Source organism: Spermophilus citellus (genome assembly GCF_964194105.1).
Source record: "Spermophilus citellus genome assembly, chromosome: 10".
In the NCBI taxonomy this organism is placed as follows: domain Eukaryota; kingdom Metazoa; phylum Chordata; class Mammalia; order Rodentia; family Sciuridae; genus Spermophilus; species Spermophilus citellus.
In genome coordinates, this window is record NC_138197.1 from 94318923 (window position 1) to 94391011 (window position 72089).

Here is a 72089-nt window from a genome sequence, read left to right on the forward strand (position 1 = left end):
TGAATTTGTAGTCACTTTAAAATTTAGCCATCAAAATTATCTTCAGATAATTAATATCAGAAGCAACCATTTAAAGCAAGTATAGTTTTTAAATAGACACCAGATGTTCAAAATACAAAATGGAAAAAATTATTTGAGTGAATTTTCTTTTGAAATATGAAAATAAACATTTACAAATTGAGTTCATTTTTTCTCATATTTAACAAATACTTTACTGAGGTTTGCAACTATGGACTAATTCTTGGAAACAAAAAGGAATGAAATTATTTCTGCCTGAGGGAGTTGGCATGATTTTTTTAGCAAAATGGCATGGTAACACAGAAACTGCGCATTTCATTTCACATTTGCTATTGAAAGTAAAAAGGTGGTTAAAAATTTATATACCAGAGATCTTTATCACTTTTCTGAAGATCTCTTACAATCCTTTGACATTTGAATCATTTCATTTTATTAAAAAATAATGGAGTAATTATTTTGTTTTTTCTTCAAGAGAATAACTGGTTTCATTCATGCCAGCTCTTTGTCCATGGCATGTTTTTTATTAACACACATTAATTCTACACAGTAATAGCACACAGTGTGATAATTCCATCCATGCACACAGCCTATAATAATCAAATACAACCATGCTTTTCCCACCATTGCCCCCATCCTCAACGTTTCCTAGTATCATTTATCCTGCATTCATGTTGACTTTTCCTTTAGCTTCCACATAGGCTGTATTTATCATGCCATTTTGCTAAAATATCATGCATATGACAGATATTCTGTATCTTTCTTTGGCTTATTTTACTAAACATTTTTCCAGTTTCACCCCTTTTACTGAAAATGACAGGATTTCATTCTTCTTTATGACTGAATAATACTTCATTGTGTATACATACCACATTCTTTATTTATCCATCTGTCTATAAGCAGGTAGACTAATTCCACATTTTAGTTATTGTGAATGGTGCCGGAGTAAGTAGTACAAGCAGGTATCTCTTGAATATGCTGATTTCATTTCCTTTGGAAATATCCAAACATTGGATAGCTGTATCATATGTTAGGTCTTTTTTTTTTTTTTTTTTTTTTTTTGAGGAGCCTCATAACTGTTTCCCATAGTGGCAGTACTTATTTACATTGTCACCAACAATATATGAATTCCTTTTCCTCCATATCCTCAACATCATTTGTTTTGTTTTTATAATAGCCATTCTAATTGGGGTGTGATGATATCTTATTGTAGTTTTGATTTGCATTTCCTTGATGACTAGTGACATTGAGCACTTTTTCATGTATTTTATAGCCACTGTATTTCTTCTTTCGAGATATGTCTATTCAGTATCATTTGCCCATTTTCTAATTAGGTTACTTGCTTTCTAGTTTCATTCCATTGTAATCAGAAAAGATATAGAATATGATTTCAATTTTTTTGAAATGGCCCAGACTTGTTTTGTGGCCTCATAGTTTATACTAGAGAAGGTTAGGTGTTCTGTTGAAAAGAATGTGTACTCTGCAACTTTTAGATGGAATGTTCTATAAATATTTGTTTAGTTCATTTGGTTTGTAGTGTAGTTTAATTCTGATATTTCTTTGGGTGTGCTGTCTGGATTACCTGTCCATTAAAAGTGAGGTATTAACCAGGAATGGTGGCACATGCCTGTAATCCCAGCAGTTCAGGAGGCTGAGGCAGGAGGATTCCAAATTCAAGGCCAGCCTCAGCAACTTAGCAAGGCTCTAAGCAGCTTAAGGAAATCCTGTCTCAAAATAAAAGGGGGGCGGTATCTCAGTGGTTAAGGGCCTATGGGTTCAATTCCTGGAACAGTAAAGAAAGGAAGAAAGGAAGAAAAAAGGACAGGAAAGAAGGAAGGAAGGAAGGAAAGAAGGAAGGAAGGAAGGAAGGAAGGAAGGAAGGAAGGAAGGAAGGAAGGAAAGAAGGAAGGAAGGAAAAAGGACAGGAAAGAAGGAAGGAAGGAAAGAAAGAAGGAAGGAAGGAAGGAAGGAGAAAAAAAAGTGAGGTATTGAATTCCTCCACCATGGCTGGGCATGGTGACACATCCCTGTAATTCTAGCAGTTCAGGAGGCTGAAGCGGGAGGATTCCAAATTCAAGGCCAGCCTTAGCAACTTAGTGAAACCCTATCTCCAAATAAAAAATAAAAGGGACTGGGGGTGTAGCTCAGAGTTAAAGCACCCCTGGGTTTCATTCCCAGTGCAAACAACAAAAGAAATTCCCCACCATTATCCTATGGAAGCCTTTGTGTGTGTGTGTGTGTGTGTGTGTGTGTGTGTGTGAGAAAGGGTAAAGTTTCTAAGCTGCAAGGCCTGAGTTAAAAAGTGAAGGACCAGGTATTGTTAAGTTCCTCTGCTACACCCAGAACCTGAAATTCCTGAGGCAGTTAAGACAACGCCCTACTGGCCATTTAGCTGATTAATAGCCTAGGGCCCTGTGCAGCTTGTCACGTGGGCATACAGGGCCCCCCCCACCTTAGGAGTGACCAATCACCTCTGCCCGACCTGTTCCCGCCAATGAATGTACTAATCAAGTTTAAGAATTGTTGTTTGATTTTCCCCCCCTGCACCTCATGCTGATTTGTTCTGATGTATGCAAAGCCCCCGCCCTCCCCAAAAAGTGTACTCAAGCACTGCTTAACCTCTGCTCTGGGCTCTGGGCTGCTCTCCCTTCTTGAGTGAGCCTGGAGCCTCAGCATGCTGAATTGGATCCTCAATAAATCCCCTTCTGCAATTGCATGAGTCAGTCTCTTGGTGGTCTTTTCCTCCGACTTTTTGCCGGACCCTTATGTGTGTGTGTGTGTGTGTGTGTGTGTGTTCTTCAAGTGAACTTTACATTTCACATGCTTTCCTTATTATCCTTCTTTCACTCAAATATAGGATTCCCTTAACGTGTTTTATAAGGCTGGCCTGGTGGTCATGAACTCCCTCAGATTTGTTTTGTCTTGGAAGAATTTAATTTCTTCTTTGATTATGAAGGATAGTTTTCCTGGATTAAGCTTTCTTGGATAGTTATTTTGTTGCAGGATTTGGACTAAATCATCCTGCTCCCTTCTAATGTGTGGGTTTCTGAGGGCCATCCACTGTTAGTTGAATGTGACTATCTTATGTGAATACCTTTTGATGTGACTTGCATTTTACTCATGCAAATTTTAGAAATTTTTGTGTAGTACTTTTGACAGTTTGGCTATGGGACACCGTGGTAATGATTTTTTCTAGTAATTTTTATTGGGGCTTCTATATGCCTTCTGCACAAAAATGTCCATTTTTTCCAAGATTATAGAAGTTTTCTGTCATTAATTCACTAAGTAGGTTTACTAACACCCTTAACTTTTTTCTTCTTACCTTTAAGTATTCTGAGAATGTGAGGATTTGCTCATTTAATGTTTTCCCAAAGATTTTGCATACCCTCTTTAGTCTCTTAGATATTAGTTTTTGTCTGACATGATTATCTTTAAGCATTTGTCTTCAAATTTATATATTCTTTTTCCCACTCATAAAGTTTGTTGAGGTTTCAACTATATATTTTTATTCATTGAACTCTTTATTTCTAAGATTTCTATTTGATTCATATTCCAAATCTCTCTTTGCTAAATTTTGCATTCCTATCGTGTATTTTCTTCCTTTTTATTTAGCTATTTATTTTTATTCTCTTGGATCTTATTTAACTGTTTTATAGTTACTCTTTTAAATTCTTCATTAGGAATTTCATCTATACTGATTTCTTTGGAATCTATTCCTACAGTCATTTTATTCTTTTGGAGTTGTTATGTTAACCTGTTTTTCCATAATTCCTATGCTTGTATGTTGAGATTTGCACATGTGATGGATCATTAGAAAGGCTTTGCCACTTTCATAGTATGGGCTTTTTACCAAGCAGCTTTTTCTTGAAGATACATCTTCGGTATCAATTTGTTGTGCAAACTTGGCTTTGATTCCAGCTAAGTCCTATACTGTAGTCTCCCTATAGCTTCATTGGCTGATTAATGACTCTGGACATGGTGCATATCATGGTAGAACCATGGTAAACCATGTTGTGTGATGCTTACTGTGTGGCCACTCCTACAATGGGTGTGGTGGCCCCTATCAAGCAAGGAGGTTTCTCGGGTACTGTTGATGCAAGCTTTGTTACTAGCAAGGGCCTTTGACCCTGGCAGACTGTTCAGGTGAGGGCCCTGAATTACTTATTCTCTGATCAATCAGTGGTATGGGCCCAGATGCTATATGGGGAGGGGCAGTGGTGGGAGTTGTGGCACCCAGTCTTTGGCACCCACACTCATTCCTGACAGCAATTCATGGTCAGATGGGGGGGGAGGAGGCAGGGCCAGAAATGTATAAGCAAAGTGGCAGCAGGTATCATGATGTTCCTTTCTGCTGCTTCAGGGCAGTGGCCACTCTCAGGGCTTTTCCCTCCTGACTTCTTCCCCTAGAGTTCTACCTGCAGATATGCATATTTGCTCTCAGATCCCCTCACCATATTCCTGGAAGCTAATTAACTGCTGGAACCATGGAGTTGTTCAAGGCTCCTTCTCAAGCCCTTTCTGGCAAGATAGCAGTAGCAGGGGATGGGGATGTGGCTCAAGCGGTAGCGCACTCGCCTGGCATGCATGTGGCCCAGGTTAGATCCTCAGCACCACATACAAACAAAGATGTTGTGTCCGCCAAAAACTAAAAAATAAATAAATAAATATTAAAAAATTCTCTCTCTCTCTCTCTCTCTCTCTCTCTCTCTCTCTCTCTCTCTCTCTCTTAAAAAAAAAAAAAAAAGGATAGCAGTAGCAGAAATCCTGATGTTCTCTCCCAGTCTTGTCAGTAACACGTGCCTGAGTGCTATGCAATGGATAGGAGTGGTGGGAGCTGCCTGAGTCTTTATCCTGGCAGTAGCATGAGTCCACATGCCACTGGTGCAACACCTTGGGTCTCAGAGGGAAAGCACTCTGATCTCCTATCTCCTGGTTCTTAGGGACCGCATCCTCTGTCATATTCCATGTTGTCACATCATCCTATACAGGGCAGGGCACTCAGTGGACTTGGACCACAGTCACCTAGCTGGGCCACATTGGGTTCATGAGGCAGCTACCCTCAAAGTCAGTAAATGTGGAATGTCTGTGGGGTCCCACAGATGGGAATATGCAGGAGTTTCTGTCTCCTAGATTAGGCCAACTTCAGATAATAGTCCCTTTTCAAAATGGCTCCTGGCTCCAGCAAATCTGGGGTTTTGCTGGGAGATGAGATCCATTACCAAAGTAAGATTTTGTGCAGATTTGGGGTTGCTTATCTAAATGAGATGCAAGTCTGTGAGGATTATGAAAGTTTCCTGTATCTAGGATTGCTAGCATCTGCATCAAGAGTTTTCTAAGACTCCCTCTTTCACTTTTACCACTGCAAAGGTAAAACTACCTCCCCTGGTTGTTAATCCCTGGTGGCAGATTCTGGGGTATTTTGCTTTTCCAAGCTGTTGACCAGGTCTCTGAATCTTACAATGTTCTAGTCTCTTCTTGCTTATTTTCATATTTTCTCATAGCCACTCACCCCAAAGTGCAGCTGTATACCTGTTACTTAGATTCTTCTTTGTGGAGAAAAAGCTGAGTACTATGCATGTTTATTCACCCATCTTGTCTTTCCTGTCTACAGCTTTTGAATAAATTCCTGAAATCCTGAATCTTTTGCAAGAATTGCAATATCACTTTGCGGTTAATTTCTTATATTGCTCTTTTCTTGAACTTTTGGATATTGACAGAACTGTACAAATAGCAAAAGGCCTACAAAGATTCTGACTCTTCCTCCAAGGATAGTTGTACTTAATACAGGAAGGAAATACAAAAGTTTGTTAGTGTTTGTATGTGTGTGCGCGCTCACATTTATGCAGGAAAATACATGTTTAGCTTCCCTATGTCACCTTGTAACTTTGGTGCCTTGAATGTGAATCCTAAGGAAATGAGGATTCCTGTGTTTTAATTGTTCTACAAATATAGTTAGGACAGAAATCCATAGAATCTTCTAATAATAGGACTCAGTGGCATTGTTACTTATTTCTTCCTAATTTTAATCTCATATTGACTAGAAACTTGAACTTACTAGGTAGTTTGAACTATTACAGAGAAAAAATTTATAAGTATAGGTTTATATACAAAGTTCCAAGTTGAACATATTCCTAAACTTTACTTTTTCATGTTAGTCACTATATCCTTAATGAACATTATACATTATTTATTAAAAGCAGCACTGTCTGATAGCAATATAATACAAGCCCAGGTTGCTTTTTTTTTTTTTTTTTGCAGGTACATAAGAAAAGTAAAAGCAGGGCTGGGGATGTGGCTCAAGTGGTAGCGCGCTCGCCTGGCATGCGTGCGGCCCGGGTTCGATCCTCAGCACCACATACAAACAAAGATGTTGTGTCCGCCGAAAACTAAAAAAATAAATAAATAAATATTAAAATTCTTTCTGTCTCCTCTCTCTATCTTAAAAAAAAAAAGAAAAGTAAAAACAGGTAGGTGAAATTAATTTCAATAATATATATTATTTAATCCAACACATCAAAAATATTATCATTTCAACATGTAATCAATATGAAGACTATTAAGGAGATATTTTGCATTTTTTGTTTCATAACAAGTTTTTAAAAACTGGTGTGTATTTTTCACTTAAAGGACATTTGAATTTAGGCTAGCCATAGTTCATGTGTTCAGTAACCCCATGTGGTTAGAGGCTATGATATTAGGCACCACAGATTTAAGGACTGAGTTCTTGCAAATACCTCAGCTTTAGAATATATCTTTTCCAATATCTAAGTAATCTCCTTTTAACATGAGTTGAGGTAGAAATTCTGAAATAAAGGGTATTGTGAATCGAATGTCTGTATCTCCTCAAAGTCATATGTTGAAATTCTAGCCCACAGAATGATCTTGGCGGGGGTGGCAGGGTATCTCTGACATGTAATTAGATTCAGATGCAATCATAAGGATGGAACCCCACGTGGGATCAGTGTCCATAAAGGAAGAGGACGAGACCAGAACAGGTACATGCTTTCTCTTCTTCCTCTCTCCCTAACCTATGTGAAGACATGAGAAGAAGGTGGCCATCCGCAAGCCAGCAAGCCAGAAAGCAGATGCTAGCCGTGAAATGAACTGTCTCCCAGAACAGGTGTAGGACTTCTTGCTTCCACAGCTGAGAAATAAATTCTATTGTTTAAACTACCTAGCCTAGGCTAAGACAGAGGGAAAGACAGTGTGAGGTGATGTGGTAATGAATACAGACTGCTTCTGCTTCACAGTTTAGTAGGAAAGGAAAGCAAGGATGAGAAGGAAATTAGAGAACAAGTAAAGGAGGTGCTCAGGGAAGTCATATAATGCAACATAGAAGAGATAATATTCAAGTTGGGCCTTAAAGGATGAATAGGAATTTAGTAGAGGAAAAAAATTGAGATAATGATACTCCAGTCAAAAGGAACAGGAACGGGCTGGGGTTGTGGCTCAAGGGTAGCACGTGCAGCCCGGGTTTGATCCTCAGCACCACATACAAACAAAGATGTTGTGTCTGCCAAAAACTAAAAAATAAACATTAAAAATTCTTTCTCTCTTTCTCTCTCTTAAAAAAAAAAAAAAAAAAGGAACAAGAACAGTGAGTCACAAATGAAGACCTTGACAACTGTGACAACTGGTGCCTAGTGAAGTGTTTTTGTTTTTAAGAATTTAACCTTACAACAGTTACTAAAAAAATAATAATAAAATAAAAAAATAAAAAAAGAATTTAACCTTTATTTATTTGTTTTCATGTGGTATTACAGACTAAACCCAGGGCCTCAACCATCCTAGGCAAGTACTCTACCACTGAGCCACAACCCAGCCTCTGGTGAGATGTTTTATGAAACTGAACCACAGGAGACAGTTTACATGGTGGTTAGGTGGCCTGAGGGTTGCAAAAGGTTTGTAGCAAACTACTGCTCAAAAATTAAAAGTAGATCTGATTTAAAATGTAGCTGAGCAACTACATAGTGATGATTCCCACCAGCATCACTTTTCTATTTTCTGTAGTTCCACTTAATAGAAACTAAAACTTTTTTTTCCCCTTTGTCAAGGGCTGGCTAAGTTAGCTCAGAGGGGGATCATAAGAGTGAGAGTTAGCTAATGATGCTGGTGTGAACGCGTTTGTGATTGTGGGTTCCTGGGCTAGACAAAGAAACAACAGGATGGCATTAGGGGTGATAAGCTAAAGAAAATCATGATAATACGGAGAGAAGATTTAGAAGCAGGAACAGTGCAGAGTTTAAGCGGTAAGGTGGAGAATGCTGTGATCAAAGAGTAGGAATCTGTGATCAAAGACTACCAGTCTAGTAGGAAAAGCCCAGGACATGTCTACATAAGTCTTTTGTTAAAATCACTGGAATAGAGTTGGTTAAGGAAGTTTTGGGAAAGAGTGTTAGAAATTCAAATGGAGATAAAGACTCCAGGGCAAGGCCCAAATCCTCAAGAGTTATAGAGGTCTTAGAATGATGATAGTAAGAATTCAGTATAAATGAATGTCATGTGTCTCAAATTTTACAGAGAATAATGTGTAACACTGGTCTGGAAGCAGCAGTGGGAAGTTGGGAGAATTTTGGTGCAAATATCCCAAGATAGAGTGATGAGAGTGGATGAGGCCTTTAGCTTCAGTATTTTGCCAAGGAAATACCATGGTGTAAAATAGTGGCTCTCAAAATTTGACCATATCCCAGAAGCACTAGGAAGAGCTGATTAGAATCACCAATGGACTACTATGGTGTGCCTATTCGAATGTATATCAAAGGGTAAAAGTCATTGTTACCAAGAAGAGGGACAAACTGAGTTTGTCTTTTACTTATTGCGTGAACTTGAGCAAATTATTTGACTCTGGCTCACAGTTTCCTCATTACAAATGTACTTTTAGAATGCATATGTCTCAGGATCATAAGAAAGTAAACATTAACAGAATATGCCATGCTGAACTATGTCATGAAAAGCATAAGCCTAGTGGTTATGGGTCATGATACACTGGCAGAAGATAGCCGCCATTTTTAAGTCAGTGGAATAGTCCAGCAGCCACCTATTATCCTCCCCCACCCATCTCCATCAAGGCTGAAACTTAAGAGCAGAGGAGCAAGGTATGTTACCATGGTAACTCCACATTTGTTCTCATGGTCTCTCCACATGAGAGCTGATTTCCTGCACACAATTTGCAGTCTGTACAAAGGTCTTTGCCTAGCCACAAAGAAGTTGGTAGTACAACTGCTAAAACATATGAATTATTCTCCGAGGTCATCTGAGCAGAGGCACTGAAGAAACTTGACAGAGCACACGGTGAGAACTTGTCTCTTGCTTTACTCAAATTAGAATAGCATTACTCCGCAGAGGAGAACAAAAAAGGGAACCTCAGGCAGGTGTTTATACTGAAACTTAGCTAAGTCATATTTCAACCTCAAAGCATTCTTACCAAACTAAGAAATGCTATAAGAGGATATGAACTTCCTTTAAATGTTTTGCTCTGAAACATATTAATGCTAAAAAAATGTTATAAAAGGCAGAGAAAGACAAGTATGGAAATGTTTAAGAAGTTAGAAATGCATGTTACTCAATTCTCATCTTAACATTATCCTTCAAATCCAGTTTTAAAAAGATGACTATGAAAGGGTAAAGTTTCTAAGCTGGAAAGTTTGAATTAAAATGTAAAAGATTAGGTACTATTAAGTTCCTCTTTTACACCCAGATTCCTGAGATAGTTAAGACAACGCCCTACTGGCCATTCAGCCTAGGGCCCTGTGCAGTTCGTCACAGGGCCCGAACCAATCAGTTTGAATGTGTACTCAGTTTAGAAGTGACCAATCACCCCTGCCCAGCCTGTTCCCGCCAATGAATGGACTAATCATGTATCAGAGTTGTTGTTCAATTTTCCCGCGCCTCATGATGATTTGTTCTGATGTATGCAAAGCCCCCCACCCTCTCCAAAAAGTGTACTTAAGCTCTGCTTGACCTCTGCTCTGGGCTCTGGGCTGCTCTCCCTTCTTGAGTGAGCACGGAGTCCCAGCGCGCTGGTATGGATCCCCAATAAATCCCCTTTGCCATTGCATGGAGCTAGTCTCGTGTGGTCTCTTTCTCTGACGTTTCGCCTGACCCTTACATTTGGTGCGTTGGCCGGGAACTGCGCATCGCCGGACAGGGAGACCTACGAACTGCTTCGGGGGTAAGTAAGGCGCCTTTCTCTCTCTTTCTCTCTCTCTCTCTCCCCTCTCCTTCTTCTCCTTCTCTCCCCCTTGTTCTTCTTTCGAAATTGCTCAGGTGCGATCGCTCAGGTTTGGCTCAGGTGCGATCGCTCAGGTTTGGTCTCTGGCGGCTCAATGGTGGGCGTAAGTCCCCAGAGGGCATAAGCTCTCAGAGCCTCGGGTGGGGTTGGCAGTGTGTGTGTGTGGCTGTCAGTGGAGAGCGTAAGCTCCCCCTGGCGGTGACTGGCAGACGTGCCTCAGGAGTCACAGGCCACGCCCCCAAGGGACGCTTTGGGGGACTCGGGGTGACGGAGGTGCTCCCCATCAGGTAGAGGGGCGGATGAACCCTCCTCGGTGTATTTTACTGCCAACCCGTCTGGTTTTGCCGGCAACTCTTTCTGTTGAATTCACTGTCTGTCTTTAATTTTTGCTTCTGAATTTGTGTTAAACGTTTACTGTGTGTCCGCGTTTGCGTCACGTTTGTGTTGTCTCCCTGCGCTTCAGAGTGGCCCACCCTCGGAGTTGAATGGCCCCCAGGAGAGTCCCTCCTGTTTCAGCCAGGGCCGCATGGCCATCCAGATCATGGTGATCTAACCTTTCAGGACCTCTGCGAATCTCCTCCTGTATGGGTGGGGTCTGCGCAGTCTGCCGGGAGGATTCCGCGGTATGGCGGATTCATCCTGTCCCTGTTCCTCCTGGCCCTTCCACCCATCTGTCCTCTCCGCCCGTGGCCGTCTCCCCCTCCTCTGCCGGCAACCAGTTGCCACTGGGCCCATTCGCACCACAGCAGAGCGGGCGGAGTTGGCGGGGGATTGCCCCCCCCCCCCCCCCCCCGGGCGAGCAGAAAAAGCGGCTCTGGAGTACCTGGCCCTCTCCCTCCTTCGTGGGGGTAGAAGGGACCGGGTCCCCAAACCCCCCCCCCCCGAATGTTACAGCCCTCCCCGGCTGCAATCACCAAATCCCGGCGCAAAAGAATCGAATGGGTCTTCCTCGAGTTGGGCTGCTTAAAAATGAAGCCCAAAGCAGATGATAGATTCCAACTAAGGTTAATACTGAGACTAGGAAAGCGATGTTTTCTCTCCCTCCCGTAATCAGCTTGAGTGCAAATAGAGATGCTTGCTGGAGATTTAACAACTTTGACATCTCGATTTGACTTTTCTCAAAGCCCTGTCCTCATTATTAAATTGGTGTTAATTGGCTTTAGAGATGTTTTATTGGGGAAGCCTAGCACTCGAAATAACTGTAAGCAGAGGATGGGCTTTTTGGGAGCTGGCTACTAAAAAGTTAGGAAAAAAAAAAAAAAGCCTAGTGCCTAAGGTCAAACCAAACTGGAGGAGCTAATCTTGCAAGTGAAAGGGAAACTGAGGAATTCCCAGCAGCTGCCAGAGCCATTTTCACTTTGGGGAAAATTTCCTCATAATTTCCCTGCACTTAAGGATTACTCCACCTAAATGCAGTAAAGTCAGTCACACTGAGACCCTTGATTTTACACCTATAGTTGCCCCTATGTGAAAACATCTGGTCCACCTGTGGGAAAGTCTATGGTGCCACTGATGGGAGTCATAATTAAATGAGAGTTCAAAACCTGGAGGGATATATTCTTATCTGGTTGTCTGATTGTTTCTTAAAGATAAACTAGGTTAAATGTGTGTCTAAAAAATAATTTTTTTTATTGTAACAATCTGGTATCTGAATGGGTTTCTAAAGCATTGCACTATCTTGCAAAAGTTGGGTTTAAGCAATTGTTTAGTTTGATTTCAGATAGTTCTAAAGAGTTTCAATTTTTGAACTGGGTAGCCTAAGGAGATTTCACTAGGTATACAGTGCATTGATTTGGGCAAGGATAGTAAATTATGATTTGGTATCTGTTTCTCTGTAAGATTTAGGAAAAAAGTGTTGAATTAAAACGTTGGTCTGGCTTATTGAAATGACATTAATTAGCAACAGTCTTGGGAATTTTCAAAGCTTAATTTCAGATATGCATGGTAGTGTGTGGTTCTTCCTAAAATTTTTCAGGCAAATTTAATGTAACTTAATGCTACTTTAGGAACTTCAGAACAAGGAAAGTGGCTTAGAGGTCCTAAAGAAATTTCTTCTGATGGTAGAGATCCTATTTCCAGTTTTATGTGAGCAAGTTTTTCTAGTGTAAAAAGATATAAAATTTTGGGAATTGCTTCTTAAATTTGTATCATAATTTTCAACATCCAAACCTGGAAATATGACTTATGGCTAAAATGCCTCAGGCCTAAAGTATCTGTTCAAAATAGCAGTTTTTCCCTGCTCCTTCCAGACCTTAGCCAGGGCTTAAGCTGATATGCAAACAGAAGCAGCTTGGAACTCAGGCCCAAGGAAAAAAAAAAAAAGGTAAAGGTATCTTTTTATGGGAACTCAAACTAGATTAAAGGACTTTTGCCTTTTCTTAGATTCTATGTTTTTTTGAGCTCATGATTTTTATCCTACAGACAAGTTAATGTTTTTCTGATAAGTTCTATTTTTTGATCAACTGGAGTTTTTTTTAAAGAACATTGCAATGGAGATTTCATCTGCGAAAAACTACGAGGCCTTTATTATTGTTATGTGTGCACACTCTTGTTATGTGTTGTATGTCGGTATGTCTGTATGTGCGTATGTCCATATATCCTGCAGTGATATGACAATTGACAGATGAGGAGCGCTCATGAAAAATTAAAAATGGATCCAAATATCTTTGATTCACGTGATTCAAATGGCTCAATTTAAATTGGGTAAACAGATAAAAGTAAAGAGGTCTTGAATTAAGCTTATAAGTTTTTCTAGGTGTTCAAAAAGGCCCTAATAAAATGTTGATGTCTATGAAATAATCTGCTTAAATTCAAAAATTTACAAGTATTGTTTCAAAATGTGAACAAAAAGAGGTTAACAGATAAAAAGAGAAACTAAAAGGTTCTAGATTTCTGGATAAGAGTCTATATGATTAAGTAATTAAGAGAGTTTAAGTAAATGATATAAAGAAGGTCTGTGTAAGTTTTTGAGCAAGTAATCTTAAAGAAATTAAGCAGCTGGTTAAACAAGTGCTATTGTTTTAGAGAATTGTGTTATGTTATTTCTTTAAAAGCCAAACTTGGTTAGCATAAAATCATCAATGTAATTGTGATGTTACTAATGTGTTCATATCTTCCAGGTATACAAGTCTGTAAGGTAGAAGCTTTACAAGCTGGTGTTCTAAAGTTGTATGGTAATTTTAGGTTCAAAGAAAAAAAAACATGTTGGAAATTTATTTATATCACTTGTGTTCTATAACTGTACTTATTATCAATAAGTTATGTAAAGTTCCATGTTACTTTTTACACTGAGATACAATTTAAATGTATTTTTAAGTCAATGAGAGCCTAATCTGGGTGAAGGTTTTATTGTGAGACACAGAAATACTTTGCTACTTTCCAACAAGAGGTTAGAAGCTTCCAGCCTTCCTTTAATTCATGTTTTAGATGTGATATTATGTTGTGTTAGCTAATATTCATGTGAACTTGAGCAACAATTTATGTAAGTTTTGTAAAATAATTTAAGACTTATGAAGAGCCCCGCCTTACTTGAGATAAGGCTCTATGTCCCAACTCACTGCATGTGAAAGTGACTATGAAAGAAGTAGGCCAGATTTTAGTGCATTTAAAGTTGTGCCCAAAAGTTGGTTTTTGTCACGATTGCCAGGATATCAAACAGGGGATGTACTCTGCCAAAATTCTAGGTAGCTATTACATAGACTAAATATGTTTTTACCCTAGTTAGTTTTGTTTTGTAGTTTGCCTATAGATGGTTTAAGAATCGCCTGTTAATGTTTTAAAGAGGTACTGCTTTAAGAACACAACCTGGGTTAATTTAAGATAATGAGTTATAGGGAGTTGCCACCTACAGGATAGAGAGATAGACATTAAAGCCCAGTACCCTTAATATAAGGCTGTTAACTTATTTTGCTGGATGTTTAAGATTAAGTTTTAAAATTAAAAATTTGGCTCTTGCCCTCTGAGTCAGTCTGAATCAGGGGATAGGGAACTTTTTCAAAGGGCTCTGCAACTCTAGGCCACATAACCTCCCGATCAGGGAGATTAATGAGACCAGTGGAGGACAGGAAGCCAGTCAGTGCATTTGCTGTGAAGAGGAGGGTCATCAGAAAAGGGAGATATCCCTGATGCTTCTGAGGTAAGCCGTATGGTCAAGCAAGGCCTGGACCCATCCTAGCGCAAATGGCACTAAGCTGCTGTGAAGTTCCCGAGGACTTCCCAGAGACTCAGCTGACTGTTAACAATAGGTAGAAACAGAAGTCAGTTTGACTTGCTTCATCTTAAACACTTAGCAAAGACAGTCAAAGCCAAAGCACAGCTGTTCCTGGACATCTTAAATGATAATAATAGTTAAATGTAACTTCCATAAATAAGTAGACTGGAGGCTACAAAAGAGATTCTTAGACAGAAATGCCTGATAACTGTCAAAGGGACTGCTAGAGTAGTTTTAGTCTAAGGCTTTTATTTCTAACCAACACAGGTAGGCTTGATGTTAGTAGATGCTAGTATGCTTAATTAAAGATTTCTCTATTAGACACAGAGGTCATACTAGCAAAGGATTTTGAAGGATCAGATGGCATTAGATTATTAGACTATATCTTAAGGGAAAAGACATCTGTAACCCTAAATGTTGTGTTGACATCCCTGACATGTCTGACAATGTGACAAATATCCTTAAAGATTTACATGCTCAGATGGAAGCCATGTCCTCAGCAACTTTGTTGTGAAAACAATATCTTAGCTCCTAGTTCCTGGTACTGCCTTATTGGAAAACATTGTTAATCTTTGTCTTGGTCATTATACTCATTGGCATATTTCTGTGCTGTGGCATTTCTTGCTGCATCAATCTGGTTCCAGTACTAATGAATTCTTGTTTCTCTTATAGACCACCTATCACTCGAATGGCCCTCCAGCCTATTACTTCTCAATTGGACTTTTAGCATGGACCACTCGATAGACCCGATATTTCTAAGGGGGACTCCAAACTGCTTGCCCCACACCGTCCCTTTTCAGCCTGAAGAAGCCAGAGAGATCCTCTTCGTCCCCCTTCCTCACAGCAGTAAGGAGTTCCCAAATTAGAGGGGGGAATGAAGCCAGATTTAAAGTTAGGTAGTCAGTGTAGTTAGATAAATCAGGGTCTAATACCGAGTGAAATCTAAAATGGAGGCCATGCTAAAAATGATTCCAGGAAACACAGGACAACCCATGGTAATCAGAAGGCAATATGCTCCACCGACAGAGATGAAAAATGAGACTCCCCAATATTCATTACTTTTAAGATTAAAAGTAGTCAGAAAAAGGAGTGGGGAATGAAAGGGTAAAGTTTCTAAGCTGGAAAGTTTGAATTAAAATGTAAAAGATTAGGTACTATTAAGTTCCTCTTTTACACCCAGATTCCTGAGATAGTTAAGACAACGCCCTACTGGCCATTCAGCCTAGGGCCCTGTGCAGTTCGTCACAGGGCCCGAACCAATCAGTTTGAATGTGTACTCAGTTTAGAAGTGACCAATCACCCCTGCCCAGCCTGTTCCCGCCAATGAATGGACTAATCATGTATCAGAGTTGTTGTTCAATTTTCCCGCGCCTCATGATGATTTGTTCTGATGTATGCAAAGCCCCCCACCCTCTCCAAAAAGTGTACTTAAGCTCTGCTTGACCTCTGCTCTGGGCTCTGGGCTGCTCTCCCTTCTTGAGTGAGCACGGAGTCCCAGCGCGCTGGTATGGATCCCCAATAAATCCCCTTTGCCATTGCATGGAGCTAGTCTCGTGTGGTCTCTTTCTCCGACGTTTCGCCTGACCCTTACAACTAACCTGTTCAAGTATGAGCAGAAATGATCCCAGTGCTTGTGAATTTGGTTTGAGAGCTGGCTTTTTAATCATACATATAAGAAATCAAGGCAAACTGTGGAAGTTCCACTTTAGGGTCCTCTTTGGGAAAAAAAATGATACCTCAAGATCAACAAAGAAGAGAGACAAACTGTTTAATTCACTTCTTTCTCTTATTGTGTGAATTTGAGCAGAAGTTTGGGAAATGATTAACTGAAATTTAGCATATTAAGGGAGACATTATAATTCAGACCTGGAATTTTCCCCCATAGCTCCTGGGTTGAAGCCTTTATCCCTAATATAGCAATGGTGGGCTTTGGAGAAGTGGTTGGATCTTGAGGGCTGTGAGCTCAACAATGAATTGATCCATTGATAGCTGGATGGACTGCTGGGAAGTGGTAGAAACATAGGAAATAGGTCACTGGGGTATGCCCTTCAGGACTGTATCTTGAGCCTGGATCCTGCCTCCCTCTCTCTCTCTGCTTCCTGGCTGCCAAGATCTGAACAGCTTTCCTCTGCCATGCCCTACCACCATGATGTCCTGCCTCATCTCGTGCCCAAAGCCAGGGAACCAGCTGACCGTGGACTGAAACCTCTGCAACCATGAGCCAAAATAAGAAGTATTTCTTCCTCTAAATTGTTTTTCTTCCTGGAATTTCTCACAATAAAAAAAAAATTAACTAACAAAGTAGAGAAAAGAGGAAGTTCTTAAATATGCATATGGACGAGATGCTTTCTTTTACCAAACTAGTCAGGCTCCTCTAAGCCCTGTTCTCTACTGGCCCTTGACCTTGGCCCCTTTGCTAGACCTGCATAAACTAGTTTAAGCAAAATTCCTGTTGAACCAGTTTAGAAAAATCTCTCTCCTGCCCTCCTTAGCTGATCACCCTGGCCTGATTTCAGCAAAAATTCTGTTAAATTCATCTTAACAGGTATCCCCTGTCCCCTCAATGTCTCTTCTTACTAATTTTCTCTCATGGCTCCACTCTGTTCTTAGCTATAATTCCCCCAGTGTCCTCATCATAATTGGAATTGAGCCCAGTTCTATACTGAGATTACCACTCCTGTTTTTTTACAATGATTTCTGAATAAAATCTATCTTTACAATATTACCATGAGTATCTGGCTCTGAATCTCATTAACAGTATGCAAAACCAGGTATGTATATGGGTATACTTATTGTCCCAATGTTTAAGAAAATATATGGTTATAATATGTATATGCTGATGATAAAAATATAAATTATTATAAATTCTAAGAGTAATTGGACACTATTCCTTATATATAAATATAAGGTCCCTGCCTTATGTTGAATGGCCATCTTAAGTGGCAGCTGCCATTTTAAGGAAAAAATTTTACTTCCCCTGCCCAAGGGCATTTCTGAGAAAGGCTCACCACTCCCTCATACCAACCCAACCCTTAACTGCCCACAGTAAGAGCTGCCCCCATAAAAGTCCCGGAACTCAAGCCTGCTTTGCCTCTGTCTCCTATAGAGAAGTGGCCTTTATTTGTCAGCTCTGACAAATAAAGTCTCGTGTGTATCTCTGCCTGGTCTCCATCTTTTATTTCTCGCTTACCCGTCTCTCCTTCCTTGCTTTCTCTTCAATAAAGATGTCAATCGTTATTATTAATCATATAGAGAAACTGAATGGAATCCAAATATCCAACAATAATGTTATGTAAATTACAATGCATTAATATGAGGAAACATTGTATATCCCTTGAAATGTTTATGAAGACTTGTAATAACCCAAATTATAATTATGAATTGATGGTTTGGGAAAAAAGAAAGAAAAAATTATGATCTCAAAATTCTTCATGTCTTTTACATATTTTTAAATATACATGAGTTTTTATAATATATGTGCATATATGTATCTACATGTGTGAGTGTGTGAGTGTGTGTGTGTGTGTGTGTGTATGCACAAGACTGAAAGAAGCACACCAGTAGTATGTTAAGAGAGAAACCTCTGGGGTATATTGACAGATTTTTTTTCTTTCTTTTTCCTCTTCAAAAAGTCAGGATTCCTAGTTGCAAAGGAACAAACGACAAACTGCTCTAGTGAACTAGAAAAGAACTTTATTAAAAGAATTAAGAAGGTGATGCGATGATTAATGGGGCTGGAAAAACTGTCTCTAGGCTAAGCTTCCTGATCTCACTGTTAAGAAAACCATCACAGTTGCTGCTAAGGAGTAGTAAATGCTACCAACCAAACTTCTACACTGATGACTGCCAGCCTTTCTAGAAAATTATCACCTCTTAACCTTTAACCCATAAAAGCTCTGTCCAAAAAAAAAAAAAAAAAATGGAAGCTTCGTGTAGAGGCTGTTTCTTCATTTTGCTCATTTTGAAATCAAAGTCTTGCAAGGTTTTGAGCAGAGGAGTGACATGAGTAATGTATACCATAAAAGGATAACGCTGGGCTGGGGATGTGGCTCAAGCGGTAGCGCGCTTGCCTGGCGTGTGAGCGGCCCGGGTTCCATCCTCAGCACCACATACCAACAAAGATGTTGTGTCCGCCGAGAACTAAAAAATAAATATTAAAAAAAAATTCTCTCCCTCTCTCTCCTCTCTCACTCTCTCTTAAAAAAAAAAAAAAAAAAAAAAAAAAGGATAACGCTAACAGCAAGGAGGAGAATATAATGTCCGGTGGCAAGGAAGGATGTGAGGAGATTACTTAAGAAACTTAATAATCCAGGCAGTAAAGATAGGTTGATAGAAGGAGAAGCAATAAAAGGTGGTTGAATTTTGGATATATTTCAAAGATAGAGTAAATAGAATTTACTAATGACCTACCTGTGAAGATTGAGAGAAAGAAAAGTCAAAGATGATTCCAAGAGTTGCCTGAGATTTTGGATGATGGAATGATAATATGATACTGAGATGGGGGAAGATCACAGGTAGAGATGACAAGCAGCAGCTGAGTAAAGGAGGGGAGCACAAGCCTGGATATATGATGTGGAATATACTTCCCATAATGGCTAATGCCTAGTAGCTCTGGGGGCAGGGTTGAGTCAGAGTATAATTATACTCTGTTGAGTCAGAGTATAATCCTGGCCACATTGGGCTTGGCTTGTCAAAATCTTATCTTCATGAAGAATAAAGAGTCTCCTAGGAGGGCATTTATGCTAAGCTTAACCAGTAGAAAATTCTTTAGATGTGGGTCAACAGGGAGAATTCTGGGCAGCTTGGATACTATCATTTGGATTTATCTCCTGATTTAAGCCCATATGGGAGAGTAGGGAAAGTGTAAGTAAACAGTGAAAGCATCTGGGCAGGGAGCCCTGCTTTAGGACCCATCCTGAGGTTCTGGCTCCTTGAAGCAGCCCTGATAGTAACCCAGGGAACCCTGGCCACATCAGAAAAAAAGTCCAACATCTGGGAAGCTGCATAATTGGTCAGTGGAAATGGACTTCATTAGCTAATGTGAAACAAACCTTTGGAAAACTTTTTGTAAGGATTTTAGAAGGATGTGAGGTCCTTTGTCAAGTAGTTATGGGTGAAGTGTCAGTGTTGTATGTGTTACTCTGAAGGAACTACTCTAACTTGATGTAGTTAGCTCTGCTTGGGGAAGAAGGCTCTGGTTCTAATATCTATTATCACTCATAAGAGGGACTTAGGAAAGGAAAGTAGAAAGAGCACTTTTAAAAAATGAATTTCTTCCATTAATAAGAAGAAATTGAAAGAAAATACAACATAGCTAGATTTTAGTAACCAGAGAAGACTCAGTGTAGCTATAGTAAGGCTTGAATATACTAATATGATTAACACATCCTGAGAACTACATATAACCCATAATCATTTAAGCTAGGCAAAAGACATTAGAGTAAAAATCTACTCTGAAAATTATATATTTTTAAAAGCGATTATTTTTTAAAATCTTTTTATTTGTTCTTTTTAGTTATACATGACAGTGAATATATTTTGACATATCATATACACACAGAGCATAACTTCCCATTCTTGTGGTTGTACATGATGTGGAGTTATACTGGTCATGTATTCATATATGAATGTAGGAAAGTAATGTCTGATTCATTCTACTGTCTTTCCTATTCCCATCCTTTTCCCTTCCCTTCATTCCCCTTTGTCTAATCCAGTGAACTTCTATTGTTCCTCTCCCCTTTTTGTGTGTTAGAATCCACATATTAGCAATTATTTCTGAAAGTGCATCTTTAATTGTTGAATAGACAAATGAAATACACAACAAAGTTAAAAACATCAAAGCATAGAAACATAAAAGTGTTTGTGTCTAATAACTAAAAAAGCCAATATTTCTATTTCATGCATTATTTTAGAAGAAACAAGTGCATTTATTAGAGCATTTCTCTGTCCCAGGATCTTTGTGTGCAAATACCTTTGAATAGGAACTGGCATTTACCTACCATTTTTCACCTAAATCTCTAGAAATGTTGAAAAACTAAGCATAAATATCATTACAGGTCATTCAATGTATTCATTTCTACTATTAGTAAAATAAATTACTTATTTGGACTATCCAAATGATGCAGTTTGTGAAACAATTACAGGATAATCTATTAAAAACCAACATCATTCTGAATAACTTGTGTCACAATCCATTGTGAATCCATAACAGTATTTAGAGTGTCAAGATATGGTTTTTCTAACAACCAACTTAATTTCCTTCTCTTTTCTAAATGTAATGCTATAAAAGTGAAAATATTCTATGCTAAATTTAGTCTCAATTGTAAACATGAATACCGAGGGTCCTAAAAGGGAAGTAACAATAACATTAGTTAATGTATTGTGTGATAAGTCCTCTCTAAGATCTTTTTACAAATAATTTCTCAATCAAAATCTCATCAATCCAAAGACACCTATTAATAATAACATTACTTGTCATCCTCATTTTATAGCTAAGGAAATCAAGGGACAGACAAGTAAAATGTGCAAGGTCCTATAGCCATAATTGTTCCTAGAATGTGGATTATAGTTGACTTGTACAGACTGGCATGGCTCAAACTGGCTTATAGCAAGTAAGATCATACAGACAATATGAATGACCTGTTTTGCTGATAAACATTAAACATTTTGCTGATAAATATTCTTATCCCTTTCTGAACCTTCTGTGCCCTTTTCTACCCATACCCCCAATAGAAAAGGTACTATAGTTTTTTGGAACCCAGATGTGTATAGAATCTAATTAGCAAGGGTAGAATTATAAGAAATTCTACCTCATTTCTACCCCCCAAATAAAAAGGTCACCATGTATCTAAATAGATGTGTATAGGATGGTAAAACAGGGTGGGATATTTTCCATACATGTATGGTTTAGATCTGGAATGGCCCCCAAAGATTCATGTGTTGAAGGCTTAGTCCTCAGTGCAGCCATGTCTAGAGGTGGGGTTTGGGAAAAGTGATTGGATCCTTGGGTCTCTGACCTCATCAGTAGATAGTCCATTGAGGGATTCATAGCTGAATGGATAATTGGGAGGTGGTGGAAATTGTAGGAGGTTGAACTTAGTTAGAGGGAGTGGGTCCTCTGAGGTATTGTATCTTGTCCTTGGCCCTCTTCTTTTTCTCTCAGCTTCCTTGAGGACACCAGCTGAGCAACTTTCCTGGGTTACAGCCTTCAGTCATTGCCTTGCCTCAGGCTCAAAGCAATGGAGTCAGCTGAGGGAGGACTGAAACTCCTGAAACGACAAACCAAAACAAATCTCTTTGTTTTTCTCAATGATGAAAACTGACTAATACAATACATAATTAACCAACAAACTATTGCTTATTAAAAAGGAATTATTATTGGGATAGATATAGCTTACCATTCAATAATAAGCACAATTAATACACAGAAGTACTGATACCCTTTTAGTCTTTTATCTGTACATAAGTTCATCAGAATGTGTATATGTGTTATGTTAACTTATGATGTTAACCAAATACAGCAGTCCTCTCTTGTCTATGTTTTTACTTTCTGTATTTTCAGTTACCCAGTTACCATGGTCAAAAAATATTAAATAGGGGCTGTGGCTGTAGCTCAGTGGTAGAAGGCTTGCCTCGAATGTGTGAGGCCCTGGGTTCGATCCATAGCACCATATAAGAATAAATAAATAAAAATAAAGATATTTAAAAAATTAATTTTTTGTGTATATGTGTTAATTTGTGCATGACTTTGAAGATCCCATGACTCTCCGAAATAAAAGTTTTATCTTCTTTTCTTATTATAAAAGTAGTATATTCTCACTATAAAAATAATAAAATTAACAAAGAGTAAAAAGGATGGTAAAAATATATCCTAAAATGCCACTATTCAGTAATAATCACTACAAGCAAATCTCTCTTTCTTAACACATATGCACATTTATAAAGGAGTCTGTGATAAAAACGCAGGTAAGGACAGAAGAACTCTGAACAAAGTTGAAAGCCTCCTAAGAACTGGAGGATTCATTTGCATCTAGTAAATTTCCTGTCGTTCTGTGACAAGCCAATTCGATGGACTTTTGAAATCTTAACAGTGTGGCTCTAAGGATTTAAGTTGCTCTGCATAAGAACATAAAATGGTCTCTCTGATAGCAGACTTCCCTTTTGTTCAGTATTTTTAGGAAATTAAAGATTAATTCATTTTAATACCAAAATGATAATACTAGTCCTTGGGAATTATAAGTGTACAACAGGAACCGCTTAAGCAACCGAAAATGTCACTGAGTTTGCTGCTTATGAGGTCTCATTTTTTCCTATTCTTTTGTCTAGCTCACAGGAACCCAGAAGAAAATGGGAAGTAGTCCCTGGATCAGACTGCAACTTCAAAGTGGTGGAAGGTCTCACTTTTGATTATCACTACAGTGATCAAAAAGTTGTCTTTGAGCCTCAGACAAGAAGCTTACCCTAAGTCAATGTGATGGGAAGAATGCTAGTAGAAATTGAGCACCCTAGGAAAAATTTGAAATTATAGAAGTGTTTTATTAGGTTGTGTGTGTAGCAACAGTAATGTTCACCTTAACTTTCTATAAATTTTTTAATTCTACAAGTTCCCCAGTTAGAAATACTTCTGCAACTCCATTCCATTTTCCACATTTCTTGATTTTTCTAAATTACAGATGTTTTCTAAAAACATCCCACCCACAGCTAAAATCCTCCAATGACTTCCCATCATCTTGGTGATAAAAATCCAAATCATTGGCAGAACCAACAAGTTGTCCTTGATCTGATTCTTACCTCTCTCTCTCCAGCTGGCATGAAGGCACCATTTGGGTTCTGAATTTCATGAGAACCAGTATCATGTTTCCCACAAGCCAAAATCAACACTTGAAAACCATGTATATAGAGGGAAACTGCATGTAATGTTTTTTTCTGTATCCTTCCCCTGACACCATGTTTCCAACTTCACAACTAGATGTACAGCTCCTATCTTTCTATTCTGTTGATCTCTCCAGCCCCTTTTCACCAGATTATTACCTATATGATTCTAGTCTCCAACTAGACCTCACCTGCTGTACATAGGAAGCCACGTCTATCCTTTCCTAGATGGGATGAGCATCCTTTCCTATTGAGTCCATACCTCTCTGTGCATTATTCTGTCCAGATCTTGAACAGCTTCTATTGTAGACGCCCCTGTCACTATGGTCTCACCGCTCCTACCGTTGTAAGTTGCATAAAAACAGTGACTATGTTTTTAGCTCTATTTTACTAAGCCAAATACTCAGAGCAGGAGTGTAATATGTGATGAATCAATGCACTAGCTAGTTCATTTGATCCTCCCAAACCTCTATGATTAAGCAGATAGAAAACTTCCTGTTAGCCTCATTTAGTAGGTGGCTGGAGCTTAGAGAGTGTGTTAACTTGCTCAAGGTCTCACAGCTATTTAGGAGCAGAACTTCAGCTAAAATCTGAAATTGAGAGCAGTACTTTCTCTATAATTCTCTCTCACCCTCCCTTTCCTGCACACACACACACATACACACACACACACACACACACACACACACACACTTCTACTTTTGTGAATGAAATTCTAGGTCAAGTTATGATATTAACCAAGTAGAGAAGTCCTCTCTTGTTCATGTTTTTACTTTCTATACTTTCAGTTACCCACTTACCATGGTCAAAAAATATTAAATAGAAAATTCCAGAAGCAAAAAAAAAAAATTCTTAAGTTTTAAACTGTGCATTTTCTGTGTAGCATGCTGAAATCTTGCACCATCTTGCTCTCATCCTGCCTCAGGAAATAAACCATCCCTCTCTCTAGTATATATGCGCTGTCTATATTATTAGCCCATTAGTCACTCAGTATCTCTGTTACCAGATCAACTCGTTGTGTCACAATGTTTGTGTTATTTTACTAATAGTGGTCCCAAAGCACAAGAGTAGTGATGCTGACAAATTTTTACATTATATTGTTATGATTTTTCTATTTTGTTATTAGTTATTATTGTTAATCTCTTACTGTACCTAATTTATAAATTAAACTTTACCATGGTTACTTCTGCATAGAAGAAAACAAAGTATATATAGGGTTTGGTACTGTCTGCTGTTTCAGGCATCATGATAAAGGAAACTCAGATAAGAGAGAGATATTCTATTCTCACCACTTTGTGCTGAGATGAGTCTTAAAGGTTTTTTAAAATATATTGCAAGTCATTCACAGAAACCTGAGATATGTTTTTATTTAATTACCACAACCCCCATAAAAAATTGGAGACTGTTATTTCTGGAGACTCTTGGATTTCCTTTGGAAATACCTCCCAACTCAGAGCAAAATCTGAACAGTCTGATGCAGTCTCAAAAAAATTATGCAAGAATACTTGTTGGAATAGGTGCTGTGTCACTGAGAACCACTGACATGAAGGGTTAAGATTGCAAAACCAGCTACAAACCATATATGGAGAAACCGATTTCTTAAAACTTGTGATGAACTCATGTTCTGTTTTCCGTTTGCTCAAAGCTGAAGTCAGCTATGCTTTGTGAAGCCGGCAGCTGAAGACAGAGAGGAGAATTCTCTCAGAAACCCAGGCTCTGGATTTAGTTCCCTGCGGCTTTGTGCCCACCGGACTGAGCATGCGGGTCACACTTGCTACTATGACCTGGCTGATTTCTTTTGTCTATAGTTATTCATATAAGGTAAATACCTTGCCAGATATTGAAAATGAAGATTTCATCAAAGAGTGTGTTCGAATACATAACAAGTTTCGATCAGAGGTGACTCCAACAGCCAGGGACATGCTATACATGGTAAGGAGAAAAAAACAAAACAATATTTGTGGCATAAGTCAATCAAAAACAGCTCAGGTATTAACTTTGGGGACATATTCTTGGTAATCTTGGATGATTTTTTGCTTATGATTAGTGTGTGCTGTAAATTCACAATCCGTGATTAAAATGCAGTTTAGCCCTTTACTCACCACATCAAAAGCAAGCACCACAAGAGCAGTGTCGTTCTCTTTTGGGGCCCTTTCCTTCCTCATCTTGGGGAGACTTCTTTATTTTTTTGGTTATTTTCTTCCCTGTTAATAGGATTCTTTCGGTTTCTGTTTTTTTTCTTTTCTTGACTCTAAGCTCACTTTTTCTGTTGCCTTCTCAGGAAGGCAATGTGGATTCTAGGGTAAGGATGGGATTTTTGATTCTGGGTTTGAATCCCTGATCTGTGACTTTGAGCTGGTTTGTAGCTTTTCTGAGCTTCTTCAGATGAGGGGTGTTGTGGCTAATAAATTGCATAGACAGTGAAACAGTTTATACTATCTTGCACATAATTAGGCTTCAGTGAAACGTTGGTCTGTCTTCCTGGCTTAGATGCTAAATTCCATCAAACCAGATTATCGTTATTTCCTCAGCCCTAGTTATTGCTAGAAGACTGTGTTTAGGGAAGATCTACATAGCATCACACCTCATGTGCCTTTTAAATCCCTGCTGGCTCACACCACTTACATTGTTGTGGAAGATTCCATTCTTGACTCCCATATTGTTTAATAATTCCTTTTGCAGACTTGGGATCCAGCACTAGCCAAAATTGCAAAAGCATGGGCAAAATCTTGTCAGTTTAGACATAACCCACAGCTGAAATCAAACAAGATGCACCCAAACTTCACTTCACTGGGAGAAAATATCTGGACTGGGTCTCTATCCTTATTTTCGGAGTCTTCAGCCATCTCAAACTGGTATAATGAAATTAAAGACTATGACTTCAACACCCGAAGATGCACAAAAGTCTGTGGTCATTACACTCAGGTAAGTATTGCCTGATGGTTTTGCTTTGTTTTGTTTTGCTTGTGGAGCTGAGGATTGAACCCAGGGCCTAGGGCATGCTAGGCAAGTACTCTGCCACTGAGTCACATCCCCAGCACTGCCCCCTTGTGTTTTTGAAACCATCTTTTCAAGTAGGAGGAGAAAACTGAAATCTGATATTAGGAAATATAAAGAAGGCCAGTGCCCCTGTAAATATGTGTGAGTAGACATAACAGTCCTAGTTCAAAGATAATAATAAATGAAATAGACTCCAATACCAGAGGAAATAATTCTTGAAAAGTTAAATGGACAAAAGTGATATGTGAGGACCATCAATCTGGAAAAATACTAAATACTAGTACTGTATGAGATAACTTGCAAACATTATATTATTTAAAACCTTATAACATCTGATATCTGAATCTGAACTTTTACTAGCTAAATGATATTGAAGAGGTAACTTCTTAACCTCTTTGGTCCTGTTGGTTTGGATATCATCCCTTTATGGGTCTGTGGTGAGAACTGAATTAGGTCTTCAATGTAGAGAACTAAACCCTACAGTCACTGTAAAAGTGGTTGCTATAGCTTTGTCTTCCCAGACACTAGGGATCTCTGGGCCTCTCCCCATAAGTAGAGTCCTCTTTTCAAGTAGGGGCAGAATAGGGTGGTCTCTTAATGAGAACAGGTTAAGATCATTTAGAAGGGGCTCTAATAGCTATTTTGTGTCTAAAATATTAGCCCTCTCTTTTCCACCTAGATATAAAGCAACAATTTACAAATAAGTTCAGTTAATTTGGGAAGATCCATCTCTCAAATCTGAGGCCTCTGTGGCATAAATTTAAGTTTCCTTATCTTATTTTGACTCCCTGTAATGATAGATATTATGCCTTACTTGAATATGCATGCAGAGGTTAGGAGTCTGTTCTCAATTTAACTGTATTCTAACCTCTATATATTTTGCATGCAGAGCTACTTGTCAATCATCTGAAGTACCAGGCTCATTCATACACATTATATACCTTCTACACCTTGTTAATTTTGCCTGGAATTGTTTTCCTTTTCAGTTGACTCAATCTTCATGAACCAGCTTCTATTTTTCTTGCTACATGAAGCCTTGCACACACACCCCACCCTTGGCTGGAGAGTTGTTCTGTCCTCTTTGCTCATTGGTACCTTGTCAGTAACTGTGAACAACACTAGCCAAGCACTGTAACACATCCATTTACACATAATATCTCTTCCAAAATATGACCAACTTCTGAGGGCTAGGGACCAATCCATACTGTATCCCTCCTTCCCTGTCTCATTCCCTACATGTTTTCCCTCCCACTTTTCTTGAGATTATGCCCTAAAAATATGTTAGCATATTGTTGACTTAGGCTCTGTTTTCTAGGACTCCGGAGTGAGATTTGTACTTTGAAGGCAGCGAACAAAGGTTAGATCCATCCATGGGCTAGTTTCCCAGAAGTAATATGGAAAAGGATCTGATAGCTTGATTAGGAGTCCATTTTTATTTTTATGAGAAATATTGCTGATAGATTCAAGATCACTCAATTGCCATTTTAAATTCATGCTAGCAATTTACCTCGAGTGGATATAGTAACTCCTGACTTATCCTCATCTTCTGTTGAAAATTGAGCTATTTATAAATTTTGGTCCATGTTGGCTGGTTATACAGAATAAAAAGAATAAATTCAGATAAATTATCTCCCCACAAAAGGTTTAATATTTCTTGGCATGTTAATTTAACACTTTAGCTTTATATTCACTGGAGACAGCCTATTATTAAGGAATAATTTTAGTGTGGTAATATAGAAGATCAATCAAATCATATGTTTTGTTGCTGCCAGTCCATTTTGGAAAAATTTGAGAACAGTTTGGCAGTGTAGATTACTTGGGTCTGATAGTGCCAGAGCTTCCCACTAGATGGCACTATTCGTCTTATTTTTGTTTTTAATCTCGATTTCCCCACACATTCACCCTCCTGAAATTTTTTTTACACTCTTACACTTTCATGCAACAATGAAAATTTCACAATTTCTCTGGCAGGTCTTATGCTGTTATGATATTATCATGCTTCTGATAATGATTCAGATGGCTCCATGCTGAGAATTGAAAGGGTAAAGATGGTGGGAAGAAATTGTTAGAGAAAAAAAAAGAGATATGGCTCTCCCATATGGGTTCCCCTGATGCAAAACTTGTTAGAAAGTATAGAATCCCTAGGTTCTGGATGGATTTCATATGGAAAAACACTCTGAAAGCATCTTGCTCAGGGCATATACTGTCCTTACTGTACTTTGTGATCAGGCAAAATTAGCTCCCAATCTCTCATCTACAGAAAATAGTGTCAAAACACCATTAAAAAGAAGCCAAGTGCTTTGCACAGGGCCATTTGGAAAGATGACCTGAGGGCATCTCTGGAAAAGGTAGATCCTACCCATCACAGGATGTCAGGTACTAAAAAGTATAAAATAATTTCAAAGACTTTCCTTTGAGAAGACAGCCCCATGGCACCCTGCTGACACAGGGCCACTCAGGGAATTGTTTTCCCAAAATTTTTTACCTTGTTCAGTCATCAAGGCACTCAGAGGACACTGGAGCCATGGTTTAAGTGTGTCTGGTGCAACCCAGGCTGGCAGCAGTTCTTAGAGTGGTCAGTGTGATGGTGAGTATATAGACATGCGGAATGCAAGAGTTACGGTGTCACGGAGGCTTCCATCAAGATTTCAAAGTAAAGCCCGGTAGGCCAGGCAGTGTGTGATAGTGTGCAAGCCCCTGAAAGCAGTCTCTTACAGAATGATACATGAAGCTGGGAGAGTGAGCCAAACCACAGTGGAGACCCCAGGAAGTTAGAGGTGCCAGGAACGAGGAATGCCTGCTGAGGGAAGCTGAGGCAGCAAGTAAAGCCAACCTGTGAGGGTGGTCATGTGGGCCATATTACAACCCCAAGATAGCAGGGGTGGGGCTGCCCAAATTGTTTGGAGCTCACATCACACCACCCTGTCCACCAGATGTTAGACAGGGAATGATAGGATTTGATGTTGTCTGCTAGTTTTAAATCTTGTGTTGGTCTAATTCCTTTTTTTTTTTTTTTTTTACTTAGTCCTCTCTTTTTGAATGGAATTATATATCCTGTGCCATTTTTTATTAGTGTTATTGTAGGGACTCATAGCTGTTTGCTTTGACTCTCAGAGGAAACTTTGGACTTTTTGAACAATATTAAAATATTTGGGACTCCGGTGACTCTTGGGATGGACTAAATGAATTTGCAATAGGAGACAGACATGAGTCTTTGGGGACCAGGGGCAGAATGCTAGAATTCAGATCTTGAATGTCTCCCATGTGTTAAAGGTTAATACCGCCTGTGGTGGTATCAGGAGATGGGTAAAATGTTTAGTATTGAGGTCTAGTGGAAGGAAGTTAGATCATTGAGAGGTATGCCCTTGAAGAGAATATTGGGATTTGGCTGCTTCCTTTCTTTCTCTTTGCATTCTGGCTATTATATGCTCCTTTCATGATGTACTTACTATGTTGTCACAGGCCCAAAGGCAACAGTCAACTGTCCATGAACTGAAACCTTTGAAACCATGAGCCACCGTAAGCCTTTCCTCCTTATTCTCTCAGGTGTTTTTGTCACAGGGACAGAAAGTTGACTAACATACCAAGTAAAACATATAATAAATGCTAACTAAAATTTGTACACTTTTGGACAAAAATAGCATTAAAGATACAGTATTACAAACATTAAAAATACTTGAGATGTAATGACTCTATGGAAGGAAGTACTCAAAGACCAAAAGATAAAACATATCAAGCTAAGGTGAAAGCCAGGAACAGAGACCACATTGAACCCAGGTAGCATGTGGAAGAATCACCGGAAGAACTTGTTCAAATAGATTTTAAGGACAATTCCAGTGACTTTGATGCCAGAGTTCTGAGATGAACCCCAAATTCTGCAAATCATCCCATGCAAGATCAGCTTGAAATCCAATAAATAAAAATTCAGAAAATATCAAAGTAAAACAAAAATAATTGAAAAGCAAAAGTTTAAGAATCAAACCTGGGGAACAATAGCCACTCCAAAAGCTAGATTCTCTCGGTAAGATGGAAGCCTAAGCAACTTCTATGCCTCTGTAGGCCGGGGTTCCCTGTAGAGGATTCCTTGGAATGTGATATGCAGAGAAATGTTCCTCAGGAAATACTCCATTTAGACCACAGAGAAGGGACTATCCCTTTCTAACAGAGGGTCCTGCTCCTCTTCTCTGGGATGTTGGAAATGCCTTTCCATTTCCTCTGCAGTGGTCAAATCAAGAGAAAAAGACAGTCTGAAAAAGCAGCTGTCCTCACTGGTACTATGATCACGTCCCTAAATACTCCTTCACCTCCGATGCCACATGTAAACCCTGGGGGAACTCATATTGCATTCGCAGCCCCCCTTTCCCCTCACTCTTCACTATTTTCCCAGGGAATAATTTTTTTCTGCAGTCACCCTGGCCATGGTTTAATTCTGTGAATGAATCTTTTCCTCTTTGGGTTCACATGAAGTATTGCCCTCTCCAGCTCCAACTTGCTTCCTTGGAAAAGGGCTCCATGCTACATATGCCCTTAGAACCCTTCACGATGGTCAACACTCTTATGAAATGGTTGCAGGACTGATTTCCGCTATATTTTTGCAAAGGCACCTGCTGGCTCTAGCTCATCCACTATTACACCCCCATATTTAGCACAATTCTTATCACAAAATTACTCAACAAACTATGGTAAAAAAAATAATTTAAAATGTAAATCAGTACCACTGTAAAAAGGAATGCATTTAATTGTTGGCTTGTCTTCAGCTACTGACTCTTTAAATACTTTGTTTAGTCGTCTCTGACACCAAACACTCTTTGTCAGGTAAAGCTACATAATTTGTGGGGCCTGGTGCAAACTGAAAATGTATACTCCTTCATTCAAAAAGCAAGGGAAAAGTCCCACTGCTGGTGCTAGATTATGCAACAGTTTTGATTAACCAAATACGGAGCTCTTTTGGGCCTGGATTCAACTTCCCAGCACAGGCTGCTCTCCCTGAAGCTGTCTCCACTTTTGATTTCCCTCCACATCACAGACTACTTTTGCATCTGATTTGCTGCTCTTGCCTTTTTCTTGGTCCCAAGCTCTGCTTTAATTTTTCATAATCTATTTCTTTGCCTATGTGATGTAATCTAGCCTCATGTCTTTATACCTCTAACCTTACGCTGTTCACTGAACTGAAAATGGTTAAGTCCAGCAAATATCCTGAATAGAACTGTTGCCCATGCTCCTACCCACCTTGCTTCTTCCCTAGTTTGAAACATTTCAATAAATGTTGCTTAGGTGCCAAACTAAAATGCTTCCCACATCCATAATAAAAGCAAATCCTTCCACCTACGCTTCTAAGCTGAGCCATGAACTTGATCAGTCCTCAAGAATGCCATCACCCAAGTGTGAGTTACCATGCTTCATTCTTGTAACACTGAAAAAGCCTTCAAAGTTACCTCTTTGTTAAAGCACTTACTACCATGCTCTTTTCAGTGTCTTTACTTCCTAATTGCTACTGGGTTCTTGCTAAGATATGATTAAAAAAAAAAAGTCACTCACCTACAAGAATCTCCACCGTTGGTTCCCCTGCCTTTGAGCTAATTGTCTATGACTCTCCCCCACTCAGTAGATCAGGCTCTACTTGCCTTTATTCTGCCAGTCTAATATATTAAGGAAAGACTGCCTCAGGGTCTTTGTTCCTGACAGGGCTCTACAGAATGCTCTTTCTTCATTGATGAGGTCTCCTAAACCATTAGCCTCTATGTTCTACCCTCATTGTTCATGTCCCAGTTCAAATGCCTCCCATTCAGAAATGGCTTCTCTGAACACCCCTGTTAAATCAGCCCCCTTTCTCCCCACTGATCACTCTTTATTGTTAACCCTGTTTTATTTCTTCATTGTAGTAACTCAAAATTATCTTGTTTATATGTTTATTTCTCTCTCTCAAACACATACACACAGACTACCACCATCACCACCGATGACAGTAATTATAGATCTTGTTTCCAGCTGAATTTTGAGCACCTGAAACTTCCTTGGTAATGAGTACTTTAACTAAATAGAGCAAATATAGCTTACCATGTTTAACCACTGAGCCACATCCCCAGCTCTTTTTATTTTTCATTTTGAGGCAGGGTCTTATTAAGTTGCTTCAGGCCTAATCATACCCAAACGTTCATTTCACTGTTTTCCTCTGTGTTAATATCCTCATTTATTTTCAGGTTGTCTGGGCAGACAGTTACAAGGTTGGCTGTGCAGTACAGTTTTGTCCTAGAGTTTCTGGCTTTGAAAGTCTTTCCAATGGAGCACATTTTATATGCAACTATGGACCAGCGTAAGTGCCTGAATTAACCTCTTTCTAAAAGTTAATGTTATATTTTAAAAGTATTCATCTTCATTTTAGAAAATCTAGTTAATAAAGTATAGAGAAGAAAATTAATATAACTCTTAATTACTCTGCCCAGAGATCTACTCCATTAACATTCTGGTACTTTTTTCTGTGTTTCTATACTCTTTTTAAATACACATATTTTTAAAAGCAGCAAGACTCAAGTGTTTATCAGGGACACAAACTAGTCTGATATGGTAATAACACAAGATGGGACAATTTTTTATTAGTTTATTAAAAATTTGGCAAATTTTATAGAATCTTCTAAACAAAAGAACTAAAGTTCTTCAATTTATATAACTTCATACTTTTGGTAGTTCTGTTTTTTAAATGAAAAATGTTTTCACCCTTTGCAAAAAGTGGGAAGTGACCTTACCATAACCTTAAAAGAAACACATAACATAATAAATAATAAACACACATAACATACCCAGATACATGTATAGGTATGTACATTTGTGTATTGTAAAAAACTGTTACCATGCTGTAAATACAAGTTTTGTATTTTTTTTACTTAAAATTATACCATGTCTTTGTCACTTAATTTAAACCTGAAACTCAATTTCAATAATTATAAAATCATTGATGTTTTATATAATGCTTACAATATGCCAAGCACTGTTCTGAGTAATAATTTACATGTATTTAATCTTCATTAAAAGTTTAGGAAATGTAAAAAAAAAAAGTTGCACCTTTATCTTGTTTTGCAGATGAGGAAACTGAGGCATGGGCAAAGGGAGTAACCTGCCCTGTCCTACAGTTAGTAATGTCTTGGCTGGCCTCTGATCTGGCTGTCTATCTCCGTTTGTGCTCTTGATAGTTAATAAAACAGTTAATCTCAGTGAAGAATTTAGATTGTTCTGTATTTTGTGATGAACAACTATAGTCAGAAATATTCAGTCACTTTTATGTTCCTACAATTCCTAGGAGTAATACTAGTAACTTGACCCTTTTTAACTTTTTAATACCTTTTACCAAATTACTTTTCATGATCTATTTTCAATTTATACTGGGGATTGAACCCAAGGGGCTGCTTAACCACTGAGGCACATCCCCAGCTCTTTTTTATTTTTCATTTTGAGTCAGAGTCTCATTAAGTTGCTTAGGGTTTCACCAAGTTACTGAAACTGGCCTAGAACTTGTGACCCTCCTGCCTCAGCCTCCTGAGTAGCTGGAATTATAGTCATGCAACATCACACCCTGGCGCATTATAAGTATTTTCTAACTTGAAAGAAATTATATTTGTTTTCTTTTGCATCTCTGATTACTAATGATGATAAAATCTCTTCACCTGATTGTCTATTTATATTCCTTCTTGGTAAATCATATGATCTGCCCATTTTTCTTTTAGAGTGTTTTTTTTTAAATGATTGATATTAGCTGTTTATATTTTAAGGTTTTTAAACCATTCACCACATATGTAACATTGTTTTCTTTAATTTGTTGCCCTTGAGTTTTGTTTGGAGGGAAGGGAACTAAAATCAAGTATCCTTCAGAAAAGAACAACTTTGACTTAAGATTCCATCATTGGAAAATAAGGAAAACCAAAGAAAAGGTAGACAAAACCTTAATTCAACCAGTGATAGTTTTTCATGACAGTTTAATGGTTAAGGTACAGTTAATTTACCATGTGACCAGAGACAAATTAGTTAATTCTCTGAATCTGTTTTGTTGTCAAAAATCAAAATAATAATAGCATCTATATTTAGTGTAGCTATAAGAGTCATAGAAAGCTATGTAAAAACACCAAGTATGTATAATGCCTGGCACTGGTGATTGTTCATAAGTATTTATTATTTTTATTCTCATTATTAATTGCATGTGTGAATTCTAGTACAGAATCACTTTACTTACTTTTGGTTATAAACATTGTTGTGAAACTTATGTTTGAAGTTATGTTTCTATAAAAAATTGAGTTAGCTTCATACATTCATTTATTCAGCAAATATTTCTTTACTAAACTTCAAAGAAGAGAAGCCAGATGCAGTCTCTGCCCTTATTTATATTTATGAGGCAGATCAATAAATATATATGACTGCATTAAAATGGGGAAACTAAGAGAATATAAATAATACTCTAATAGGAACTACCACTGGAAAAGGCCCTGTTTAAAATAAAATGATCAGGGAAGGACATTCTGTGATAATTTTAGCTTAGGTGTGAAAAATGAGAAGGAATCAGATGTGAGAACTGCAGGAAGAGTTGTGCAGAGGGGACAACAACTGCAAAACTTACATGGAGAGGACTTTGGCAAGTTTGAAGCATGGACAGAGACCAGGGTGTTAGAGCATTGAGTGAAATGAATCCAAGGGGAAGATGGCAGCAGAGATCTCACAGGGCCTTGTAGATCATGGCGAGGGTTAACCTTAGTCAAGTCAGTAGAGGAACCCATCAAAGTATCTTAAACAGGGGACTCACGATGAGATCTGCTTTAAATCTGGAGATCAGTCCGTGAAGTGTGGAAAAGGAACTGGAGCGGCAGAAGACAGAGGGGCCAGTTAGGAAGGTCTTCATTTCCTTCTGCCTTCTGAGGCCTTTTCTTATATCTTCAAAGCCATATGCCCCCACTCCACATAATCCAGTATTTCCCCAGTGTTTCTGAGAATGCCTCAGAAGGGGAATAGGATGCTTAGTTCTCCAGTCACCTGTACTTCTCTCTTCTTCATTCCCCTGGGCATCATTCAGCAAAGCCATGGTAACAGATCTCTACCCAGAGTGGTTAGTGGAGAACAGGACAGTAACACAGAGGAGGAAATAACCTTAATTACAAGAACAGTAGCTAGTATGGTTTGGCCATCTCTGCCTTGGGAACCCTTAATCATATTTAACTTCTCTTCCCCAGTGTCCCAATCTTCTCTCAAGGTACTAGAAAAAAATACTAAAGCTTTCTGCTTCTTCACTGGATAGAATACTTCAGATCTCTTTGTCATAATCACTCTCACTTAGACAAACCCAGGTCTTTCTAGTAGCATGCTTTTCCCAAATGCATTCTTCACTTTACCTACAACTCACAACTATCTTGTTTTTAGCTTATTTTTAAGTAGCAATGTTTTCCTTCTCCTTTACAGTTTGGAATGCATAGTTGAAGCATAAGGTAGCATAAATGATTTTGTTAAAACCATCTAGAATTTAAACAATTTAATGAGTATTATGCTTTTTAACAATGAAAGATATTCCAAGACTAACGTCTAATTTGGATCTTTTGTGATTGCTATCAGAATTTCTACTATATTGCTTTGATTATACAGTACATGGATAAATTTCACTTCTGAAGCAACCAATAATGTGATGCCAAATGTGATGCCAAATGAGATTAGAACATATATCTTGGATTGAAAAAAAATGAGGTGTTAATATAAAGCCTCTAACTGGGGGCTTCTTAACACTAGAGTTAAATGTATAGTTTTACTGGGATGGGAGTTCATGAACATGGTTCAAAAAAAAATTAAAATTCCTTCCACTGTGAATGAAGACAACAGACTAGGCTTTTTAGCACTGTGACTCTGTATTAACAATATCTGTGTCTTTGAAAATAGTAGTTATTTTCACATTAACTCTAGTTGCTGCAGATACCTAAAAATATTTATGATTAACATTGATTTGAAACTACTTACAACATTAGAACCTGCTAGATCTGGTTTAATACTTAATAGAAAAGCACATATTTCTATATCATGATTCTTTTTTCAACATTTTGATGCTTATTTCTGTTTAATTAGTTTCCCACGTTCCTACGTATTTTATGCAATTAAAAATCATCCTATTTTAAGAAAGAGTCCATAGGATTTACCAAGCTATCAAAAGGCAAAGAAGAAGAACCGCATTCCAAAAGCAGAGTTTAAAAAATTAGGGCAATGGTAGATTTGCTGATACAATGTACCAAGCCTGTCAGCATTGCTACTCTTTAGGTGCTCATGGGAATATAAAATGTTTATATATAATTTCACTTTCGGGGGCTGGGGATGTGGCTCAAGCTGTAGCGCGCTCACGTGGCATGCATGTGGCCCGGGTTCGATCCTCAGCACCACATACAAACAAAGATGTTGTGTCTGCTGAAAACTAAAAAATAAATATTAAAAAATTCTCTAAAAAAAATATATATATAATTTCACTTTCTATCAGTGACCTTGGTCAGTTATTTGTACTGTGCCTAAGCCATTAGCTATCTAATAGGGATAAATAAAAAACAGTAAAATCCTCATAGAAATGTTGTGATTATCTCATTCAAGGATGCTTAAAACAGTGCCTAACACATAGTGAATGACCGATATTTAGCTATTATTCACAGATCATCTTTTATGTGAAAACAACCTGTAATTCAGAATTTCCTCTGTGTGTGTGTGTGTATTTTGAAAGGCATTTCCTATCCAATAAAAACGATGGTGGCTAGGTTGAATAATGAGTGTAAATACAGGTCATGATAGCTTTCATGAGATGGGCAGATTTTTGGATGACAGCAATTACACAGGCCAGAAAACAGTAAAGGAAGCACAGCCCTGATGTCAGACAAATCTAGTTTTCCTCCTGACTCAGGTATGTGTAAATTGTGATTTGGAGCAAGTCACTAATCTCTTAGATCCTCAGAAATAAAAATAACTTCCTCCCAGAATTGTCAGAAGTGAAATAATGTAAATTAAGAGGACCATTGAATGAACCCTACACATACTAGTAGCTTTCCATGTATTTCCTTTTCTTCACATGTTATTAACTACTGGTTGCTTACAAGCTCTCAATAATTTTCACTTCCACCTTATTATCATTCTGGATCTGGTCAAGGATTCACAGTAAATTGTAATTGGAAACAAAAACTCTACTAATAGACAGGCTTCTTCTGCTTTACAGAGGAAATTACCCAACTTGGCCATACCAGAAGGGATACACCTGCAGTGCTTGTCCTCCAGATGACAAATGTTTACAAAATCTCTGTGGTGAGTAAAAGGAACAACCCACAAATGAAATAATGGAATAGAAACCATTATGCCTTTCTCTACGGTTAAGAGTGTAATTATTTTATCCTAATAGCTGTTTTTGAGGAAATTGGCATCGAGGAGTAACCAACCCAATGGCTTACCGTTCTAGAAATAAATATGTTTAAGAAAAATTTGAGATATTCTTTAAGAAGATCTTTTAAAATATCCTTTATTTTCTCAAGGTGTGAAGGGAAACCTCGAGTAAGCTACTATGCAAATCACATAATACTTTGTGCCTTTATCTGTAACAAACTCAACTGCTCAGAACAGCAGGGCTGGGGTGGGATGCTTAGGATAGGACAGTGAGCCCAGTTTTACTGCATAAATTTTCATTTGGAAAAAAAATGTTGCATTGCTTACATTTCCTAAGATTCCTTTCACACACAAAATTAGGATTCTTTTAAATTGCTGTTTCCTTCCTATTTGTAAACATTAAACTGTAAACCTTACTCCAGGCATAGGGGCACTTTCTGGATCAACTCTCTAAGCCAGTTATTTTTCCCTCAGTACAACTATTTTTTTTTTTTTTTTTATTCCACTCACATCAAGTTTGTTAGGAAAACCCAGTAACATGTATCCAAAATGCAACTAATCTCTTCTGAGAATACAACATGTTAACCAAATTCTTTTAGAGTGTTACAACAAAGCATACATATATACACAAGTGTGTATCCGTGTGTAAGTTTCTTCCACATTAGGCAGTATAATATACGAGTTAAAACCATAGATTTTAGAACCATATGCCAGTTTCCAGTTCAGTGTCCAGTTCTACCACTGTGACCTCAGGCAACTTTCTGAACCTATTTCCATAACTATAAAATGTGCTTGATAGTATCACCTCATGGGTTTGGTGAAATAACTTAGGGTAAAATCACATTTTTCCTTTAAAGTTTCTACATAATTAGTAATGCCATCACAATAATATTGCTGACAGTTTGTTTTTGATCTTTGGAGCTCTAAACTTGAGATGGTCTCTAATCTTGGGAGATAAAACTCAGATTAAAGCTCTAGTCCAAGAATGAAAATCCCTGAGCTCCTAAGGGTAAAAGCACATGCTAACTTGCATATTTACAAGATATTGTAAAACATATCACCCATTTACCATAGCATCCTCCAGATTAATTCTGCCACTAATTTTCAGAAAACTCAATTTTTCTGTAAAATGTTGGCTTCCTTGAAAGCATTCCATTTTTCTGCACTAGCGGGGAATGACAGGATTTATAATTTAAAAAAATGAAAGGATAACCATCCCCATCCCACCTTTTATCCTGAAGTCTGAGTAGGGTAAAGTTAGATAAAACCTTTTATTTAACAGATTTCAACTCACAAATTATGGCAAACACCAGAAAAAAAAAAAATTGTTCATAGTCTTCTAGATACTATCTGTAGTTCAATAAATACCAAGAGGCCATACCAAACTGTTTTGCAACACATGTCAAGCACACCCGTGATACAAAGGTAATTTTAGCTAGTAGATGTATATTTGTTGAATATTTAAAAATATATACAAGAAAAAAATAATTAGAATATCACACCCTTGAATTCATGGATATAACTGCAAAAAGTTAGGGTAGCAGCTTCATGGTAACTCAGCACAAAGCTCACTCCCAGGTATGATGATGTTCAAAGATGCTCACAAGTGCCCAGAGGGCTAGGTTCTTGATGGCTTCCATTACAGGAACCCAAGAGCAACTGATGTACAACTGGTGTGGAAAAGGTCATTTAATAAAACAAAAGATCAAGAAGGTTAAAGGCAGTTGTGGGACTTATTTCCTCCCAGTACTCTGAAATAAAAAATCTAAATAAAGCTCAGTAAAAAAAAAAAAAAAAAAAAAGAGCATAGTTACTGCTTTTAATAAGCCAAAAGTCCTAATGATGACTTAGTGATAAACTGGAATGGATGAAAGAAGCTACTGTCCCTTTAGTATTGATTCAGCATTCACAATATCGTTGTTCTCAGGGAAGGACCCATTCTCAAGAAAAATATTTTGATAAACTGCTCATGTTGATTATTTCTAATATGATTTAAATTTTTAAATTTTTTTAACTCTTGATTGTATTTATTATCTGAAGGATATAGTTATGTAAGATAATTTTCTATTTATAATAGATAGTTTCCTCTGTATAAAAAGTTCATATAAAAAGCAGACTTAAAAATACAATGTTAGTACAGTTAGGACAAAAAAATTCTTTTGGTGAGGATGTGGGGGAAAAGGTACTTTCATACACTGCTGGTGAGACTGCAAATTGGTGCAGCCACTATGGAAAGCAATATGGAGATTTCTTGGAAAATTGGGAATGGAACCACCATTTGACCCAGCTAACCCTTTCCTCAGTCTATACCTAAAGGACTTAAAAACAGTATACTACAGGGACACAGCGACATCAATGTTTACAGCAGCACAATTCACAATAGCTAAACTGTGGAACCAACCTAGATGCCCTTCAATAGATGGTTAAAAAAAAAAATGTGGCATATATACACAATGGAATATTACTCAGCAATACAAGAGAATAAAATCATGGCATTTGCAGGTAAATGGGTGAAGTTCAAGAAGATAACGCTAAGTGACGTGAGCCAATCCCAAAAAACCAAATGCTTTCTTTAACATAAGGAGGCTGATTCATAGTGGGATAGGAAGAGGGAACATGGGAAGAATAGACAAACTCTATTAGGGCAGAGGGGTTGGAGGGGAAGGGAGAGCACATGGGGTTATTAATGATGGTGGAATGTGATAATCATTATTATCCAAAGTACAGGTATGAAGACATGGATTGGTGTGAATATATTTTGTATACAACCAGAGATATGAAAAATTGTGCTCTATATGTGTAATAAGAATTGTAATGCATTCTGTTGTCATATATAAATAAAAAAATTCTTAAATCATTTGAAAATCACTGCAATGAAGTCAATAGTTACACTTTATTTTTTTTAAATAAAAATCTTACCTGTACCTAACTTTTTTTTTTTAATTCTCCCCGACTTCACAGTTAATCCAAAGAGAGACAAGGTCACACGTATGTATACACATCCTAAATTGTTTCATTAAGCACTATGTAATTTATGTCATTCCATTATGAGAAACAATGTCTTAGAGGACTTTCTATGTTTATTTCACAGGTTACTACTCTCTTGTGGATCCAGCCTGGCCCATATTTTTACGAAACAGATACACATCTCTCTTTCTTATTGCTAATTCAATAATTCTAATAATGTCCGTTATAATTACCATTTGGATAAAGAAAAAATACCCTAATTTAAGTATTTTAGACTAATGCAGTCTGGGGGGGAGGGAGAGATTTATTCATATGGCTTTTTAAAAAAAGTAAAAATTGGGTGTATTTCTAATTTCCACTTTAAAACATTATTTTTAAAAAATACACTGCTGCAGTAAAGACTTGCTCAAAATAAAAATGGCTCAACTTCCTATTTATAGAATAAACTCATCTTTACTTTGCACTTTTTTTATGAATAAGCATTGTTTTCAGGTTGCCACCACTGGGCTTTCCATATGTAATCTAGTTCCTGTGCTTTAGTTTAGCTTCCAAATCTATAAAATTAATGAGCTAGACTTATGTGATTCTAAGTTAACTCCAGTGATTGGTGCTTCTTACATGCTGCTTTAGCTCAATATACCTCGTTTCCCTGTTCTCTTGCAATTTGGTATCTTTCTGGTTTAACACTTCCTCAGACTTGATAACTGAAGTATTTGATTTCAGAGGCCTTGATTTTCTGCTTATGAGCTGTTTACTCTTAAAATAAAACAAAATTGTAAGAAGGGATAATCAGGGAGAGAGAATGCACTGAAAAACTGGCATTTATTTTCCTCAAAACCATATGCTGGGACATGATTATGTTTAAAAACTAACCAACGACATCAGACTTTGGATTTAATGAAAAATTACAATAGTCACGTTCCAAAAATGTATATATAAAAAAACTTAAAAGTTACTCCTAAACTCATGCTTAGGCAAAACCTGCCTGATTAGGTACAATGTACACATAGCACTTTCTAGCACAAAATTTTTCAAAATACACAAGAATATATTTATAAAGAATATTATTATATGAAACTCAGAAATATTATTTCTCACACATAGGACAACTAATGCCCTAATATCTCAAAATCCTTTACAAAAGGAGATAGTTTTATAAATTCTAATTCAGGGGGTTTTGGTTCTTTTTTTAATGTTACTTTTTTTTCTTCTTTTTCTTTTCATCTGCTTCCACCTTAAGCTTAACTTCTTCAGCTGTAAGAGCTCCCAGTTTCTTGTTCTTTGCTTTCTTAACCTTCTCCTTGATGGCAGCCACATCAATTTTAGTTTCAGTAGATGCTACAAAAATTAAAAAGAAAATGTATGCAATTCTATACAAATTAAAACAATATGTTTTAGATAATAATTTCAGATCACTATTTTAATAACCAAAAGGTTAGGTTATAAAATATACAACATGTTGCTAAAGTTAGAAATTTCTTCAAATCATAGTCTCTAAATATGCACTAGTGAGAGTTCATAGGAAAATGGCATGACAGTGTAAACAATTTGTACCAATTACTGAATTTAATTAATCTTTTTTTCCCTAAATCTTGAGATTATTTACATTCTTTTCCTTATTTTGGAACATTACTCATTAATATATCAATTTTCCATCTTACACACTGAAATAATTTAAAGTTACATTTTATAAAAAATATTACACGTAGCTTTTCCAGCTTCAATAATTTTAATAAGCAAATCATGAAGCTACAGGTCAAAATCTACTTCATCTAGGACCATAACAAAAACTTCAAGCTTGACCTGGGGATATAGCTCAGTTAGTAGAGTGCCTGCCTCACCTGCACAAGGCCCTGTGTTCAATCCCCAGCACACCTCCTACCCCCCCAAAAAAACCTTCAGGCTTTCCAATATTATTATTAATGACTAGTATTAACAAGCTTTCTGTAAAAAAAGACAATAGCTCCAGAGTATCTGGAGGTCTTCCTAACAACACAAAAGCATCTAATCAATGCCAAAAACATGAACAAAATAAAGGCAACAATGAAAAAAATGCATCTGTTTACATTTACACACAGTATTTAAGAACATAAAAGAATCCCAAAATAAAATGTCACCATATGTACAGCCTAGTCACTTGAGATGCACAGAGATTTAAAGCCTCCATTACATACTCCACTACAAAGCAGCTACATTCTTAGTTAACACAGGCTGAGGTTAACTAGCTACTAGATATCCAAAGTACTTAATTGACAGATTGCACAAACTGAAAATAAATTAACAGGTTATGTACGTGTTGCTAGGAAATGGCATGACAGTTTAAACAATGTGCACTGACAGTTTTGGAGGGCTACTTTAGAATGAGGCTAGAAAATCTCCTGTCATTACTTTGTTTAGTAATAAGTACTCAACGTTAACAACATAGAAACAAATCTTAAGCCACAGATCATTATAAAGAGAAAAAACAGTTTCACTGAAAGCCCTCTTTGAATCATGATAGCAAAATTTACATTACTTCTATTCTTATATAATATACAAAGATTACTCTGGGTTTTTATCTTTCCCAAGCGTGGGTCAGAGAATGGGGAAGAACTGGTACTCTGGATACTCTAAAAATATGCATTAGCTGCTTCTGAATTATAAATTATCTCATTCGCTTCTTGTCCTTAGACTTGATAATTAAGGAAATGCTAAGACAACTGATAAAAGATATGATTATTTCTTTACTTATTAACACGACAGACTCAGATAAATTCACTATGGATTTATTTTTCATAGACAATGGATTTTTTACATCAAAAAGTGAAAAATGAGCATTACCTTCCTTAGGTTTCACAACTGTTTTTTCTTTAGGTGGAATAAACGCTTTGTTTCTTTCCTCTTGTCTCTTACTGAGAGCTTCTGCTTGTTTAGCCTATGTTATTAAAAGTACATTTGTAAAATAAAGTTTAGTTTTAAGAATTCAGAATCTATGAATGTTGTTACTAACATTATCAGCAAGACATAAAGAGTCTTACCTTGATTGCTTCCATTTTTTGTCGCTTCTTTTGATTCGCTTTCAAAAAGTATTCACCACTAGCCAATTCTTTATCAATCTATTGAAAACAATATTGATAATTATGTTGGAAATAATGTAGATGAGGACAGCAGAATAAAATAGACTTTATTATTGCTGTTTGTATATACGTGACTACATGAACAATGTAATTCTGCAACCTGGACACTCAGAAAAATGAGAAATTATACCCCATCTGATTCAAATGTACGATATGTCAAGATCATTGAACTGTCATGTGTAACTAATTAAAACAAATAAAAAAATAAATACATTAAAAAAAAAAAAGAAATAATGTAGATGAAAAGTAATTTCCTAAGAAAGTCACAACATCTTTAGGGTAACAGTGGAGTCAATACTCTCTCTCTTCATAAAGGTAGCAACATGAACTAGACTGGGGGTAGAGGTAGAAAAAGGAAAGATAGGTCTTATCTGGGCTCTGTGTACATACATTTACATAAACATTACACTGAACCCTGTTAATATGTATAGTTAATACATGTTAATTTAAAAAAAAGTAAAAAGAGATTTGCAGAGGTAAGGAAGAAAGAACAGCCAATTAGTACAAAACAGGTCATAAGAAGTATGGCAGGTGCTATGGAAGCAAGGTTTTATCGATTGGCTCCACTATGCTCTTCTCAGCTATCATTTTCCTTCTGATCTCACTTTGTTCTCCGTGAGCTACCATTTCCATTGTTTTTTCACCATGATCACTACTCCTTTTTCCCTTTGGCCTCTTATCACACTTTCCCTGAAAAACTCAAATAAGGAGGAGAAAAGATGATAGAAAAGGAAGAGTTTATATCCTGAGCAGAAAACAACTAGTAGAGATGAATTATTTTTAAGACATATGCAAAGGAGAGAATACGTAAGCAATACCAGAGATATAGATGAAATTCACACAGATGGAAATAATTAATGCAGATGAGGAAAAGAATTACAGAGAAGAGTTAAGTTGAAGGAGTTTTTCCTGATGGCCTCAAATATTTCAGAAAAGTCAAGGAGTGAGAAGGTGTTGACAGAATTAAGACAAGAGCTGCCAGATAATACTGAGGATGTAAGGATGGAAATATGAATCTCTAGTAGATTTAATTCACAGACAGGATTTTCTCCAGTTTCATATGGTAGTGCATTATGGGAAAGTTTGGGGACTTAATCCAAGTCTTAGAAAGTATGACAGAAGGGAAAAGTGGCACAAGGGGCTGGGGTTGAGGCTCAGTGGTAGAGCGCTTGCCTAGCATGCGAGAGGTAGTGGGTTCGATTCTCAGTACCACATACAAATAAATAAAATAAAGATTCATCAACAACTAAAAAATATTAAAAAAAAAAAAAGAAAAGTGGCATGAAAGAAAACAAAGAGAAAAGAAAATAACTCAGAAAAAGAATGAATATTGAAATTTATGATTTCTAAAATCATACAGAACAGGGTCAAAAAAGAATATTGCTGAAGCAAAGTAGAGATACTATGGGCTAAATCTCTGAATTTTTAAAAATCTATAGAACATTTTCATTGGCTACAGAGACACAACTGACAAAAAAACATCTTGATGCAGTTCACTCACAATGTAAAGGCCCCACTCCCCAACTCCATGCATTTAGCTCAAAATGTGCCTTTTTACACTTTAGCTTCTTCTACCTCTCCAAACAACATGCACTCTCTCTCCCTCCCTGCGCCTAAACTACCCTAAATAAAATTTCCAACAAAATAAGATTAGTTCTTCCTTTATATACTAAAGTTCAACATTTAATACTAACCTGACTTTCTGGCTGTGGTGGTGGAAATGGTGTGTATGCTTTCTTAACAGTTTTCTTCTTCGGTTCCTTGCGCTTATTCACATTTTTGTGTTTGAAGTGTGGCAAGAATCTTTCCCAACTTTGTGATCGTAATTCAGAATCTTTTGCCAATTCCCGTTTAATCATTAAGGTCTTCAGTCATACACATAAAATAAAATTTAATTTCAAAATTGATACATTTATTTAAACTATAATAAATATTGCTTCTACAAATACAATTTTAAAAGGAACAGTTCCTAATCTCTTTAGTAGAATTAACCAATTGCACTAATAAAAAGATATGTCATCATAAATATGTATAATCAGTTAAGCATCAGAAAATCATTAGAAATTTACATTAAGAAACAGGGAATTGTTAAGAGATAAAAATGATACTTGGTTTTTCAGTGAGTATTCCAATAAAACCTCTATAATTCAACTTAATTATAGCAGATAGGATTCTTAATTAGCTGATGTTCCCTGTAAGCAGGAAACTTTTAATAGTCATTAAGAGGGAAAGGAAAAAAAATGTCTTGATGATTAGACAAAAGTCAATACTATTCTCACATTCACCCCACTCCATTTGAATTTTATACACATTGGAATATTAAGAGAAAGCCAACCAAGCATCAGATGCACAACTAGCTTTCTATCTGTAATATTCCAATGTAACTCAAAATATCTTTAACCTAATCTAAGTGACTTTTTTAGCTTTATCAAATTTAAGTGAATTGCTCAATAAATAACCATAATAACAGAGCTCATCATACTATTATATTTCCAAGTATAATCACAAACTTTTTACACACAGGGATGTAATAGATCTTTCTGAGGGACTACAATTTGTTCAATTCTAAAGGTTTTAATGTAATCTAAGATATTCCAGTTTCAATAGAAATAGGCAAAATTTTGAAAGATCACATCTTTAAATATAATACATGTGATCATAATTCAAGAAAACTGAATTGATTATGATCTACGATAAATTCTATGAAACTTATTTTCATTATATCAGAGCTATAAAATAAATTATAGTATTCTCTTCAATAATTTTTACACTGGAGATCTAAGCCCCAAAGGAGGACTAGGGGAATTGAATGGGCTGAATTCTACCTCTAATTCACTCAAATTAGCTGTATTATCAGATTTGTATATTAGACTCATAAAAAATTTAATTTCAAGAAAAGTTTCTGTAGTTAAGAGTAGTTTACAATCACTGGTAGAGTGATATGCAATGAACACTCACTTTAATGTTATAAATGGGATGAATATTCTTCATAGTATCTAGAACTACTTTTCGAACCTGAAATTTGCAAAGAAAAATAAATTAGACTCTTAGAATATTTTAATAAACCAGATAGAAGAGGAGTTAACATATTGCACGGCAGCCTATAAATCAAGGAATGATCACCAAATTGAAGATAATTCCTTTAACTGTTCTGAATGGCTTCTAAATATTTCATAATAGCAGTCAACCTCCCTTGGTTACAATGTTTCTCTATTAGTGCTGAAATATGGTACTTGGAACCAATACAACAACCTCCTGGAGCTGTGTGATTTAAGGAGAAAAGAATTGGAAATAAGAGTCTGAAAATGAGTGTTCAAGTACTGAAACTGCTACTTTATTTAAGAAAGTAACTTGACTTTCCTGTTCCAGCTTTGTGACAGTAACAAAATGAGCTAACAGAAACAGCATTTGCTGTAGGTTTTCTCATAACATTTGGCAAATTAAAGTTTCAGGAAAATATTTAATATACTTACTAAAATTCAAACAAAAAAAGATTTTTTTTTTTTTTTTTGGTACTGGGGATTGGACTCAGGGGCACTTGACCACTGAGCCACATACTCAACTCTATTTTTTTTTTTTTTTTGTATTTTGTTTAGAGACAGGGTCTCACTGAGTGGCTTAGCAGCCTTGCTTTTGCTCAGGCTGGCTTTGAACTTGCATTCCTACTAACTCAGGCCTCCCAAGTCACTGGGAATACAGGTGTGCACCCTGTACACGGCAAAAATGTATTCTTGGAAGAAAAATATTTTCAGAATCTGATCTTTACTGGCTGTACACATTATTGCAAGTAATGTCTGCTCAATTCTCCAATCACTTGAACATATGTAAATATACTACACTTCTCACATTATAGACTAAGATCTTAAATACCCATTTAAATTTTATAGTAAGAAGAGTGATGGTGCACAGGCCTATTTCAGAAATAGATGTCTCCATAGTCATCAAAGGTTGGCCAAAATATGTTATGGGTGATGATTCCCTTACAAAGTATTTACTAACGAGCAAACAAAACACATTCTAAAAATATAATTCTAAAATGTATTATCCAATAAATTATAATCAAATCATTTCATTTGTTCTCTAATGATTACTTGAAGATAATAGTTCTTACCTCTTTTAAGCCACTAAAAGGTCCAATGGCTGAAACTGTATTTCCCTGAACCATAATGTAACAGTTTGTTAGGAGTTCCAATGCCTATATTGAAAGAACAGTTAAGTTAAATTCAATACAATGAAAAATTAAAAGAAACTCAAGTTTTCCACTGATAAAAAGTACCTTTAATGTAGATCCTTTTGGACCAATAAGCCGTTGTCTTCTTTTTACAAATCTTTCCTTATTTCTTACTAAAGAACCTATTTTAATGATATCACACGCGATATCATCCTGAAGAATTCGTACTGCCTTTTGGAAAAATAAAAATACATCAGTATGCTTCACAATTACTTATTTTTACAATTACTCATTAGCCTAATAATTATAATCTAAACAAACATGAAAACACAATTGTGAAAGGATGCAGGAAAAGGGGGAGGGAAGAAGGGAGGCAGGAAAGATACATTATAGGTTGTCTAACGTTGATATAAGTAAATCTAATTCTAAACTCACCTGTTCAAATGAAACACTCCTTGCCAACAGTTTTATTAGGTCTCTGGCCCTAATGATGATATATGGGTCAAAAGTCTTCTTTGTAGTACAAACAGTCATACTGCCCTCGATCAGGTCCAGGGTTGCTTTAACATGCTTCAAAGAGAAAAGACCAAACAAACAGTTGTCTAAAAATGAATTCAAGTTTAAATAATTAAATAGCCTGTACTAACCAAGCTATTAACTTCTATGCCATTAAGCCATCTCTCAAATTCTATCAACTCCCTCCCTAAAGAAGCTGGGTAGTTAAATATAAGTAATGAATACTTGATTAATTTCATATTTCACAAAATATAACAAATCAAAGCTATTGAACCATTTATACTTGGCTTTAGAATACTTCACCTAGAATAAAAATGTAACAGTGTATAGCTTCACTATCCTGGACCCAGCTCCAATCTAGTTTCCTTCCAAAATATTTTCAAGATAACTCTCAATGGCAAGAACTAGACTTCGACCACACAAATAAAATGCAATTATCTGACTTGTGGAGCATAATCTGAAGACTAATTCAATGGAGTAAGTGGTGAACGATTCAACATAAGGTTGGGTATCTATGAATTTACAAGGAAAAAAAAAAAAGAAGAAGAAGAAGACCAAGTTTAATTTCAGACATAGATAGCTGTAAAACAGCCTGGAGCTGGACTGGCTACCTTCACAATGGGGTACGATCAATTCCAGCGCAGTCCCACAGTGAGAAATACATTTTATATCACAATCTAGTACCCATATAAACACACACATGTAAAATTGAACCATAAGCTTCATAAAACAATACTTATCATATGTGATACATTCTTTTTTTAAGGCTCATTATAGTCACTTTGACCTCTCAAATTACTAATGTGTTTCAATCTTCAATTTAAAAAACAAAAAACCAAATACACTTCTCTAGCGACAAGGCCACAGAAACAGAATAGTAGATAGTTGGCCACATCTACAGCTTTTATTGAAAATGAAAATTAAGCAATTAGGAACATGACTCAGTTCAGAACGAACAGGGATATGGTAACTATCATAGCCTAGAATAGGCATTCTGAAATTTGGACTTTATAAGTTTTTGACAGTTCATAAAACCTCTAAAATACTAATGGTATGTGACTTTTTCAAAGTAATTTTATTACTCACTAAAGTAAAAATAAACTATACGAATAAAATTTACCTAGACTGTTTAAACTACCAAAGAAACCAAAATAACTAGCTACGTGGCACCTTTAAAAAAAAATCCATGAGCACACATTTACTTAATTTGGCATATGTGAGAGCAAAATCTCAATGAAATGTATAAAATATGCTTACATGTTCATTCAAGGCTTTCTGCACCAAAGGCCAACACTCTTTCAAGTAAGCCTCTCTATATTTGGGAAACAAAGTTGCAAAACTGCTCTCTTCCAAGAGTCCCCTGGGATTGTCCTCTTTAGAAAAAGCTGGCTCCTTCCAACCATCAGGAACAGTGAGGAGCTCCGATTCATCTACAAGCAAGAAAAAATTTACAGGTCACATTTTAAAGTTCTTTAGGGCACTCTGTTAACATTATATATACACACTAACAAGGTTCCCAATACTCTTTTTGTATTACTTCTTCCCTGCTTTTTATATTATTTAACAAAGAACATGCCTCCTCACTATCAAACACTGTGTAAAATTATCACCATACATTGCAGTTACCTCATAAGACAGTTCTTTAAGGGAAGGGAGTCTCCTCCTTGTTCCATACTCAACAGCACATGCCGAGCAGATAGTAGGTACTCTAGAGACCATATTGTATTACACTACGACAGTGCTGAAGATTTAAATATAATTTTGTTTATATCACTATTTTAAATATTAACCTTTCTTTCCTGGAGTGGAACTTGAGAGAGTGAGAGAGAGAGAGTGTGTGTGTGTGTGCGCGCGTGTGTATGCGCGCACACAACATCTTAAAGCTAAAAGCTCATTCTGGGGTATAATGTCAGTTAAAAATTACCTGAATAGGATTTTAGGTTTTTCCAAAGAGCTTTCAGTGCCCCATTTCTATATGGCTTTCATAGCAAATATGCCAGACATGAAGGATCAGTATTATTATTCCCATTTTATAGAAAAAGACACTCAGTCTTGCTTAAGGGAAAATAAAGCTGACTCAGTCTAGGTCTTCTTTCACTAAAAGAAAATATGTTTTAAGGGCCAAAACATTATCTCCTGAATCACTTATTGGAGCTCCTAATCCTGGATTTTAGGAGCCCCTTAAATCCAATAGCTACTCTCTAATATCATTCTACTCAAAGGCATGATCCACCACTTGTAACATCATCAAAAACTGGAAGTTTTTTAGACATGAAATTCTTGAACCCTACACCAGATCTACTGAATCAGAATCTCTTTTGAGAGGCCCAGGAATCTGTGTTTTAACAATATTATCAGGAGATTCTTTAGCACCCTAAAGTTTGAAAAGCAGGTCTTTAGCCCATGTTATAGATCCAGGTCAAGTAAACTTGCTATCTTCTTCTTTTAGACACATTCACTTTGCTACTTCTGGTTCAAATTAAAGAGAATTAGGTAATCCTCATATATCATTCATCCCCCAATATCCTGAATTTTTTTTTCAAATTCTACTTAAAATGCATCTTTAAAGTCCCTATCCAATTTCTATAGCTATGAATTGATAAGAAAAGCCATCCACTCCAATCCTGAAACAAAAAAAGCAAAAGAAATTAAAAAAGGGGATTCATAATAAAGGAAATATAAATAGCTCAGAAACATATAAAGCAATGTCAAACTCATCTGTAATCAGAGATATTCAAAGTAAAACAACAACCTGTTATCATGTCATCCCTATCAAGATAACAAATTCAAAATTCAGATATCATAGTTCAGTATGGATTTAGAGTGATGAGAACTCTCTTCCACTGCTATTGGGAATCACAATTGGCACAATCCTTGAGGAAGTGTTAGCATTACTTACACATACCCTGCACTTGAAGAATTCCAACCCTAAGTGCATAGAGAAACCCTTAAGCATGTTAACAGAAAACATCCACAAAGAGTAAAGGTGTCACCCTGGTTGAATAATCAAAATAAAGCCAAGCCGGGGTAAAACAGAAGAATACATACAAGTCACTTTCATTCATGTAAAACTGAAAGAGGCAAAATTAAACTATTTTGCTGAACAGGCAATAAAGAGTATAAAGAAAGGTAACAGAATGCTTAACACCATTCAGAATGATTATTGCAGGTTCCCAGAAAGGACAATATGATTTGACACATGCATGTAGAGAGCTTCTGGGATATGGTAACCTTATTTACTCATAGTCTCAGCGCTAGTCCCCCAAGTGCTGACTTTGCTCTTCATATACAGTCTCTGCTATGTACGTTACATACTTATATAAAAATACAGCAACAATTGACAACTCTTTAATATCTTCCCAATGCATTTTGAATGAGAGTTCAAGCTTTATACCACTTCTTACAACATTGGTTGAGCAGCTCCCCAGCTATTTCTATAGTCTCTTTCATTCATAATGAAGGTAGATATGATAAACGAGACTACAATGCAAGATTGCAATTTAAAAACAAGGCGGTCTAAAGTCTAAGAGTTATATCGTCTAATAGTTTGGCCATCTGACAAAAAGGAATAATGATAAATGTTCCAAAATTTATTTGCAGAAAAAAATGGAATTAAGGGCATGCCATATAGCTCCTTCCCCATATTAATTACTATCTCTTGCACTCTTTCAATATTAGCGTTCCGTATATAAAGATTACCGATCCCACCAGATCTTAGTCCTCTGTCAATGACTTGCAGCCACCAGCGCGCTGTAAATTTCCACAGCGCCCTCCGCAATTTTTAAATCCTCATTCTTTTAGAGGAAACGGATTCCACAATAGTTTCACTGGGATTGGTGCTGTGGTGGGGGTAGACTTGGCAAAAAGAATGAGCTGGAAACATGAGGCCAGAATACCGGTCAGTTATTCCTGCAGGCGCAGTCAACTCCGGCACCATTAGCAATAATACGTACAGACACTTAACTTCATAAACAGGCTACAGATGGCTTTATACGTCCAGACACAGAGAAAGAAAAAAAATCGCAATTCAATATCCACAAAACCAAGACTTCACTTTTCATACAACCTCACCTTTGCTCTCCGGCTTTGACTTCTGGTTGCGAAATTCACTTTTCCCAGCTGCTGGAACGGGACCGATCGGCAAAGAAGACGCCATTTTCCAATTGCTTCCGGTGGTACCGGAAATGAAGCTGTTCTTAAATCCTACCGTCTAAAATAACTGCACACAAAATAAGTTCCGCAGGACTCGGATGTAGAGATTTGCGCAGCCTCCGCACAAACTACACTTCTCCCAGAGCGCACTGCGACCGCGGCGTTTCGGTGAATGCTGGGAATTGTAGTTTGAGCGTGAGCAACTTGTAACCAATCTTATCCCTAGTTTTCTAGGACTTCGTAGTCTAACCCGGACAGAACTGGGTACTGCAGAATTTGACCACAGAGTGCAATGGGACTATCGTAAATGTCATCCATACATTTGATAAATATTTATATGATCGCCAAATATAAGCTAGGTGTTGGTGGGACGTACACATAAGAGAATATGAGGTATTCCATGACAAAAGTGATGGTACTGTTGTTTATTGTGAGACTACTGTATTTTATATTGAGAACTTTATTTGCATTAATCAAAACAAAGACAAAGTTAAGACAAACAGAACTCTGTAATATCGATGAATTTGCAGCAGGTAGACTTTCCTAGTCCTTAGCTCAGATGGTAATTTTCTAGGGTGCTGGTATTTCTCGAAGTCAGAGGGATAGTATTTAAGTAACACTTCTGAAGACAGTACCCTGACTTATCCGTGAGGGAGACGTTCAAGATCCCAGTGGATGCATGAAACAGGATATTACTGAAACACACACACACACACACACACACACACACACACACGTATTTTCCTACGTAGCTATGATAAAGTTTAATTTGTAAATTAGGCACAGAAAAGATTAACAATAACTAATAAAATAGAATGATTATAACAATACACTGTAATAAAATTTATGTGAACATGGTCCCTTTCAAAAAATCTTGTACTATATTCACATATTGTCTAGATAGTAATGCTTATGGAATGAAATGAAAGTAAATGACATAAGCATTGTAATATGGCATTAAGCTATAAATTTCTATCCATAAGTTAGGAGGAGTAACCAAAACCTTACAAAGAGAAACTGAAGATAAGTGGGGATTACTATGTTTCAGCTAACCTAATAAATCCCTAAAATAACACTCCTGCCTACTACAGAACTAAATATAGCTAATTTCAAGATGTGTGAGGAGGTACATCAGTAGCACAAATCACTACAATGTTACTCTACAAATTTAAAAGTTCTTGGACACGCTAAAGACTTCTTTTGTTAATTGATCTTATTGCTTATCCTTTCTAAAATTTTCTGCAGCACAAATAAGAGAAGCCTTTGTTAATTTGAATTCTTTTCTGTTAATGAAATGGAGAATTCTTGTCTGAAATCCACCTTGGTGTATCTTCTATAAAAATTTAGGCTTTGTGTATAAAACAGATCATCTTGTGGATGATCCTAAGACACATGATTACATTAAGAATTTTACTTTCATCCTCTGTATTTTATAAACGACAGGGATTTAATCTTTAAAATTTTCTCAAAAATATCAACCCTTAGATAACAGATGAAAAATATGAATACTAACAGACAAAAGTTATAAACTGAGGTACACTTCCTTCAGAAACTCTATGAGGCAGGGTCTTATTAGCCTTATTTTAGGTGACAATCATTAATAAGTGGCAGGTCAGGCTTCAAGACTGCTCCAAAAAGACTATTGTACATTAATAGCTGTACATGTGTTACAAGGAGGACTGGCAGGGTAAGCACTGGATGGAGAAAGAGGTGCTTAGTCTTCACGTATTCTTTGCAAACTAGCACTTTTTTTTTAATATCAAAATTTTCTAAAGAAGCTTTTGTTCTCACTTGCATATGTGTCTTTAATTTTAACCATTTTATTGTTGACATTACCATTATTATTTGAGGAGACCTGATAATGAACATGAGAAGGGAAGTACCAAAACTCACCCTTCCTTTGTTGCCAATATTGAATCCATTTGAAAAACCTACCTTTTAAATTATTATACTGAATTTAGAATTTGTTCACAATCATATCTTTGTTCTCATACTGTTTCTCATTATATAAACATTTTAAGTTTTGAATTATTAATTTTAATACACTCAGAGAGTCACAGAGTCACTGACAATTAGATGAAATTAGATGCATGTGGACACCTTCATTCTATAATCACTTCTGAGTTTCTAGTTTTTAAGTTGATGTTAGGAGAATTTTCAATATTTATTTAAGATCAACTTATTCTTTCAACTTGTTTTTTCTTCAAAGATACCACATCTTTTGAAATAATTACTGAAAGAGGAACAAAAACATGGATAAATAACAACTAGGTGCTAAGATCCCTAATGCCCTGTAGGAACCCCTGTTACATATGACATCACACAAAAACATCTTGTCAGATTTCCAAAGGAAAAGATCTGTCAGGCCCCAATAATATATGATTCCAGAATTAAATAATTGTTTCCCTTGCCTAACAAAAACCCTCATGTTGTCATCCAATCAAACAACCAACCGAATACAATATAAAAACTGGATCAATATGACTGGAAGTTAAGTGAATATAAACAAACAAACAAAACATCCTTTGCCTTCCAGCAGCCAGTAATCCTACATGAGCTGATATCACAGTTAGGAGTAGGGAGTAATTTTATAATATGGGAAATAGAAGACATTATTAAAAAATAAACCCATCAGGCTAGAGTTGTGGCTTACTGGTAGAGCACTTGCTTTGCAAATGTGAGACACTGGGTTCGGTCCTCAGCACCACATAAAATTAAGTAAACAAAATAAAGATATTGTGTCCATCTATAACTAAAAATTTTAAAAATGTTTTAAAAAATAAAAATAAACCCATCACCCAAAACCTTATAAATCAATTTCAAAGTTAATATTAATTATAACAAATTATTGTTAGTTATATACCAAAGGTTAGATACAGTTTAAGATATATAGCACATTGTTCTTGATGGAAATATGAGATAAAATGTAGCAAGATACCAAATCTATGCTAGTAGTTAGGATAATAATTATCACAAAATTAAATGAATGGAAAAAAAATATACATTATACAAAATATGAGAGGTTGGTGCTTTCCCTCAAGACACATACATCTTTTTCAGATTTAAAATGGATTCTGATGCTTAAAGACTTTAATTTACTTAAATTTCATATTATGGCTTTAAAAGAATAGTACTCATAAGGATAGTAGAATCAAAATTGAAAAGTAAGCCGAGTGAGAACAATGTTTGAACAATTTGCTTAGACTATGTATTCTTGTCAGGTCTTTTGCTAAAACATCATGGCACAAGAGTGTGGCAGAGGAAAGTAGGTCAGGACATGGCCACCAAGAAGTGTGTGGGGGGAATCCACTCAGTGACAAAATATAAACCCCAAAGGCACACCCCAAATAAACCCCAAATAGTCACACCCTACCTGCCTACAGCTATCACTTAATTAATCCTTGTCAGGGGATTAATTCACTGATTGCATTATGGCTCTCACAATCCCCTCATTTCATCTTGAAACCTTGCACCATGTCACACATAAGCTTTATGGGGAACACCTAATACCTACATCATAACACAGTGTTTTAAATAACTTTGAAGGAAATGTTTTAAAACGAACTGATTCACTGTGACAACATGGGATAAATTCTGAAATTAATTTCCTTGTTTTTTCTAAGAATGGAACATTGTAACCAATATTACATTTCAATGATGGTGAATTTTAAAAACCTCTAAATAATAGTTGCCATGTAGGGAAACTGCTTAGTTCAGATAGGAGGTCACGTGTGAAACAATGCAAGTAAGTTTAGAAGTGAAATGAGAGCCTTGACCTAATTCAGTGCATTAACCCACTTGAATTGATTAACTGGAAACCGTAGGCAGGTAGGGTGTGGCTGGAAGAGGTGGGCCCCTAGGAGCGTGCCTTTGGGATATCTATTTTGTCCTTGGTGAGAACTGTCTCTCTGCTTCCCGATTGTCACGTCCTAACTTCTTTCCCTCATCATGCCTTTCTGCCTTGATGTTCTGCCTTATCTTGGTCCTGAAGCAGTGGAGTCAGTGTCTATGGACTGAGAACTCTGAACCTGTGAGCCCCATGTAAACTTTTTCACCTTTAAAATTGTTCTTGTCAAGTCTTTTGGTCACAGTGGCCAAAAAAAAAAAAAAAAAAAACCAAACAAACAAACAAACAACAACAACAACAAAAAATTACTAAAACAGGAACTATTCACTCTAGGCTCCTCCCCCCAAATAAATATAAATATGATTGGTGTTATAAATCAGTAGCAGAAATAATAAATGTAAGTTAATAATGAATATAATTAGAATTTCCCACTATCTTCCTTGGAAACTTGGTTTATTCTCTCCTTCAGCCCTGTAATTCTTTCATCCCCCTGGAATGATGAAACAGTGAGAGATTAGTAAAAGCAGGAAATGGTCACCTCCTATGTTAGTTTGCAAGGGCTGCCCAACCAAGGATCGCAGACAAGGTGTGATAAAGTATCTCAGGGCTGGGCGGCTTAAGCAATCGCAGTTTACTGTCTCACCCTGGAAGCTGGAAATCCAAAATCCAGGTGTGGCAGGGTTGGTTCCTCCTGAGGCCTCTCTCCTTGACCTGTAGACGGTGACTACTTCTTGTGTCCTCACAGGTTGTCCCTCTACGTTTGCCTGTGTCCTAATCTCTTCTTACAAGAACACCAGCCATATTGGATAAGGGCCTACCCTAATGACCTCATTTAATTACCTCTTTAATGACTTATTTCCATGTAAATGGTAATCCCATTCTGTGGTGCTGGGTTAGGACTTCAACATGAGAGTTTCGGGTGGAGGACATATTCAACCCATAACACTCCCCCACTCCAGGCATTAAAGGGTGAAAGAGGAAGGGCATTCCCCGAGCCACAGGGGCCTGCTGTGGGGAGAACAGCTGTCTCTGGGAACTGTGGCCTTTGTTCTGAGTGGGCCCAATTTGTAAGCACACCTTAACCCACCATGCTGCTTTTGCCTGATGATGCCTGAGACACTGGAGTTAATGTGTTCTAGAGGTATATGTCTCTTGTTGCCCACAACCATGGATTCAGACACAGTCTTCCTCTAGACTTCTAACTTGTCAGTGTTGCCTTCAGATTGGAGCTTGGGCTTATGTAGGAGTAATTTCTGTTTGGTTGAGTTCTGACCTGTATCTGCACATGTTTGCCTTCTTAGTACCTGCACATGGGCCCCATAGTGGAGTCTGTGTTTGCCCTGGTGGCCAAACTGGACGCCATCAACAAGCACTCCTTCAATGACTTCAATCTGCTACTTGGGAGGTGGAACACAAAGATGGAACTTCTGCTATGGCAGAGGACAGGAACAAAGAACAAACTCACAGGAATGCTGCTGCCCCTGGCGGTGTTGGAGTAGAACAATTGCAAATGCATCTTTAGAGGAGTTGGACTGGATTGTAGATGGGAGGACTCTGGGAAGCAATGAGGCACTTTTGTATAAATTAGGGGGAAAAAACCCCACCCCCTGTAGTTGGACCCAAGCTGCAGGCACATGGTTTATCAAGTGCAATATGAACTGGATCTCACACAGCCTCCTGCTGTCTAACCAAGGTCCAATCTGCATGGCACACAATGCACAGCTGTAAGCTGTCCAGAGATGCAGATACGACATGTTATTGATTGAAAGCTGCTCTGCTAAATTTCAGACTGTTACCAGTGAAGTTAGGACCTGCCACTAACTCTCACATTCCTCCAGATTTCAGAGATGTGAAAATATAATTAAAAAATAAACATTAGAATTGTTGAAATATAGTCTCACATTCCCAGGTCACAATCTAGGTTCCTTTTTTTTTGGACCAAAAAAAAAAAAAATAAATAAATAAAAATAAAAGAAGAAGAAGAAGATGATGATGATTTGTTTCACATTTTTCAAAAAATTTTGTAGTGTTGAAAGACTGAGTTGATTTAAAAAAAAATTTAAAAGTCTCCTAAAGTCAATTTAGAAGATTAGTAACTCAAAAGTGATTACAAGAATAATGGAACCTACATGTACTCTATAATTTTCATCTAAATTTCAATGACTCTATGGTTCACTGATGATAAGGTATTAACTTAATAATTTAAAATGTAAAATACTTATGAGAAACAGTATAAGAAATAAAGTGTATAAGAGAATGGTAAAATATTTACACCACATTTACTGAATCAATATCAGTAATGTTCAAGGTGATAAAAAAGACAATTCAGTAGAAAAATAATGAAAACTTATTAATAGGCAATTATGATGGCTAATTTTATGTGTCAACTTAACTGAGTCATGGTGCCCCAGGTATTGGTCAAACATTATTCTGGATGTTTCTGTGAGGGTACTTTTGGATGAGACTTACAGGTAAATTTTGAGTAAAGCAATATGTCTTCTATGTGGGGCAGGCCTCATCCAATCAGTTGAAGACAGAATCAAATAAAAAATCTGACCACCTCTCAAGCGAGAAGGAATTCTGCAGTAAATATCCTTTAGGCTTGAACCACATCATTACTTTATCTCTGGGTCTCTAGCCTGCTGGCCTACCCTGAAAATTTTTGTATTTTGCAGCCTCCATAAACATATCAACCAGTCCCTTATTCTGTTTCTCTCACACACACCACCCGCCACCCACTCTTATTGGTTCTATTTCTCTGAAGAACACTGATTTAATGCAGGAATTTATAATAAAGCAAGTAAAAATGGCTGCTAAGTTAGTTGTGTTGCTCAACCTTACTACTGTTGGAAAAGCATATAGACTTAACGAGAATTCCCTTCTCACCCACCAGGTTGGCAAAAAAAAAAAAAAGAAAAGAAAAAAGAAAGAAGAGAAAAATACATTTTAAAAATAATACTGCTAGAAGAAAGAACTCTCATAAACTGCTGGTGGAAATATAAATAATTACTGCCATTTTTCAAAGCAATCTAGCAATATAAAATATACCCATATTTGCAATAATTCCTCCCCAGAGAAGCTATCAAATAAAAACAAAGCATCATTCCAGTACACGGCATGATTGTGTCATTTACTACCTTTTATCAGAATAATTTTGGGAAATATACTTGGAACTCATACTGACTAGTTTGCCACCTACTGCCAGTATAGCCTGGAATAAGTTTCTTACCTTCTCCTGCTCAGTTCCCTAGTTCCCTAAAATGTGGAGAACATTACCTCAGTAACTTAATATACATAAAGTGCTATAAAACATACTTGATATGTGGTAAATACTCAATAGGTGTTAGTTGTTATTAATAGTAGAAAAGAGTAAACCTATCTTGACTATTAATTAGGATTGTAGCTAAGTAAGTTAATGTTACCTTAGAGCCATTTTGCAGCCATCCATAATATTGATTAAATCTATACAATTACATAAAAATACTGATAACTCCAGATACAAGAAAGTGCATAACACACACACACACACACACACACACACACACATACACACACACACACACAGACAGCAAACTATTAATTCATTCAACAAATACTTATGGAGCACCTATAATGTTTATGACACCATTCTGAGAGCACACTTGGTCCTGTTTTATGTGCTGAAGATAATAAGATATTAACACATATGGATGTATGTAATTTTGCAATGAAAAAGGATACGGAAGAATATACATTTAGTTTTCAAGACTGATTAACTTAGAGCTGGAGATGATTGGAAATGAAGATAAAAACAGACAAGAAGACTAAAAAAATGCTCATGATAAAACTGCATAAACTGTATAATCTGATTCTATTTATATAAAACTCTGTGTGTGTGTGTGTGTGTGTGTGTGTGTGTGTATGCGCGTGCCCACACGCATGTCTGCATTGGAAAGTCTATAAAAGATGGTTATCAAAATGTTAACTCTCAGTATGGAAACATTTCAAAGGATGTCAACTAAATAACAGTACAATTGTAAATCAATCGCTGTTTATAGCATTTTAACATTCTTGGAAATCTGTATGTACTCAGATCTGCAAAATTATTTTCATAAATTGCATGAATAACACTAAAGGAAAAAGAAAAATTGACATCTGTAAAGTGTTTATTGGCACAAATCAGAATTGGGAAAGAGTCCTCTCTAGGCTGCAGCAACTGTAGGTGGGCCCATTTTGGTTGTGATTTGTTTTTCTTATGGGCCTCTTAAGCAATCTAAACCTACATGCAGCCACCACCACCCCTTACAAACCTGCTCTTTCATTTCCCCATAGAAAGCACAAATTGTCATCCTAACTCTCTTTTAGGATTAACAACCTGAATCCCCACAGTGAGCAGAATATAGTAGGCAAGAGTCAAAATAGAGCTAAGAATGTCTCTGGGGATATATTTTCTGTTATTAAAAAGAGGAGAAAAACTGGGCAATTAAATGTCTTTTAGATATTTCTATATTCACTTATCATCAATAAAAATGATTTTTGTCAAGTAATCTATTTTTTTCTATCTTTTTTTAAAATAAGCAATTCATATAGGGTTTCTCAAATATATATAGTCAGCACATTTTTTTATCTTCTAACATACATAAACTGATTTCCATTCCAGTTCAACTCATAGAAACGTTTAAAAATATAAAACAACATGTCTTCCAATAACAACAGTAATAATACATGAGATTATAAAAATAAGGACTCTTCTAACTCCAAGTGACTGTGTAATAAAATAGGTATATGATGATAACAGTCAAGAAGTAAAACACAATAAAGCATTTAGATGTATATTCATCATATCACTAACTATAAAGTGTTAATAAAAGTGTCTGCATGATTTTCAAGGAAACCTGAGAGACTAGGAGATCAAATTTGAGAAAGAGAGCTAGCCAGTCTTGGAAGTTTCTCTTCTGTGCAGCAAGATGTTTCACATGTTATTGTGTGCATCCATGAATACGTAACAACAAATACCAACATTATGTAGAAATATAATGCACCTATAAAAAACGTGGGGAAGGCTATGTTTCACATGTCAATACTGTGGTTGGCTTTTGGATGAAATATCTTTACAGGCCCCTTACGTCTTCTGCTGAAGCCACACTTAGCAAACCCTCTGGATAATGAGATATGGTATACTAATTTGGCTGCTAACCAGCTGCTCTTGGGTAGGACTTGTTATGGGTTAGATATGAGAAGAACCCCCAAAGCTCCTGTGTTAATTCAGGAATATTCAAAGGTGAAATGACTAGATTATGAGAGTTGTAACCTAATCAGTCCCTCTGAGTTCGAATGAACTGTCTGGTAACTGTAAGCAGGTAGAGCATGGCTGGAAGAGGTCTCTGGGGGCTGACATTGGAAGAGCTCATTTTCTCTGTGACCCCTTCCTCTCAATCCCCCCACCATGTTTCCAGGCTGCCATGAACAGAGCAGCAGTCTTCCACCATGCCCTTCTGCCTCATCAGGGGTCCAGAGAAATGGAGTTGGCCCATCACAGACTGCACCTCTACAATTGTAGAGCCAAAATAAACTTTTCCTCTTCTAAGTTGCCCTAATTAGGTATTTTTGTCACAGCAATAAAAAGCTGACTAGCATAGCCCTTAACCAACCTCTGTTTTTTTAACTATAAAATGAGGGAATTGAGTTAGATTATCATTTCTCAAACTTCAACTAATCTGAGTCATTTGGAAGAGTGGCCCCCTTCCAGTTTCATATCCTAGTTCCTTAAGCCTAGGGTAGGACCTGAGATTCTGTACCCCCCCAAACAACAAAGAATTATCTAATCCAAAATGTTGGTCATACCATGATTAAGAAACTGGTCTGTTGGTGTTCTGAATTTCTGTGATTCTATTTCAAAGGCCAGTGAGTACCTGAGTCATATCCAAGCAGGCCAAGAAAGCAAAGTCATGGGGAGAACTTTGGTATCAAAAGCCAGAGTTTCCAGATAGCTATTCATTATTCTTCTGGGTTATGTGGTAGGCAATCCTGATCCATTTCCCTCAACTTTAAATCTACCATTATGGAATCTGTTGTCTCATTACCCAAATAGACAATGAGACTTGTACTTACAGAGGATGCCTGGTATCTAAAGACACTTGTTCCTGCTTTAGTATCCATCTCTCCAGCCTCCAGGACAATAAAACGTTCATATTTCACTGGGAACTGAATCTGGCCTCTCCTAACTCTCTTTTACAGAGCAATCTTCCCATTCTCTTCATGAGTGTTCTCATTGATAAGCAGCTTTCATTTAATTTTCAGTTATAATATTCTTTCCCCTAAAGGAAATCTGGAACGCATTTCATAATATTAGGTTCTACCATAGCAACAGAAGGCTTTTTAATGCATGCATGAATATTCGAGATTTAATCAGTGGCTATGAAATGTATCGATGCTGCTGAGAATCATTCTTTTATGCAAATAGAACGAGCAAACTACAGTCTTTTCTTTGTACAAACCACACTGGAGGAAGAGTTGGACTTTTCTGGAAAGCTGATCTTTAGTCATTTATTAACTCTACGTGTCTCTTCATCTTTCAGAGAGAAGTAACTGCAGATGACTGGCAATGAAATATTTTTTTTTAGAAAAGCATTTAGTAGATTCCTACTTAAAAAAGTTACTTTATGATGTTAATAAGATGTTAACTTTGCTGTTTGTTGTTTCAAATCCTCTAATTAAAATGTCTAGCTACCTGGTAAACTGGAAGACATGAAAATTCAAGCTTTAACATTACATTTTATTGCTCAGTAGTGATTTCAAACTTTTTTGGTCTACCAGTCTCTTTATTAGTATGATAAAATCTCTAGACCTTTCTCAAGGTAAGCACATATATTTGAGTACACATAAGAATACATCTATAGAACACCCCCTCCCCTCCTGCCACAAATCAGGCTATCAGGTTAAGTGTCCTTACCTCAAAATGACATGGGTAGAGTGTCTCGTGAGCCTGGATTTGATCTTATGAGCACTAAGTCCTCTGTGCTTAGGGCTTTCAACAGAGGGAGAGGTGATGGAGGGACTTTTTTACTTTAATAAGTACAGACCTTCTACAGCAGAATCTCAGCATAATTTATGATTTGCATATAGCTATATTTCAAGACTCCTTTGCAAGTCATAAAAACTCAAAGTAACTTAATTAAACAAGAGCAATTATTGTCTTATAATCCTGGGCACTGGATCTAGGAGTGTCACTATATCATAAAGACATATCTCAGTCACTTGCTTGTGTCTGTCTGTTTGTGACTGTGTATTTCTCATCACTCACGCTTTGGAAACAAGCCACCATGTTATAAGCATGAGGTGTCCTGCCATCAGCCAGGTGAGCAAGCTCTGTAGCAGAAACTCCAAAGTATTCAAGCTTTTGGATGACTACAGCCCTGGTGCTCCTTCATTGTAGTTTCCTGAGACACTCTGAGCCACAAGTGCCCAGCTAATCTGCTTACAAATACCTCACCCTCAGAAACTATAAATGTTTGTAATTTTAAACTACTAATGTGAGGGGTAATGTGTGTTAGATACAACTAACACACTATTGAAGTGTGTCTAAGCATTCATCTTCTCATGTATTAGATTTGGATGGGGTGTGGATATGAAACTTTCTCATTAGAAGTGTTGTCTCTGGTTCTTGCCACTAGAGGGCAAGTAGTCACAAATGATGGCTTGAGTAAAGAATTGAAAGGCCTTTTCCATATCTGTGGCACTGCAGAAGTCAGAGGCAAAAAACCTCAGTGATATCATCTGATGCAGTTCTGTTAATTTACACATGAGGATGCAAATGCCCAGAGACATTAACTCACATCTGCTAGGTCCATGTGTGCAAACTCAGCATCATTTGGTAACATACCCATCAGCTATCAATCGATTTTGTTGTTTTTGAAATTTCTGAGGTATAGAATGAAAAAGATTCCTTTACATCTTTTTAGCCTTTATTTCAATTAACATATTAACATTCCTAAGACCACAAAACTTAAGAAGGCAACAATCGTTCCTATTTCTTGGGTGCCCGCATGTCTTTTCATTTAATCTATAGAGCAAATCTTTGGAACTTATGGCCATGAGAACATGAGGGTCACAGTGGTTTGTCCAAGAACTTATAACTAAAAAGAAGCAAAATAAATTTGGTTCTAATGCAGGTTAAATTTCATTATAATGATTATTTTAGTGGACAAATCAAATCATAGTCTTTGATTATACCAGATGTTTGTTTTTGCTTCTGGAAATATTTTAGTATATTGAAACATTAGAAATGATTGGCATATAGCATAGGTAGGTAAATGAAAAAATAACTTTTGATGATATTTTTTCCTTTTTTTCCTTTTATCTTCCACATACACATGAGGTCTCTCTTCTTCTTGCTTGTGTGCGTGTGTGCACACATATACACATCTTCCCTTCATCCTAGGTGACCAGCTGTGTGATCATGGTCAGCTTTCCTAGAACTTTATTTTATTACACCTTATCTGTTTCTAAAATGGGAATACACCTCTGCCTTCTCCCAGCTCTTTTATTTATTTATTTATTTATTTTTTAAATATTTATTTTTTAGTTATCGGCGGACACAACATCTTTGTTGGTATGTGGTGCTGAGGATCGAACCCGGGCCAGACGAGCGCGCTACCGTTTGAGCCACATCCCCAGCCCCTCTCCCAGCTCTTAACAGTGATCCTGGGATGATTAATGAAGAAGTCTCCATGAATCTCATTTGGTTTTACTGAAGACAGGTGTTGAATAAACTTGAAGAATTGTTATAATGAGAATCAGCCATATAGAACAGATGGGTGGGGTTTGGCAGTAGTAGCTTTTCGGGAGCTGGAGCCACACCAAAGTGATGAGGTAATATCAACATGTCAGAAGCATCAAAAGCAGAGAAGGTGCAATATTAGCCTATGTCACATGCTGCTTTATTCTCCCCTGCCTGGTACATACTGGAACATAGTCACAGCATTCCCAGGGAATACAGGTGGGCACCTCATTGTGGCCTATGATTGATTACATACCACATGATTGTGGTACATAATCTCTAATGAAAGCCATCATTGATGTCTTCCCTCAAACATTTTTCTTTCTACTTTTCCTGCCATGAAATTGATTCTCCTCCTGCCCTTGAATCTGGCTGGTCCCTGTGACTTGCTTAGACCAAGAGAATGGAGTAGATATAACTCTGATAATTCCAGGTCAAACCTTTAGGAGGTCTAGCAGCTTCTCCTTCTGCTCTCTTGGAAGATAGCTGCAGTGTGAGCAGTTCAATGACCTCAAGACTACCTCACTTTGAGGAAGCCCAAGCGAGTCATGCGAAAGAAGAGATAGAAGCATCATAGCTGAGGTTCTGACCTAAGTGAAGAAGCAATCTTAAGTTTTAGACATTTTAACTGCTGTACATACCACATGGAGTAAAAGAACTGCCCAGCCCAGATTGTGAGAACAGGCTATTAGTAAGTATTTGTTATTGTTAAGCCATTGTGTTCTGGGCTGTTTGTTACATGATGACAGATATTTGAGACAACTATCAATATTTAAAATAGGGTCATGCTTCTCTTGATTCCCCATTTCTTGGCTAAATGAAATAGAGCACTCTTTCAGAGAAAGAAAATGAGAAAAAAAAAGGTAACAACTTGGTACAATGGAAGGAGACAATTCCATTTTGGAGAATGTGTATTTTAGATTCATAAGAGTCTTGTTGAAATAGAGCACTTTCCTCCCTTTTTCACTCTCTCATTCATGCTTAGTAAATATATGTTGAATAAATTGATTTCCTACTCTGAATCATCTGGCACAGTTCTAGGCATGGAGTGTATTGTGCCAAATGGGGTAGACTGGGAAAGACAAATATAATGACAAAAAGATTATTCTGCTAGTGGTAATTATAGTCTTTCTAGGGGTCTTTCCCTGACTCATCAGCACCAAATGGGTAGACAAGGAAAAAAAAGGAAAGAAAATGTTCCTCTTGAGCTTGTAATACAGTTTAATTTTCTGCAACCTAATTAGCAATTTCTGGGTATAAGTACATATTCACAAGTCACCGTGCCGTCTAGACTTTTCCTTTTTGTACTTTATGGTCTAGCTTTGCTAATAATGTAGCTGATCTGATAAGATAGGCTTTTCCTTCTTACCCTATCAGCTTTAGGAGAAGCAAAGATGCTAATAGTGGAGGAAGTCCCATCTATGAACACAAATCCCGAGACAGCCATTGCTGTGCCCACAGAAAATGAGTTTGAATTAGGAAAGAGAAACAAGGAACTGTATATTTTATACTCCCAAATATCTGGAAGACTTCAGTTGCTCATCTTATTCTCAAGAAAGGTATTTTTCATAAGACTATTTCAAGTGGAAAAAAACACTCTTCTAGGGGGCCCAGTGGTATACACTGGGAGGCTGAGGCTGGAGCATGGTTTGAGCCCTGAAATTTGGAGCCAACCTAGGCAATATAGCAAGACCCTGTCTCCTAAAAAACAAAAACAAACAAAAGTCACTCTTTTTTCATACATAGCATGATTCTGGTACATTTCACTATAGAAGATCTTCCATATTCTTTTAAATTAGCGATAATTTCTTTTTTTCCCCAACATCTATGCCATTTTTATATTTTTTTCAATTATACAGACCTTTATTGATGAGTGTTCTTTTTAATCCCTTCCTCCAAAAATGCTGCTGAGAGCAGTATGACTCAATTCCTTGTAAGATACCAAGATTCAATTCTAATCATATTATATATAACACTCATATCACCATCTTTAACCTTGAATAAGATAAGCAAAATAAGATTATAAAATTTGATAAACTTTTGTACTATTCTTTTTTAAAAATATATTTTTTTTAGTTGTCAGTAGACTTTTTTTTATTTATAAGTGGTTCTGAGGATTGAACCCAGTACCTCACACATGGTAGGCAAGCACTTTACCACTGAGCCACAACCCAGCCCTTTTGTACTATACTTTCCCTTCAAAATTATGCTGAGCTATCCAAGTGATGCTATGAGTAGCCAATGAGGAGACATTTAAAATAATAAGTTTCAATAATGACCATGAAACAAGACTAATCTTGAAGCCTGAGGATACTATTCTTCAAGTTTGTTTCTTTCATGTTAAAGTCTAATTTTAATCATCTTTTCACAGAAAGAAAAAGGATAGGCATAGTTATATTGATTTTTTAAAACAAATTAAGAAATACTTTTATTAAAAAAATAGTATTGAATTTCTTTCTTTCTTTCTTTCTTTCTTTCTTTCTTTCTTTCTTTCTTTCTTTCTTTGTACTGGAGATTGAACCCAGGGTGCTTTACCACTGAGCTACAAGGCCTGTCATTCTTATTTTACTTTATTTTGAGACAGGGTTTCTGTAAGATTTTAGGGTCTTGTTTAGTTGCTGAGGCTGACCTTGATTGCAATCCTCCTGCCTCAGCCTCCCAAGTCAATGGGATTATAGGCATGCACCTGGCTAGTATTGCTTTCTTAAAACAAATTAACAAATGATTTTTATAAAAAATGGCTATCTACAAAATACCAAAGAAATTCTTCACAGAACTAGGAAAAATAGTCCTAAAATTCATTTGAAAGAATAAAAGACCCAGAATAACCAAGTCTGAGAAATGCCAGAAGCATCATGATACCCAGTTTCAAATTACAATCAGCTATAGGAACAAAAACAACATGGTATTTGGAAAAAAAAAAAAGACGCGAAGACCAAGGAATAGAATAGAAGACACAGAAACAAACCTAAATAGATACAGTTATCTGATTCTTGACAAATTTGCCAAAAACATACATTGGAGAAAAGACAGCCTTTTTAACAAATGTTTCTGAGAAAACTAGATATGTAGGAGAATGAAACTAGAGCCCTATCTCTCACTGTACATAAAAATTAACTCAAAGAGGATCAAAGACCTAGTAATTAGACCAGAAATTTTGCAACTGCTAGGAGAAAACATAGGACCAACACTCCAACATATCAGCAGAGGGGTCAGCTTCCTTAACAAGACTACCAAATGCCAAGAAACAAAAAATTTTAGTCTTTTTTAAAAATATCCTTTCTCCTTTTGCTTTCCTTCTTTTCGTTCTAGTTTTCACATATGAGAAGAAAGATATGACTTTCTGAGTTTGTCATATTTCACATAAAGTAATGCTCTCAAGTTTCATCACTTTCCCACAAATTTTGTTCTTCTTTATGGATAAATAAACAAATCTATTGTGTACATTCCACATTTTCTTTATCCTTCATTTGTTAGGGGACACCTAGCCTGGTTCCATATCTTGGCTATTATAAATTGCACTGCTACAAATGTGGGTATGCATGCATAGCTATAGTATGCTGACTTTCACTCTTTAGGATAAACACCAAGAAGTTGTGTAGAGCAATGATTTGTCTGGTAAATTTTGCCTCACTTTCTTCATTTTGTCAAATATTATGCTGCCCATGATAAATGCTTAATAAAATATATGTGTATACACACACACACACACACACACACATACACACACACACACACACACACACACACACACACAAATGCAACAGTGCCTGGAGGTAATTGAAATTAACTAAACTTAGTTTTTCCCTTATAGAGGTTATTTGCTTCCAGGTAAAATCTGGGAAAAGTGAAGATTTCTACTGCTAGGATTCAATTTTAATGTATTTTTCACTTAAATGTTAACTTTTTTTTTAAAGAGAGAGAGAGAGAGAGAGAGAGAGAGAGAGAGAGAGAGAGAGAGAATTTTAATATTTATTTTTTAGTTCTCGGCAGACACAACATCTTTGTTGGTATGTGGTGCTGAGGATTGAACCCGGGCCGCAGGCATGCCAGGCGAGTGCGCTACCGCTTGAGGCACATCCCTAGCCCCAGATGTTAACTTTTCAAGTTCTGTTTTCTTCTTGAATAAATTTCATTTTCGTCCAGTGTTAATGGACAACAGCTAATCTTTAATTATAATTTATTAAGAGTGACTATTTAATATACTTAATGATATTAGTTTAAAAATAATCGGATGGTTGAAATTAATTAGGAGAAAGAGTAGATAAAGGAAAGGAAGAGAAGATTTAATTTATTTTAAAACCTAAAGACATAATGTCAAAAGAACTAATCTTGTAATATCTGTTCTGGAAAACTCATTAAAATTTCTATGATATTAAAAAAAATAATTGATACATCTTGGGCTAAAGCAAATCTAGTACACATTTTGAAAAATTAAATGAAAATTAATATAGGGTAGAGAGGAAAAAAATCACAGAAATTAGTAGTTTTGTCATTTTTTATACTTATCACATATTTGTGGACTGAGTCAATAACATATTATTGGTATAGAATTTGAAAAAAAATCCAATGAGATTATTGTAACTTTCACAGCATAAGCTTTGGCAAAATGAGGACATGTAGTGACTGAGACTTGTCAGTGTTTTGAAATGAATGGTAATGTCATGATATGGTCAGGACAACCAGATTAACACCAGGAGCCTTTTATTTAGACTGTGATTTAACAGGAAACAAACTGATAATATTCAATTTACAAGATAATCTCTGTAGGTGGTGGGAAATCTAGCCTTTAGGAGGATTCAGACGTTTTCTTCTTTAACCACTGTGCAGAAACTTACCTGATATAAAGAGGCCCCGAAATAGCTGTAAGGTGGTCCAAAATCACCACCAGTCCTACCTCTGTGGTATCTCATCCTGCAGTGAATGCAGGATTTATAAACAGACTTAGAAATAGCGACAGCATGTGATTCCTCTTTCTCTAATGCTTTCTTACCTTGGGTAATAAATGCCTGAGAGACGTGCACTTCCTCACAAGCCTTTCTGAGCTCTCTGAGGGTGTTCTCCAGCCTCCAATTCCAAACAGCATCTCTGCAATGAAATTGGAAAAGTGGATCTGGAACCTCAGCATGAAGATCCCCACCCACAAGAAGATAACAGCAGACTCCAACAGTAAAGTGTTTTTCTTACTGAACCCCAGGTGGATACAGGCATGGAGAGGGAGAATGTGGAAACCAGTTACACATTCCATACCACCCCAGGAAGCTCCATGAAGATTCCTTAGGATTTACCATGACAGACACCACTATAATTTCTTCTATCCTCCACTTAAAGGCACAAGCCTGATTCAGTTCCCACCCAAAAAGTCTGGGTTTGTATCACTGCTTGGAAACCAATGTCTTCTCAAATCATGGAACACTTAACTAAAAATGTCTCTATTTCCTTTCACTAATTGGTTCACAGACAAGATGGGATTAAATGCTTCTAAGTTCTGGGAGAAGGGGTGATGAAGGGGTCAAGAGTGGCACAGGTGAGAGAATCTTCCCTAATCTAATACAGTATTGACTCTGGACCTAATTTCTGTCTATGACTTGAATAACAGTGGCTTTGGGACACTGTGATTTGGGGAACAATAGTGTCTATCAGGTGTTGGTTAGCGTCTTTTGAACCATATGGCCATTCATTTATCCATTCCATGAAAACATACAAGTGGTTAGCTTATTTCCCAAATTATACTAGGCTCCAGAAATAGTGCACTTAATGAGACATGGTTCCTGCCTGCATTTGAGCTTGCCGTGTAGAGGAGAAGGCAGATACTAAACAAAACTGAAAGGCAGGTGTTCAATATTTGCAGTTAGGTGCTATGGCGAGCGCATAGAGCTGTGGGAACACACTAGAGGAGAGTTCCTAACTTCTTCCAGCTGGTAAAGAAAGGTCACCAAAGTGATTCTCCTCTGGGTGTCCTGGGTGTAAATGACTTACTTTCCCATGCACTAGTTTTCTCATATAAAGTTGAGAGGGCTTAGAAGAGATAAACTCTAAGGTCCCTTCCAGCAATAAGATGCTGCAATCATAGTCAAACCTCCAATATCATGTTCCAGGTCTTTTTCTGCAAGAGCAGTTTGAAGATTGTGTGTGTGTGTGTGTGTGTGTGTGTGTGTGTGTGCGCGCGCGCGCGCGCGCGCCAGGCTGGATGGTACGTTCTTCTGATTCATAGTGAACTGTCACATGCTTCAAAGGTGCCAGCTCAGAGAGTGATACCCTCTCATTTTCTCCCTGATGTATCCAAGTACATTAGCAAGAACCCCAAATTATTATCCTTAAACCTTTCATTACCAAAATAAGGGAATGAGTAAAATACAGGTACGTGCAAATATCCCTACAGTTTCCATAGTTTCCACAAGTGGTAAAAACACAAGTGACCTCCAGTCGGTGCTGCAATCTGGCTTTTTCAAGACCTATTTCTGTTTTCCTCCCCTATTGAGATTAGAAAATGAAAATACTCAATTCTCAGGCTCTTTTCTAGGTAAGGGTAACTATACAATGCAATTCTGGCCAGTAAGGTGTAGTTAGAATTCCTGGGGCAGTAAGAGAACTTCTTGGTGCTCTGCATTTCTTATTCTTCCTTCTTGGAACAAGCCCTTGATGGCTGGAAATACAGCAGCCATCATGAAACCAAGAGGAAAGAAAGGCATCACTGAGGTTGACAGATCAGAAAGGGAATGAACTTAGTTCTTTGATGACATTTTAGAGAAGCTGCCTCAGCCTTAGATAATCTACATTCAACCAAATATTTTAAATATTTACTGGATCTTTGGTTGTCAGAGATGAATATAACCCTAACAATAACAATAATAATAATACTGAT

At 36.9% G+C, this 72089-nt stretch overlaps 2 protein-coding genes across 2 annotated transcripts; one reads left to right on the forward strand and one right to left on the reverse strand.

Moving 5' to 3' along the window:
- Nucleotides 1-24977: 24977 nt before the first annotated feature.
- On the forward strand, nucleotides 24978-41321 carry GLIPR1 (GLI pathogenesis related 1). Its single transcript, XM_081312024.1, has 6 exons — nucleotides 24978-25259; nucleotides 26010-26252; nucleotides 32528-32640; nucleotides 37537-37622; nucleotides 40659-40685; nucleotides 40789-41321. Exons 1-6 carry the CDS (start codon nucleotides 25086-25088, stop codon nucleotides 40941-40943), a joined length of 798 nt encoding a protein of 265 aa, XP_081168150.1. The 5' UTR covers nucleotides 24978-25085; the 3' UTR covers nucleotides 40944-41321.
- Nucleotides 41322-41467: 146 nt separating this feature from the next.
- KRR1 (KRR1 small subunit processome component homolog) lies at nucleotides 41468-52682 on the reverse strand. The gene is made up of 10 exons (XM_081312023.1): nucleotides 52539-52682; nucleotides 49725-49897; nucleotides 48387-48521; nucleotides 48057-48182; nucleotides 47892-47975; nucleotides 46739-46795; nucleotides 45475-45645; nucleotides 43682-43759; nucleotides 43485-43578; nucleotides 41468-42002 (listed from the first exon to the last, which is right to left on the reverse strand). The coding sequence occupies exons 1-10, from the start codon at nucleotides 52621-52623 to the stop codon at nucleotides 41860-41862; spliced, it is 1146 nt and encodes a 381-aa protein (XP_081168149.1). The 5' UTR covers nucleotides 52624-52682; the 3' UTR covers nucleotides 41468-41859.
- Between the last annotated feature and the right edge of the window lie 19407 nt (nucleotides 52683-72089).

Excerpts from the sequence above, each read along its gene's own strand:
- GLIPR1 (XM_081312024.1), top strand. The coding sequence starts at position 25,086 with ATGCGGGTCACACTTGCTACTATGACCTGGCTGATTTCTTTTGTCTAT. Across the intron at positions 26,253-32,527 it reads TCTGTGGTCATTACACTCAG|GTTGTCTGGGCAGACAGTTA; the intron begins GTAAGTATTGCC and ends ATTTATTTTCAG. Across the intron at positions 40,686-40,788 it reads AAAGAGAGACAAGGTCACAC|GTTACTACTCTCTTGTGGAT; the intron begins GTATGTATACAC and ends TTTATTTCACAG.
- KRR1 (XM_081312023.1), bottom strand. The coding sequence starts at position 52,623 with ATGGCGTCTTCTTTGCCGATCGGTCCCGTTCCAGCAGCTGGGAAAAGT. Across the intron at positions 48,522-49,724 it reads AGAAAGCCTTGAATGAACAT|CATGTTAAAGCAACCCTGGA; the intron begins GTAAGCATATTT and ends TTCTCTTTGAAG. Across the intron at positions 45,646-46,738 it reads ATCCCATTTATAACATTAAA|ACCTTAATGATTAAACGGGA; the intron begins GTGAGTGTTCAT and ends GTATGACTGAAG.